At 42.4% G+C, this 72,089-nt stretch overlaps 1 protein-coding gene across 2 annotated transcripts; it reads right to left on the reverse strand.

The window, feature by feature from the left end:
- Positions 1-3,204: 3,204 nt before the first annotated feature.
- Positions 3,205-51,927, reverse strand: P4ha1 (prolyl 4-hydroxylase subunit alpha 1). 2 transcript variants are annotated; one of them, XM_052163218.1, is made up of 15 exons: positions 51,731-51,927; positions 40,333-40,435; positions 38,394-38,490; positions 35,122-35,273; positions 32,672-32,809; positions 29,450-29,689; positions 27,555-27,751; positions 25,764-25,940; positions 22,654-22,724; positions 11,719-11,818; positions 8,137-8,190; positions 6,134-6,199; positions 5,874-5,942; positions 5,485-5,581; positions 3,205-4,144 (listed from the first exon to the last, which is right to left on the reverse strand). In XM_052163218.1, exons 2-15 carry the CDS (start codon positions 40,406-40,408, stop codon positions 4,074-4,076), a joined length of 1,605 nt encoding a protein of 534 aa, XP_052019178.1. In that variant the 5' UTR covers positions 40,409-40,435; positions 51,731-51,927; the 3' UTR covers positions 3,205-4,073. The 2 variants fall into 2 exon arrangements, with proteins under 2 accessions (XP_052019178.1, XP_052019179.1); XM_052163219.1 differs by lacking the exon at positions 22,654-22,724 and adding an exon at positions 23,640-23,710.
- Positions 51,928-72,089: the final 20,162 nt, after the last annotated feature.

Consider the following 72,089-nt stretch of genomic DNA (forward strand, 5'->3'; position numbering starts at 1 on the left):
ACACACACACACACACACACACACACACACACGTCATCACGCTTGGCTCACTTATAAGACAATCATCAGCAATACTGATATTTGTCATATGTGTTCTCTGCAGCTACTGAGACGAGCGTTATATTTCCCCTCCATTAACTTGCTAAGATGATAATTACTCACTCAGGTGGAATTTGGATCTTCAAACCAATCTCAGGTTTTTGAGATGAACAAGACTTTGTGACTTTTTTTTAAACCACATCTATTTCTGTGAGAGGCTACCTGTGTGTTTGCCACAGCGTGTGTGTGAGGTCAGAGTACCATGTGTGGGAGTCAGTTCTCTCCTACTCTGTGAACTCCTGGGACTGAACTCTGGTGGTCAGGCTTAGCCACAAGTGCCTTTACCCACAGAGCCATCTCACTGGCCCCAACTTTGGTACACTTGTTGAACTAGGTATACTGTTAGAGTTGGTTGGATTTAAGAGTATTTGGTATTTATGTTCACGAGAGATATTGATTTCTTCCCTAGACTTCCTTAGCCTGCTTAGAGATCAGTGATGTTCCTTAAAGTATGTTGGGAATTTCGGGGCTTCTGAAGTCATCGGTACAGGGCTGGTGTTATTCTTTATGTGTGGTAGAGTTTAATGAAGCCATCTAGAATGTAAAGCCGGTATTGCTTTTTGGTAACATTTTTAAGTATTTAATTTTTTTTATTCAATAATGGGGATATTTGGAGTTTTTGAGATTTTAACAATTTCTCTTCTAAGAAATTTGTTACTTTTCATAATTTTCCCAATTTGTCATAAAGATATTGGCAATTTGCTTAGCTGGAGGTTTATCATTTGTAAAAATACAGGTTCTGGCTTCTTTAAATTTCTCTGTGGTTGGCTCAGTTTGTTTCATTTATTTCTATTATTTTTCTAGCTTAAAAAAATGGCTCTGAGGCATATATTTCATACTATCCAACTCACTTGAGATGTATATTTTATAGAGTTGTTATACATTTTAGGTTTAATCCAATGGCTGGGTCATAGGATTGTAGTGGCCACTTAAAACAATTTCACTGTACATTTGTTTATGTGACACAGGGTCTCTTGTATTGCCAGCTAGCTTGGAACTAACAATGTATCAGGACAACCTTGAATTTCTGATCCTCCCACCCCCATTTCTCCAGTGTGTGCAAATCGTCCCTAGTTGAACAACTAGCTGAAGAAAAGTTAATCCCATAGATATCAGGTCTCTAATCCTCCTCTCTCCCTATTTTTTCTTTTATATGCTTGTTCTAGAACTTTGAACATATGGACTCATACACAGATTCTTGGTGACTCCTACTGTTTCACTTCTCTAGACTGTAAAATGAATTCCACCATGTTCTAGTTTTGTAAGGTAGGTTTGACCTCTACAACTTTCTCCTAAAGCATTCGTTCCCACTCCACTAACTGTGGGTGTCCACTATACTTTAACAGGTTACTAAGACACAGCAGTAAAGGTAGATTTAAAGTCATACACATTAGCAGAGTATGACACAGCTCTGGGGGAGAGGAGCTTAAGAGTGTGAGACTGGCCTGAACTGCCTGATGAAAAACACTCTTAAAAAAGAAAATCACACAACACTAATCCCTCTGTGTCATGGGTCACCCTGGTGCTGCTTGTATTCTGATGTTAATTCTGCTTCCTCATAAGGGGCTGCCCTCCTGAGTGCAACATAAACTCAGGTGATCTCATGTGAACCTTCTCCCCATTTTAACTGGTCAAACAAAGGCTAGAGCCTGTGATTGGGCAGTGGAGGGGAAAGGTGGGAATGGAGGCTTTAGAGAGTGGGGAAAGAGAGGGAAGGAGGAAGGAAGGAAGACAAAGAGGATTGGAAGGAAGATGGAGCAGAATCACATGTCCCAGAGAAGCTGCAATTACAAGGGATCTCATAGCTGGGGAATAGAGTGGTGTAGTGGTAACTCTGCCCTAAGGCGTGAAGCTTTTATATACACACACACACACACACACACACACACACACACATATATTGTAACTGAGTTGTATGTTTTTGCACAGGCTTATTGGGGTTGGAGATTCACTCACTACAACACCTATGAATACTGACATATCCCACAGATATGGTATCTATTCCATAATTTGTAGTCTGGAGGTCAGAGCTTGAATCCTAGTAGATTCCTTGGGAAAAGGATTTATGATGCTCAAATTTCCTGTATATTGATAGATTTGTCTATGTGATGTCCAAGTGGCTATAGATCCTCTTATTTGTGTGTTGTATTTATGCAGTTACATGTGTGTGACATGTAGGTCTCAGGTATATGCGTGTGGAGGATAGAAACTGGTATTAGGAGTTTGCCCAGACTGCTCTGTTGTGACAGGGGCTGGGAACTCAGCAATTTTCCCACTGCTAGATTGTTTTGGGGATTCATTCCATCTCCATCTCCATCTTCCAGGAGGGCTGCCATGCCTACCCAGGAATTATGTGTGTTCTGAGGCTCCAAACTCTAGTCCTGACTCCTTCTCTTTTTCTTTCCTTTTTAAAAAAAGATTTATTTTGTGTACGAGTAACTGTTGTTATCTTCATGCACACTAGAAGAGGGTGTCAGATCTCATTACAGATGGTTGTGAGTCACCATGTGGTTGCTGGGATTTGAACTCAGGACCTCTGGAAGAGCAGTCAGTGCTCTTAACCTCTGAGCCATCTCTCCAGCCCATATACTCTTTTGTTGATTAAGCATATTCCTGTTCTACAGGTGTTGTTGCCAACACCTTCCTTTTCTTGTTTTTTTTTTCAAGACAGGGTTTCTCTGTGTAGCCCTGGCTGTCCTGGATCTCAGAAATCCGCTTGCTTCTGCCCCCCAAATGCTGGGATTAAAGGCGTGTGCCACCACTGCCCAGCTGCCAACGCCTTCTAATAATCTAATTTTCTCTTTTCTAAGTCATGAAGTTTACTTACATGGCCAGTTTTCCTTCTCTTTAAGATCTTGTAAACTTACAAGTTGTACTCATGTTGGCGATTCTTTTTTTCAGATACGCCGCAGCATCTGTTTCTAAACAGTATGTAGTGTTGTCTTGAGTCTTAAGTCCCAAGGAAACATGTTTTGGTAGACTAACTGTGTAGCCATGACTATTATATTTAAGCACTATGTAGTAAAGAACTACATTAGAACTAGCCTGTGAGCAGCACTCAAGTGTTTACATTTGGATTTAAAAAGGAAAATACCACACAGAGACTGTTTTTTTAAAAAAAAATTTAAGATCATAAATAGGTCATTTTTATCATAACACATTTCAGAATGGAAAAAACAAACATTTTGGCTTCTTATAAAACATTTCTTTTTAAAAATCAACTCCCTCATTACAAAGACCTGTCCATGTTCTAACTCCCAGTCTCCTAAGGCACAGAATTTAATCAGAATGCCAACATCACCGCCTGCTGCAGTTTGCAGTTGGAAGACACGGCAGGGGATTGGCACTTGGAACAGTCTCTGGACACCATCACTGAAGAAAAGGTCTAAGTCTGAGCATTTGGTTGTGAGGCCAGTTCTGCAGGACTTTTTGAACAAAGTAATTTTCTCAAACTGGCTGAATTCACCAGTGGAGGTGAGGAGGATTTGATAAAAAGTTTTTTAAATAATAGGAACTATGCACGTGGAATAGTAGGTGGCGGGGAACCCCTGACCCTGACTGGGCCTAGTTAGGCACCAGTCCAGACAGCGGAAGAGCAGCGTGCAGGCAGCTGCCTGCCTCACAGCCTCGCCTGTCCACCAGCTCCTGAGTTGTGGTGAAATTTACTACTGGATGCTTTTTTTTTTTTTTAAAAATTAACCAAAAAACTCTTTTAAACAACAGAATTAGGTTCTTCATTTTAAATGTCCTGTACCCTGTGATAACTGAACCATAAGTTTTACATAATGTGGTGATTGAGTGTTAATTAAAAAAATAAAACACAAAATAAGTGATTGTCCACAGATGAAATGCGGGATGCGGGCCATGATGGAATTGATAATGGAGTGTTAGTCAGCTGTAAACGTCTGACAGTTAGAATCAGCCATTGTGCCTGGCGCGTTAGAGGATGGCAGGAGCCCAGGGAAGCCTGCTTGTCATTCCAGTTCTGACAGGGTGCACGGCCTTCGAAATTCCTGTCCACGTTCATGGAGCCATTTGTTGGATACTGTGAGAGGGGGAAAAAAAGAAGAATTTTCTTCTGATCCAAAAGCTTGTCTATGGCAGTTTCAACACAGAAGAAAGTTTAAGATGAAGAACCAGACACAGGCAGATGCTGCACAAACTGGACAGGTGGGAAGCGTCAGAGTCATGCAGGTCCACCTAATGAGGCTTAACAGGAGCTACAGAGGGCGCAGAGCCAGCCAGATGGAGCAGCGTGGTCACCTCTCCTAAGTCCCCACCCCAAACCCAAAGGCAGTAAGGGATGACAACTCCTCTTTGGAAAAGAGTCCTGAGCAACCTTTGCTATCACAAGTTCACACTGTTGTCTTGGATCCATGATGTTTTGGTTTTCCAGACAGTTTCTCTGTGCAGCCATGGCTATCCTGATATTCACTGTGTAGACCAGGCTATCCTCACATTCCTTGACTTGACCAAACTATCTGAACGACGTTCCTACACTCACCTCCCTAGTACCCAGTCTTCATTCATCTATTGGCCAATTTTTCTTCTGTTTCTGAGCCAAAACCTTTGCTGATGCTTACGACTAGACCTCTTGTTGTCCACACATACAATGAAGTAGAGTCTTTAAATCTGCTTTTCCTGGCTGCTGTTCTCAATGTGGTCCAACATTTTCCAAGCACCATCATCAGCAAAGGAATTGTCAGACCCTGCTGAACAGGCCTCCTTACAGTGGTTATGTGAAAACCACTAGAGACACACAGATTGTGAGCTCCTGAAATGTGGCACTGATACCCTGACATGCACAGCTGGGTTAATGTACAGTAAACCTGTTTCCTTCTCAATTTTAGTTGTTAATGGGGACAAGCCTGAACCTGCATGGTCTGAAAAGGAGCGTCTCTTAAACTTTTCAGTAAAGCCAGGTGCCTTAATCAAATCTATCCTGGAACTTAACATTCCTTAAAATAGTAACTGTGGTGTGCTGAGGAAACAAAAGTTAACCTCAGGCTCAGGAAGGCCCATCTCCCTCTCCCCTTCCGTCATTCTGCCTCAGTCATGGTCTGCACTGAGCCATAGTCTGACTTTCCCACTAGGACACAGTCTCAGATTGTGACCTTTCAAGGGAAAATACTAACTTTCAACTACTGCTTCTGGAACATCTCCTGGAGGAGGAGCATGTACCTGCAAAGGCAATCTCACCAAGATGCTCGTCTATGAGACCCAAATTATATTCAGATCAGAGACAGGCCCGGCCGCACGTCACTCAATGTGAATCCATACTGACAAATGTGCAGGAGAAAGCATTGTGTCTTAAGGTACAGGTTATAATAGTTTCAAAGTGAAATGGCTCATTTTTTCTGAGAACACAGAACTATTTATATTTACCCCATTTGTTTCCAACTAGCACAGGACAGGCTGCATGCCGTGTACTGTAATCTCCCTCTCCGCTGGCAAACAGATTGTACCAGAAGACAGCGGTGCCCTGTGGAGAAGAGTCCAACATCATCATCAGTGAAATGCTAAGTTCCCACTTTTCACATACCTTCCTGTTCTGTCTACGGTAAGTAGCATGTGCTGTTCTCAAAGTCTGTGAGTCTATCCTTTCCACTGTTGCTTTGATCAGATGGAGGTTAACACCATAAAGTTGACCCAACCTTTACTTTGGGATGGATGCAGTCTGAAATGCAGCTCACTGCCTGAGCCACTGACTGCAGGTACAGCTCTAACTCAGGAGAAGACCCAACAAAACCAAGCCTCACAACAAACATACTCACTTTTTTGGGCCAAACACTAGCTCCCACTTCAGGAAAAACAGTAGCACCTCCAGCAGACACATCGCTCATCTACAAGAGAAATGAAGGTAGAAACACTGAGAGGAGCCCTGGACGGAGGCGGGGCTGAGTGGACGGCGGAGGCCTGCTTATGTATGGCTTTAGAAGACTAAACAGGAACAACACTAAACCAACTTCATAAAAGATGCCAGAAGTTGAGTCCTGCAACCAAATCTCAAAGCAAACAATTAGCTGTTACTTACATAGAACAGCCACGTGGCAATTCTATTTCCTGTCCCAAGTTCTCTAAAAGCATCTGGCTCATCTTTCTGTGGATAAAACAGCAAATATATCATCAGTTAAAAGGGAGACAATGTTTTACTAATAAAAAAAAAAAACCCAGTGAATATAACTGTGTAAAATTCAGTAATGTCAATATTCCAGGGGCACAGCAGCAGTAAGTGGAAGAACACACCCCAAATGCTGCCTGTGCCCGCCAATGCACTGCTCCCTCCCACCAGCCTCTCAAGTGCTTCATTCAACCATATACCTGCAAAATCAGAGAACACAAACTCTAGATCTGTGTTCTGACTTCATAATAGTTAGTGGAATCAAGGATGTGAGAAAGAAGGGTGTGTGTAGTAACAACCACAAAGGAGCCTTGTGACACAGTGCTATGCCTTGAGCGCCACAGGATTATACAAGGTCACCTGCATCAGAAGTGCAGAGCCATATGACAAGTAAGCAGAACTGGTGGCATCACCGTGCGTGCGTGCTGTGTATGCACCAATGACTGGGGCTGTGCTAGTTACAGGGACATCGACCGGTGTGTGGGCGTGGTGGGAGATGTTCCCAGAAGTGCCCCACACTCTTATTCACTCGGAATCAATGCTTATCTCAAAGCTAAGATAATGTTTTAATTCTGCAATGGGGCTTTAACCAGATATCACCAAAAACCCTGACTTCAGTATCAGAAATTAAGTGAAGAGACAAAAATGTAGCTTTTGCAGGACTCTATAGGAAAAGAACATCGGATCTAAGATACAGCCGGCAGAGTTGCTCTGGGACATCTGCTTGTACCCTGAGGAGTGCTCGCACGCACGCACGCACGCACGCACGCACGTCATCAGAAGCGTCAGGGATCGTGCTGAGACCTGGTTAATGAGACTTCATGAGGACGCACTTTGAGTCTGTGCTCCCTCAGCTCCTGGACTCCAGTTAGTCTCGCACTCTCAACTGAGTTCTTGCAAGTGTTTCACATCTATTGCTTAATTCCCTTCACTTGTCTTTCATCTTAAAAAAAACAATACCAAACAAAACCCCCATCTCCTTTAAATTCTAAATGTTGACATTTTCTCCTATTTAGAACTCCCCTTTGCTTATTTTTCAAATATGTCAAAATTGCCATTTTTCATCCCATTTATTTTTTTAGGGCTACACACAGCACACAAGCATCCGAGGGCGCGCCTGTCTGTGGCTGCTGCAGTCTTCTCGGGGAGAATGAAGCTCGCTTCTGTCATACTGAGGCACATTACCACACTGAGCAACTCTGACCTCTGTCATGAGGCCAGGTCTGTGCTTCAAAACTCCCAGAGAGCAGCAGCTGTCAAGCCACCCTGTCCCCACTGAGGCTGTAATCTGACTAGAGGCCGCTCCTCTCACAGCTGGTGCCCGAGCTCTCCGTGGTCAGCAGCCTGGTTTCCTGCCTCATCCCAGCTGACAACTGTCCAGGCTTCGGTGTGCCTGCGGGGAACAACCTCTGCTCTTCAGGCTCAACGAGGTATTGAACTGAATGTCTTAAAAGCCTTTTTTGAGGGGTTTGTTGTTCTCTGCTGAGAGACCTCCTGTCACAACTGTCAATCAGTCAATCCGTTTTATACTCAGCTGGAATCAACAAGGAGCCTCCTCCTGACCACACCTACTCAGGTTCCTCTGCTGCACCCTGACTGGCGGGCTTTCCATGCTCACTCCCCTCAGCATCTGTTCTCTCACTGGGCTCCTGGTCTTCCAGCCTCCCCCCCTCCCTGCTGCGGCCAGTTAGCCCTTGACTGCTCAACGAGCTTCTATGTTCCTACTGCCCACAGCCCCCGAGCTTCCCATGATCCTTCTGTGCCTGAGGTTAAGCTTGACCTCCCGGGAAAAGCCTCATTTCAGCTGCCCCGCCCACCCAAGCCCAATCAAGCCTGTCTGTCTTAAGTGTCATGGCGTTTTCTTTAAACGCCGCCATGGCGTTCCCTAACCTAAGAGAGCTTACTCTTTCACTTACCCTTGCAAAGTCAAAATGGGGTTCATACTGTCCTCCAACTCCGTAATTTGCTACCTGAAGGAAAGAGGAAACAAAAGCATGACTAAAACCTACTAATATTACCACTCGAGGATGCAGAGTTTCCACAGCATGGCTGAGGTTCCGAGATCAAGCCCTAGTACCACAAATAGGGAAACAAGAGTAATACTCAAAAATTTCTTAAGATCCCTGATTTTGACCTCGTATACAGTTAAGTAATCTATAAAAATCTTAAAAAACATTTGTATGTTGTAACCCTTCCTGATTGCATATTTGTATGTGCATCAGCGCGTGCTGGAACCTGTGGAGGCATGAAGGGGTCACTAGATCCTCTGGGAATGGAACTACAGAAGGTGTGAGCTACAAGTGGGTGTTGAAAACTGAACCTGGGCCCCCTGGAAGAGAAGCTGTGCTGTTAGCTACGCAGCCATCTCTCTAGCCCAATGCACTGAACAAAAACATTTTCCTTTACATAATTTTTATCACTTAAGGTTAAAAGGAAAAGTCCACATCAAGGTAATCAATCATTCCTGCTGTGGGTCCTAATAGCGCCAGACCGTTACCACGGTGCCCAGTGAAGGCACAGAAGAGGCAATGGAGACATCAGTCTAAGTCCACGTCACAGCTGTACCTTACAACACAATATAAAGTGGGAATGATACTGTCGTTAACTCCTACCCTCCATCACAAAATTAAATGCTGAGGAAAATGACAATTCAGAGCACTGCTGTGGTAGAGCCTGTAAAGTGTTACACTGTGTACTTTGTTATGTTGTACAAACACTTGGATCCTCTAGGAAGTAGAAATGTAAAAATTCTAGAAGGTTGTAAAAGTAGGGTAAACTAGACTAGGGAAGAAAAGGCATCAAAACAATGTTTAAGCCGGGTGGTGGGGTTGCACACCTTTAATGCCAGCACTCAGGAAACAGAGGCTGGTAGATTTCTAAGTTTAAGGCCAGCCTGGTCTACAGATTTGAGTCCAGGACAGCCAGAGCTACACAGAGAAACCCCATGTCGAAAAACCAAAACCAAACCAACCAACCAACCTACCAACCAAAAGACAGATAAATACATGGAAGAAGATTACCACAGAATAAATAGACAATTTAAGCAACTCACTCATCCAGGCCGCCTGCTTTGTAAGGCCCACAACCCTCAGTGCCATGGCTGAGTGTCAGCTCAGCTGCTGTGGTATAGTGACAGCAACAGCACACAGTTTGCTGCTACGTTTTTCATTTAACAACTTAGGTTTAAAGCTATACATCAGGATCATGCAGACAGCAAGGCCTGCAGGTGTGTCACCTCCTTGTCTCCTGTGATAAACCTGTGTGACAGTCTACAGGAGATGACAGAACAGTAGAGACAAGAGTGTACAAATGAAACTCAAAGTGAATGTGAATGCATCGACAGACAATAAGGAAATGTGTTCACTGTCATATGACAACCTCTAGGCAAGCAAGCAGCCTGGGGGGTGGGGGTGGGGCTGATGATGGCGGATTAATGAAAAGAATGGGGGTTGGGGATCACCGCAGGAGTATTGAAAGAAAAAGGGAGAAAACCCAAACTCAGAAGTATGACATGTCACAAAAAGCATGCCCACTCTAAAACTGCGACAAGAAAAAAAAGTACATTCCAACTACTAATTTTTTAAACTAAAAGTACAATACTTAGTTCTCCACATTTCTAACGTTTTAAATTGTCAAGACAATGAGAGAGAAAGAGAGGGGGGAAAAGGAGGGGGAGAGGGGGAGGGAGAGGGGGAGAGACAAAGATTTCAATAAATGGTACTGGGACAATTTACATACAGTTGGAAGTAATGAAACTGGATCCTACCCACCTCACAATACCACATGTAAGACATCATCCAAAATGGGCCTAAGACTTGAAATTCTTTAGGGCCAAGGGTAGCGTGTACGGTCACATGCTTGAGACCTGAGGTTTAGTTCCTAGCACATGGAGAAAGAGAACTGAAGCTATTACTACTACAGGAAACCCACAGTTGACTGTGGCTTAGGCAATGGCTTCTTAAGATACCCAAAGGCACAGGCAACAGAAAGTGACCCAGCACACTGCATCATAAGTAAAAGGTCATGGGGTAGAGCGAAGGCTCGGGAAGAGTGTTTGCCGCGCAGGGGTGAGGACTGAGTTCCTGGCACCCATGCTTTTCAGAGCAGGGCACAGCTGTGCCCACTTGTAATGCCAGCACTAGGGAGGGAGGAGGGTTTGCAGGAGGGACGGAGGATCACTGGGGTTCACTGAGACCCTGTCTCAAGGAGAGAAGGCAGAGTGGTAGAGCACGACACCCAAAACCTTCGGCTCATTCCCATGGGTGCAAATACAGGAACCACACACAGAGATTCAAACTGTGTTCAAGACACCCCTGAGAAAATGAGGGTAGGCCACAGAGCAGGACTTAACACCTCAGACATTCATCTGAGAAGGGACGAGTACCCAGAATACAGAAAGAACACAAATTAACAGAACAACAGGGGTGAGTAATCAGCCTGTGGAAAGATGTTCACCATTCCATCACTCCATCAGGGTCACGCACGTGAGCCCAGGCGGCAGCAGCCCAGCTCCTGTCAGGCTCACTAACGCTGGAGAAGAAAAGTGTCAAGGAGGGACAGCCTGGAACTGCGTGCGCTGCTGCCACACCCACTTAGGAAACCAGTTCGAAAGCTCTTCAAATGTTAAGTGCAGAGCTGTCAGACGATTTCACTCTCATTTGGACACACGGGAACTTCCATGTTTGCACCTACAAAAACTTGCACGCAGAATTATCCACAGCAGCAAAGAAGCAGAAGTAACCCCAGTACCCACGAAGTAGTTAGCACCAGAAGGTGACTCCACTAAAGGATCGTGCCACGAGAAGGAATGAAGTGGGGACACACACCTCAACCTGGACAAACCTTGGCAGTATAACCCTTAGTGGAAGGGACCCGGCAGAAAAGCCACTTCTTACATAAGCCCCGTGAAACTATCCAGAATAAGTACATTCATAGAAGCACAAAGTAGCTGGTGGTTGCCAGAGGCTTAGGAGGGGACTAGGCGGTCACCGCTCAGGGTGGGAATAGTTTCTTGCTAGTGTGATGTAAACGTCTGAAATTAAATCATGGTGATGAGGTCACAACCAGGTAGCCACAAGGCAAACCGGATGGTATGTGCTTTAAAGAATACCTTTAAAAAGCCAAAATTCACTCCAGCCACTCAAGTAAACTGAGTCTAGAAATTAACAAGAAAAATTAGGGAACAGTGTGATGGCTTGGTATAAAGGCGTGTGCCACCAAACCTGAGAACCCACAGCATATACATGTGTATGCATGCACACAGAATATAATAAAAATATAAATAATTTGAAATTTTAAGAGTACACCTAATAGCAAGTTTAGTAATATGTATCTCCTATTTCCAATTCCTGCAGTTGATTATTATGTTCTTTGCATGCCGTGGCTTGCGGGGTCACTGTGTCCTCAGAGAGTGTACAAGCCAGCACTGCCTGTTCAGTGCCAGGAAATCTAAAGGGCGTCACGGAGACATGGGACTAACTCCAGATACTGGCTCTTACCTGTAATTCCTCAGCAGTGGAAACATCTAGTCCTGTGAGATCTTGTATTCTCATATTAATTCGGGATACCACAGGGTCTTCATAGCCAGACAGCCAAGCACTAGGACAAGAAAATGTTGGTTTTAGGGTCACTGCTTTATGATATAACCCAATACCTGTCACTTACAAAGCAACGCAGAAGACATTAAATGTTTTAAATAGCACACAGGACAGTGTGCATGCCAAATCAATGCCCCCATTAACCTTTCTTCTCAGAGTTTCACTGTGTGGCCCAGGCTGACCTGTATCCCCAGCCTCCCTTGCTTCAGTCTCCCAAGTGCTAAGACCACACCCAGCCAGGATAATAAAATTTTGCCTGGTCTGCTTGGCTGATACGAGTTTTACTAATACAGTTTCTTAATGATAACACATTCTACAGTTAGAGGAAAGAAACCAACCTCCTATGTTTCTGTGAAACACTGCATTAACATTGTCTATGCAAAAACATGTATGATTTGCTTATGTAAGTTTCACACATGCATTGCCGGCAGGACAGTGAAATGGGGCGAGCATTAAACATGGTTGGCTACTCTAGCACCAGCAATTCTACTCTTTAGATACTCAAGGAAAATTAAATCATGAAAAGCAGAAATGTTCATAGCAACATTATTAACAGCCAAAAAGTAGCAACCACCTTAATGTCCATCAATTTATGAAGAGACTCATTACAAATGTGGTATATCTAAAAACATGGATTAGTTAATGGGATGTGTGCAAAGTATGTGTAAGGAGTCTGTGGATGATGTGCCCTAGCACACACGGGACAGGAGGCTCCTAGGACGAGCTGGTTAAGCAGGGAATGAGAAAGCTTCCTGACATCAACCTCTGGCTCACACATGAACACATACATACATGTGCGCCCACATAAACATACACACATAAATGCTACTATATTCAAGTGTCTGGAATTAAATGATAATCAGCCAACTCAAAGGACTTAGAACACCTGAAAGACACCCTTTAGAATGGTGGATTTGACAGCTGTGGGTACATGCTTTCAATCCTAGGATCTGGGAAGTTGAGACAATATTGGGAATTTAAAGTCACCGTGAACCACAGAAGAAAACCCTGTCTGAAAAAACAAAACTTAGTAAAAGGTAAAAATGTTAAAACAAGGCAGGAGAGACGGCTCATCAGTTAGGAGCAGGTGCCGCTTCTCCAAAGGATCTGGGTTTGGTTCCCGGCACCCATACTGTGGCTCACAACTGTCTGTAACCCCAGTTCTAGGGGATCTGATGCCTTCTGACTGATGCTGGCACCAGACACATCATACATTTATGCACAGACATACATGTAAGCAAAACATTCATATATATGAAGTAAAAATAAAATTTAAAAATCTTTTAAAAGAGTGAATTTTACGACCTGGCAGCTGAATTTCACATTAATAAAGGTTCAGGCGAGGATGGTCTTATCTGTTATCAGTGGGAGGGGAGGCCCTTGGTCCCACAGAGGCTCAATGCCCCAGCGTAGGGGGATGCTAGAGCGGTGAAGGGGGAATGGGTGAGCAGTGGGGGGTGGGGAGGTAGGGGGGATGGGTGGGGGTGGGGAAATGTGTGGGGGTGGGGGGACACCCTCATAGAGGCAAAGGGGAGGGGAGGGGATCGGGTTGTGGAGGGGAAACTGGGAAGGGGGATAACATTTGAAATGTAAATAAATAAAATAACCAATAAAAAAGAAATAAATAAGTAAATTAAAAAAATACAAAAAACCAAAAAGGTTCCTCCAGTGTAAGGCCTCAGAACTTACAGGAACCATTTCAAGTGTGCCCTTCATTTTGTTTCTGTCCATTGACATTTCCTCCCCTCAGATCTCACTAAGCCAGGACTCTGCAGTCCACTGTTTTAACAGTGTTCTTACTAGAAACCTAACCTGTCCAGAAAAGAACACAATCCTACATCATTTTTCTATCCTTTTCCATTATATTTCATTTTGCGGTGCTGAGGATGAAACCTTGGGCCTCTCAGATGCTAGGTAAATACTCAACACTGAGGGCACATACCAAGGCCCTAGATTTTACTTACACTAGTCACAAAGTAAGTCACGTGTGTTCCAGTGAAATGCCGTGACGCCAGTTCTGGGTGGGGAGCCTGTGCTTACCTAACATGAAATGTATCACCCAAAGACAGAAACTGACTCCTTCCTCACGGCCACAGACATTCAAAATGCCTACTCATTGTTGCTTTGAGGCAGGATCTTATGTGGCCCCGGCTGGCCTTGAACTCGCTGTGACCTGAACTCCCAATCCTCTTGCATCTACCTACCTGTTTTGGTAATTCTATATATAGCATATCTTTCATTACAAGGTAAATAGCCAAGTATCTTCCTTTTGGATTCATGAAAGGACTCATCCTTGCAATTAGTGTTTGTACATTTTTTAAAAGCAAGATTGCTATATTCTAAATAATCCTGACTTTTCTTTGAACGTATATCTTAAGAGCATCACAGGGAAGTTGGCTGAGGAAAAAGCGACACACATCCTCAGGTAGCTTGCAGAAAGCAAGCAGGCGAAGCTGGAGCCATTTTGGGGACAGTTACAGACGTCCATGGAAGATGTAAGTGCTACAATCCATATCCTACCACAACAATGATGTGGAAACAAACACGTCACAATTCGCTATTATAAAACCAATAGACCGTTCCTCTGTAAAGGGAAATGACAATTCTGGGCTTAAAGTACTAGTTCCCAAGAGCAACATTCCAAATTTTTAATAATTCGTTTAAGTGCTGAATGATAAGCAAAGACTAATTAGTAAGACTGAGACTTATGCAGTCTTGGTAGGATAATTAAGCAATAATACTGTGTATCTGTCTACTTTGATTCTCGTCCTTTGGAAAATTGTGTTCAGCCCATTAGAGGGCAGTGTTGTTACACACTGGGGCAGTTTTAAACAATTTGAAATCATTCACAATTAGGCCATTCTGGCTGGGAGTGGTGGCGCACACCTTTAGTCCCAGCGCTCCTTAGGCAGGACCAGGAGGATCTCTGTGAGCTGGGGATCAGTATGGTCTACACAGCAAGGTCGTGACTACAGACTTCACGTACCACCGCCACAGTCAGCCTAAACCTTTGTTTTAGACAGTAGCAAACTTCCATGTATGCTTTGCCAAAGAAGATTCCATTTACTGGATGCTGAAATCTTTTTTCCTTCTACAGAAAATGATACAATCACTTAGAAATGTCTTAAAATGCAGATTAAATTCCTTTTTGGAATCTTACAAAACACAGATGTTGCTAGAAGAAAAGGGATTATTATATTAACACAAAACACATATTTTTTCCTATGAAGCATTTTTATCATAACCTATAAGGAAGACAAAACACTGGTTTATTTAATTTATCACTTCAAAATTTAATATAAAGTTCAAAATTTAGGTTTTCACAACTATGCCCAGTGTCTCAGACCTGTGCTAGGGTAGTCCCATGTATTAGGGAGGCAGAAGCAGGAGGATCACAAATTCAAAGCAAACTATGCATGAGAAATTTAGTAAGAGCCTGTCCCTAAATGAGGGCCAGGGTCACGGCACAGGGTGGACACCTGTTTAGCACACAAGGCCATCAGGTCACCACAAAGAACATTTGATTCCTACTGGTGACAACAACATCTGTATCTGTCCATTTATTCATCAATGAATTCCTTCTCTAATATTTTGTTAAAATATATTCAATATTTCCAGTAGGAAGCTTCTTTAATAGTTAAGGCCTCCCCTTCTTCCGTTCTCATTCTGAACATATTTTTAATTTGATGCAAGTTTCTTTAAAAACAAATATTAAAGTCATTGAAATATAAAATTCATTTCTCTTTAGTTTGTTTAAAACACACCACTCTTTGCCAAGAATTTATTCTTGGCCAGTAAATGCTCCTGGCTGCAAGCCTTCTGGGCCGCTTAGGATGTAGAACGTCAAGTATGACTATGTCTTTCTCAATAAATCCAAGAAAGTTACTTTTCAGGGTTATAAAACTAGAATACTTAAAAGTTAGTCTGAAAGTGCTTAGCTATAAGAAAATAAACAGCTGGGGATCAATTTCAACACAATTTATTTGCAACCGGTGAGTCCAGTGATGTACTTGGCTGGGTATTCCTTCTTCACATTTATTTTATAAACAAAAAAGCTTTCAAAAATGCAATCTGAAACACTTCACTCATGAAAGTTTTGTTTTTATTCTTTAACATTAAAACAAAACTACACCACTTCTTCTCCCTTTTCCTCCTTTTGGGTGGCGGAGGGCAGGAGGGAGGGCGGACCTCACTTATCCATTTAAGCATTCCTAAAAGCACCCAAAACAGGAGAACTTAAAATATCTACTAGCTTTACAATAGTAAAAATGTAAAATCTTTGCACAAGTCTGTGAAATACAGAAGCGGTTTTAGGGGTGCTTTGTTTTGAGACAGAGCCCCACTATGTACACCAGGCTGACTTTAAACAGATTCCCTGGTCGCGGCCTCTGAGTGTTGGAGTTACAAGCATGCACAGCCATACCTGGCTGGAGGAAATCATGTTTATAGATACGATTATATTTCAATAACAGAATAGAAAATAAGATCTTCGATCTCCTTCTTCAGAGATCTGAAGTTCTTGTCATATAGGTCTTTCACTTGTTTGGTTAGAGTCACCCCAAGATACTTTATGCTGTTTGTGGCTATTGTGAAGGGAGTCATTTTCCTAATTTCTTTCTCAGTCTGCTTATCCTTTGAGTATATAAAGGCTACTGATTTGCTTGCGTTGATTTTGTAGCCAGCCACTTTGCTGAAGTTGTTTATCAGCTGTAGGAGTTCTCTGGTAGAGTTTTTGGGGTCACTTAAGTATACTATCATATCATCTGCAAATAGTGATACTTTGACTTCTTCCTTTCCAATGTGTATCCCTTTGACCTCCTTATGTTGTCTAATTGCTCTAGCTAGGACTTCAAGAACTATATTGAAAAGATATGGAGAGAGGGGGCAGCCTTGTCTAGTCCCTGATTTTAATGGGATTGCTTCAAGTTTCTCTCCATTTAGTTTGATGTTGGCTACCGGTTTGCTGTATATTGCTTTTACTATGTTTAGATATGGGCCTTGAATTCCTGTCCTTTCCAAGACTTTTAGCATGAAAGGATGCTGAATTTTGTCAAATGCTTTTTCAGCATCTAATGAAATGATCATGTTTTTTTTTTTCTTTGAGTTTGTTTATGTAGTGGATAGCATTTATGGATTTCCTTATATTGAACCATCCCTGCATCCCTGGGATGAAGCCTACTTGATCATGGTGGATGATCGTTTTGATGTGTTCTTGGATTCGGTGGGCAAGAATTTTATTGAGTACTTTTGCATCGATATTCATAAGGGAAATTGGCCTGAAATTCTCTTTCTTAGTTGGATCTTTTTGTGGTTTTGGTATCAGCATAATAGTGGCTTCATAGAAGGATTGAGTAGTGTTCCTTCTGTTTCTATTTGGTGGAATAGTTTGAAGAGTATTGTTGTTAAGTCTTCTTTGAAGGTCTGATAGAATTCTGCACTGAAACCATCTGGTCCTGTGCTTTTTTTGGTCGGAAGGCTATCTATGACCCCTTCTATTTCTTTAGGGGTTATGGGTCTGTTTAGATGGTCTATTTGATCCTGGTTTTGGTAATTTGGTAATTTGATTTTGGTAATTGGTATCTGTCTAAGAAAATGTCCATTTCCTCCAGATTCTCCAGTTGTGTTGAGTACAGGTTTTTGTAGTAGGATCTGATGTGGATTGGCAGGATTAATATAGTTAAAATGGCCATCTTGCATAAGGCAATCTACAGATTCAATGCTATCCCCATAAAAATCCCAACCCAGTTCTTCATAGAGCTAGAAAGAGTAATTCTCACATTCATCTGGAATAACAAAAACCCAGGATAGCTAAAACTATTCTCAACAGTAAAAGAACTTCAGGGGGATTCAGTATCCTAGACCTCAAACTTTACTACAGAGCAATAGTGATAAAAACTGCATGGTGTTGGTACAATGTCAGGCCAAGCGGATCAATGGAATAGGATTGAAGACCCAGAAATGAACCAACACACCTATGGTCACTTGATCTTCGACAAAGGAGCTGAAAGCATCCAGTGGAAAAAAGATAGTTTTTTCAACAAATGGTGCTGGTTTAATTGGAGGTCAGCATGCAGAAGAATGCGAATTGATCCATTCTTATCTCCTTGTACCAAGCTCAACTCCAAATGGATCAAGGACCTCCACATAAAACCTGACACACTGAAACTAATAGAAAAGAAACTGGGGAAGACCCTTGAGGACAAGGACACAGGGGAAAAGTTCCTGAATAGAACACCAATAGCTTACGCTCTAAGATCAAGAATTGACAGATGGGACCTCATAAAACTACAAAGTTTCTGTAAGGCAAAGGACACTGTCAAAAGGACAAAACATCAATCAACAGACTGGGAAAGGATCTTCACCAACCCTAAATCCGACAGAGGATTAATATCTAATATATACAAAGAACTCAAGAAGGTAGAACCCAGAGAACCAAATAACCCCATTAAAAAGTGGGGTATGGAGCTAAACAAAGAATTTGCACATGAAGAACTTCAGAGGGCTGAGAAACACCTTAAGAAATGTTCAACATCATTAATCATTTGGGAAATGCAAATCAAAACAACCCTGAGATTTCACCTCACACCAGTCAGAATGGCTAAGGTCAAAAACTCAAGAGACAGCAGGTGTTGGCGAGGATGTGGAGAAAGAGGAACACTCCTCCACTGCTGGTGGGATTGCAAGATGGTACAACCACTTTGGAAACCAGTCTGACAGTCCTCAGAAAACTGGGCATGACACTTCCTGAGGATCCTGCTATACCACTCCTGGGCATATACCCAGAGGATTCTTCAGCATGCAATAAGGACACATGCTCCACTATATTCATAGCAGCCCTATTTGTAGTAGCCAGAAGCTGGAAAGAACCCGGGTGTCCTTCAACGGAGGAATGGATACAAAATATGTGGTATATTTACACAATGGAGTCCTATTCAGCCATTAGAAACAATGAATTCATGAAATTCTTAGACAAATGGATGGAGCTGGAGAACATCATACTAAGTGAGGTAACCCAGTCTCAAAAGATCAATCATGGTATGCACTCACTGGTAAGTGGATATTAGCCTAGAAACTTTGAATACCCAAGACATAATCCACATATTAAATGATGCCCAAAAAGAATGGAGGAGTGGCCCCTGGTTCTGGAAAGACTCAGTGCAAGAGTATAGGGAATTCCAGAAGAGGGAAGTGGGAAGGGGAAGATGGAGGAACAGGGGAAGGGAAGAGGGCTTATGGGACTTGCGGGGAGTGGGGACCCAGAAAAGGCGAAATCATCTGAAATGTAAATAAAAAAATATATATCAATAAAGAAAAAAAATGTTAAAAAAAAAAAGAATAGAAAATAAGTTTAGGCAAAGCCTGAAATTAAGACTGATTCCATTTGCAGAAGCACCGTAAGTCATATCTTACAATATATTCACCTGAATTAGTTTCTGCAACTCCTCACTGTCTGTTGGCGTTCCTTAAGGATAACTGTCCTGAGGACTAGACCTAAAGCAGACTAGAGCAAACTTACCCATGTCTCATGTACGGCCAGGACCTCTCACTCTCAAACCACCAAGCAGGCCACAGAATTCTTACCATTCTGCGACACAGACACGCCAACACTGTCTGAAGAAGTAGACAGCTTCCATCCCTCCGGCTTAGTACTGTTAGATGCCGGCACATTACCCAACCGTCTACTCTATCAAAACGCACACTTTTCTACTTCTTTGGGCCCTCTTTCTCCAACGTCTTGAGTCATGAAAACGTATACTAAGTAAAATTCTGCACTTTTCTCTAGGTAATCTATCTTTTCTTAGAAAGGTCTCAATCATGAACATATTGGGAATAAAAAAGAAAAGGAAAAGAAAAAAACAAAAACAGAAACAAAACCCCAAACCCCAAACCCTTCTTTTCTCCCCTACACTTGTTGACACAAGAGTGAAGGAGGGGACCAGGGCAAGACAGCATGTGCTCTGATTTCTTTCTTTCTTTTTTTTTTTTGTTTTGTTTTTGGATTTGGCTTTTTTTGGTTTTTTTTTTTTTTTTTTTTTTTTTTTTTTTTTTTTTTGCGCCCTCCCCACCCCCAGACAGGGTTTCTCTGTGTAGCTCTGGTTGTCCTGGAACTCACTCTGCAGACCAGGCTGGCCTCAAACTCAGAAATCTGCCTGCCTCTGCCTCCCAGAGTGCTGGGATTACAGGCTTGGGCCACCACTGCCCTGCCGTGTGCGCTGATTTCTAAAAACGTATTTATTATTCCTTTGTCAAAAAAGTCTGGCAGTATTGAATCTGTTCACCTACCTAGCTTCTTTACTTTTGCTATACTAGTAATCTTTGAGTTTTTTCAGTGCCTTCTAAAGTCCTTGTTAAAATGTATGTACTATTTCTTTATACTGTTTCTTAATTGGTATTTCAACTCTCAAAACAGCTTTGTTTCAAATGATTTCATCCCCTTTAGTTTGAAATGTTGATAATGTCTAGAAAATGATCGCTTTTTAATGTATTTAAGATACTCAATGGGCTGGAGAGATGGCTCAGTGGTTAAGAGCACTGACTGCTCTACAGGAGATCCTGAGTTCAGTTCCCAGCAACCACATGGTGGCTCACGACTATCTGTAATGGGATCTGATGCCCTCTTCTGGTGTGTTTGAAGAGATTAACAGTGTATTCACATACATAAAATAAAAAAATCTTAAAAAAAAAAAAAGAGACACTTAACCCCACACTGGTGTGATGTGTGGCTATTATCTCAGTATTATCTGGCTTTAAGAACGGGACAGGAACAGGGCCACCAAGGTGCACAAGTGCTGGCACACCTGATGACTTCTGGCCTTTAACTCATGAGGTTAATGCTTCCTGAGTGCATGCACCATCACACTAGCTTACCAAATGTCCTTTGATCATATATGCACGGCATGCTGCATGTGTGTAACCACATATGGATACATACATGCACATAAACATGTGCATATGCACACATATATATAGATAAAGTGCAATCTAAAACATTTTTTTAAATGAGCACGATGCTTGGAAATCTCACACCATTGCCCCTCCCTGAATCCTGACCTTGCATTTTCACTGACCTTTAGTCAGTGGTTCTCAACACGGGAGGGGGGGGGGGGGCGCGCGCCCGGAAGGTGGTAGTGGGGACTTGTCCTACCAGGGCACAGCAAGCAACCTAACCTTCCCTACTCCTTCCTCCAGCTGTGACATGTAGTGAGGGCCAGAGGTGCTACTAACCTTGCTCAAAGAGCTACCACCAACACAGAATGACCTGATTCAAAGGATCAACTGCCAACCACGGTGGCACTGGCCAATAGGCAAATGCTAAAGAGGATAAGGCAGGATGGTCAATCAAGTCAAGTGCTAGCCTGGGCTACACCTTAGACCTCAGATAGGGAACATATTTCAGTGGTGGAGTGCTTGCCCAGCTAGAAGCCCTAGGTTCAACTCCCAGTACTATAAAGTAACAGTTAAAAAAAAAAAAAGAAAAAAAATTCTATACAAAAAAAGTTTTAGTATCAAAAATGTTGATATTGAGAAATCTTACTCTAGAGTTCTAATTTTATACCAAAAAGTACATTCATCACACTGTAGTTCTCTAGTACAAAAATATTTATATTTCCTGTTACATGAATACTCATGTTAAAAATAATATCTTCAGGGCTAGGAAAGTAGCTCAGGTACAAGATCATACCGTGAAAACCTGAGTCCCATCTCCATAAAAACAAACAAACAAACAAGCAAACAAGCAAACAAAATCCACACCTGGCCAGGCAGAGGTGGTTCATGCTTTTAATCCCAGCACTCAGAGACAGAAGGAGGCAGATCTCTGTGAGTTCAAAGTCAGCCTGGTCTACTTAGAGAATTCCTGTCTCAAAAAATGAAACAAAACATTTGTAATCTAGCCCTCCTATGCAAAAATGAGAGGTAAAGTCAGAAAATTCAGTCACCTGGAACCTCGGGGCCAGGCAGTCCCAAGTACACAGCATGGCACACAGAAAGCAAGACCACACTTCAACAAGTCGGAAGGCGAGACCAGACTCAGACGCAGAGACCCTCTGGCCTCTACATGCCCACTGTGCCAGGCACACACCCAGACTCACACGGACTCATCAAAAAACTTTAGAACAGTCTCAAAAATTACTGGCTTCTAATTGAGTTATTTCAACTGTTATTATACACATCAATCTAAGCAACTGATTGATTACTATCAATATAAATAACAAGATGGGCATGTATAAATTTAAATGCTTATTATTTCTGTAATTGCTGCATCTGTGGAAAAATATTACTTAGGGTTAGACTAAAACAATTGAGTGCAATGACATTTCTGTTTTCACTCTGGTCTGAGAAGCCTTTATCCCGTGAGTCAACGGAGAGGTCAATGCTATACTAACCCACTCAGCCCTAACTCTGAGTTATGCAGCTGAGCTGCACTATGGTTAACTCTAAAAGTTACTTCTCAATGTTGCTAAAAGCAAGGGATCTTTAGACTGGCTTGTAGAAGCTTCCTTCTAGGCATTTCTTCAACAGTTACTAGTGACCCGTAGATTAGCCCCCGCTTCATGGCAGAGTTTGCCTTGGACCTTGCTCTGTGCACAGCCTTTTAGAAGTTCTTCCCTGTCAGTTACCTCTGCCAGAGCCTCTCGGGGCATTTTATACTAATCAATGACTAGAAAACACATATAACTGCCTGTATCTGTTTATTGGTCCATCATGAAAGTCAAGCACAGATACCAAAAGCTTCACCTGAAATCTAAATCTTAAAAACTATATTATATATCTTGTCAAAATTAGATTAGAAAGAACACTCCAAATAAGCCTCCAGTTCTGTCCGTTCTCCCTTACCTCTTAGATACTCTGTACTGTGCTGTGGTCAATTTCCCCGTCTCAGGGTCATGTACTGTAGCTCGGCTCAGCTACAAAAAGAAAAAAGAGAAAGGACAAGGCTTACACTCCAGCAGGCCGTCTGGGCTTTGAGCTCTGTGTTTTGCCAAGCCACAGGTGATTGGAAGGATTCAGATTGGTCTGCCTGGTGGGTAATGGTTCGAATCAGCAAAACACCCAGAAGGATGGCAAGAACAGCCGCTTCTGCGTCAGGAGAAGACGGTTGACAGAATTTGACTGCAAATGTATTTATTGTCCTTTCACTTTTTTAAAACTAAAACCCTTGAGGCTGTATGTGAGTGTTCTGAGCAGTGGGCTTCACAGGGGCTCTCCCAAGGCCAGAAGTTTAATGCTTCAAATCTAGATCAACAAGTACTCTAAATGAGCTGATTATTTTAAAACTTTCATCAAGACAAATAGGTTTTTTCTCTAAATTATCCAAGTCAGTGGAGGTAAGAAGTGGTTTGGAAGGCTGAGCTCAGAAGCACAGCTGCTTTTCCCACAGCCAATGTGTGGGCTGGTGATTTTTTTGTTTTTAAATAAAAAAACTTTAGACCAGTTTTACTCCATATGACAAGGACAGAATGGAGGCAAAAGACAATGGTGGACAATCACCACAAGGGATGGTGTGTGTGTAGCACTGCTTCTTTTTCTTTCTTTCTTTCATACTCTCACAGCAAAGGGAAAAGGAAAGGACCAGGCAATGTCCTGAGTATTTAATACCTGATCATTACAATGCACTTAGTTCCTGAAACGTGAGACCAATCAGAGATTCAAAGCAGAACTTCTAGTCAAGGGAAGGCCCCATGAAACTCCAGCGCTCATCCCTGTGCTGGGCTGGAGTGCAAGGCGGCCACTGGAGCTGGAGATGATCCACTTCTGTTACAATTCTGGTAGGATGTTCAAAACACTCATTAGGAGGAAAAATATGCGGCATCCAATCTTACCTTTTGCTAATTCTGTAATGTACCGTCTCCAAGGCTCCTGTTACTGGGTTTGAAATGGTGGCTCGCCTCAGCTGTGAAGCCAACCGTCAGAACAGTTGCATTACAAGACAAAAAATGATCACATTTACCTAGCCAGCCAGAAGACTGGGTTTTCTTTGCTTTCTTCTTCAAACAAAAGAGGGTGAATAGAAAATAATTCAGTACCCTTCCAATCACCTTGTGTTGAGCCTTGAAAGCCAGTGAGTTTTGTGTTTCTTAAAAATTATTTTACTTGCATTTCACTGCATGAACAGAGGCCATGCAAACAAACAGGTTGGAATTAATCCTCTCGGTAGAACAGAACGCTGATAGTGTGAAGAAAAGTTTCTAAAATGCAAAGTACTATTTATAGTTATAAGAATGGCCATTTGTGGGGACCCAGAAAAGGGGAAATCATTTGCAATGTAAATAAAAAAAAAGAATGGCCATTTGTAATTAATTAATTGACTCTAAAACCTCAGATTGTAACTCCAGAGACAACATGATCACAAGGTCAATATTGTCTAAAATTTGTTTTAAAGTCATTCTTTTCAAAAGAAAGTATGTACTCAATAATATGTACAGTAAAATAGCCTTTCTGCAGCCACACACGTAAAAGGAATGTAATGTTAACAGAAATGCTGACAGTCAAGATTACACAAAAATGTTTTTAAATGGGTGATGCTGAAGTAACAGAAAAATTAACTTTCATTGCCACTAAATTTACTGATCAAAAATAATCTCAACTAAGATATTTCCTATGAAGAAGCCTTCCATCTCAAAAGTGAATTCTTAACAAATATTCTACCAAGAAATACTGGTACACTGAGTTTGACTGTAAATAAAGGACTGAGTTAGGAATTCAAAAGAGAATGAGAAAATATGGAATAATTTTAGGAGGTGTTCTGCTTGGCAGCTGATTTGCTAGATTCCTGGTCAGCACCCACATGCATCACAAAAACTACATGATCTAAGAAAAAAAAAGTGTTAAGTTGGGTACGTAATCAAATAAATTTCAAATTTATCTAAGTATGTACACACCCAGCCAGCAAAACCACCAGCCAAATAAGCTGTCATCAGCTTTTAGAAATAAAGTCTTGATTCTACCATAAGCACCTCATTTATTTTCCTGTTTTCTTCGGCTGCCTTACACCAGATGGCAGAGCTGAGCAGTTGTGACAAGAGACCTCAAGGTGACATGGCCCTCAAGAACATTTGCTACCTCGGCCTTTATAGAAAGGGATCAACCTCTACAGATTGTAGAAGAAAAACTAATAATCAGAATGTATTTAATAATATCTACAAACGTTTGCATTTTTCCTTTAATAAGACGTACTTTTAAAAGAACAAGATGATGGGAAAAGGCAAGGGCAGAGAGGTAAGTCTCCACACGCTCACACAAAAGACAAGCGTCTGTGCCAAACACTGGAAGGGCAGAATTCACATCCAACTATTTCCCTTACTAATGAAGATCAAGGGGGCTGGACATGCTCAGCAGCTCGGAGCACTTGTTTGCAGAGCACTGAGGTTCGATTCCTTGCACCACACGGCAGAACACAGCGATCTATAATTCCAGTACCAGAGGGTCTGACCCTCTCTGGCCTCCATGGGCACTGCATGCACATGGTACAGACACGCATGCAAAACAAACGCCCATACACATAAAAGAAAAACTTAACAAAATAATAATAAACTAAAATTAGGAAATTATAATGCTATTTTACAACTAGCAAGATATCTGTTCCTAAATATATTTTCTACTATTATTATGCCTAATACTAGGTATGAAAAATTGAGCTTTGAGTGGGACTGAGAGCTATAAGATGTGCAAAAGGCCTTTCAGTGAGACAGCGAACCGCAGAGTCTTTGTGTCTGCGCACAAATCTATGGTTTTCATTACCCACTGTTTCAAGCCCAGCTACAGGATGTGTTACCTGTGTTGACAACAAACTGAGACAACTCCTGTAAACTCTAAGTTAATACCTTTGTGTTCAGGCAGTAACGGTTAAAACCATCTGAAGTTATGGCCACCCCAGTTATCCTTCCTGTCGCCTTGGAAAGAAAAGATTAACACATACATTCAGTAAACTAAGAAGAAAAAATTACCCTTGGTTTTGCTAAATCTTTGACAATCTCGATTTCTGCATCAGAGATAATGTCATGGAAACGGATAATCCGAGGCTTGTCCCACTCGTCCTCCTGCTTGGCTGGAGCCAGGATGAACTTAGGATTCCGGTTTCCATCATGGTAGCGGCAGAAGAGCCTTTTCTGTCTCCGGGGAGTCTACATATAAGGAAAGTAATAAATGTGTTAGAATTGCTCAGTGTCCTTTCCTATGTGAGTTACAAACAATAACGGTGTTTGGACACGCGCGCACACACACACACGCAGATAACCTCTGCAACAATAACGATGATGTGTGTACACACACACAGATCATCTCTGCAACAATAATGATGTGTGTGTACACACACAGATCATCTCTGCAACAATGATGTGTGTGTGTACACACACAGATCATCTCTGCAACAATGATGATGATGTGTGTACATACACACAGATCATCTCTGCAACAATGATGATGTGTGTACACACACAGATCATCTCTGCAACAATGATGATGTGTGTACACACACACACACAGATGACCTCTGGAGCTGCACACAAAGCAGCAGTGCCCTGTACATGTTTTGCATCAAACCAACACCCATTTAGGATCTTTAAAATGTCATCAATGATTCTTAGGGTTTGGGGGCACAGGCAGACTGGTCACCTGACATATCAAAGACACCGGGTTCAATCCCCAGCAGTGAAGATAATGAAAAAGAACTTTCTGGGGAAGAAGGCGGTCTCAGTAACAAGCATGAGGTCAAACCTCCATAATGAATAAGATACTGAATGTCAAGCCAATAATTGTTGATTTAGGAGATCCTGGGTTTCCAAAACAGATAGACAGACACAGTTCACCACTGGATATCTGAGGACTAACTAGACATTTGATATTATTATACAACTTCTATACATGTGTATCAGGGCTTCTAGTCAGTTTGAGGTCTTATCTCTAAAAGCTATATATCATTAGAGTTTGAATCTAGATCAATCCTAAATTCTCGGCTTGGTCTCTAGCCTGTGGTGTGGTTGGTAGAAGGCAGAGCTTTTAAGAAATGAGGCTTAACGCAAAGTCACTGGGTGTGCCCAGGTGACACTGTGAGTCCCCTCCCTGCTGCTCTCTGTGGCTGAGTCGCTGTGAATCAGTAGTTCTGCTCCAACACACGCCCTCTCCACGATGTCCTGCTTTGCCATAGGCCCATTCTAGTGTATGGACTGGCAATCTCTGGCCCCGTGAGCCAGTCTTTCTGAGCACTTTCTCAGTGACAGAGGGGTGTATGGATTTCATCACACGCTCCACCTCAGAGATGCCACGAGTGGGGAAGCTGAGGGCGTCTACTCATTCGCACTCGGCTCACTGGCTCCAGGTAAGTCAGTCCGTGGCCATGTCCACACTGGTGCAGTGTACATCTGCAGTCGGCCACTAGGCTCTCCGCACTCTTCAACATCAAAACAGAAAGCCTCACTTTAGTTGCTTGGTAGAGAAAAAAAATTAAACATTTTTTTAAGAGTTTACAATTTGGAAATATTCTAAAAATTCACTAACTATTATCAGTTAATTTGGGGGATTAATTTGATGCAATGCCATGATGTGCCATGGTAGGCACACCGCATTCTATTTTGGGCAGTCATGCTGAGTTTTACCACAGAGCCTACAGTATAAAAAGCTTTGAATCCCTCTAGTACTATGTACAAACACATACAGATTCACACACACCAGCACACATACACAGATACACACACACACACACACACACACACACACACGATTGACTTTTTCCACTTTACCATTTTGATACCCTCCCCACGGCACAGCATTTCGTACTTCCGTCTCTCTGGCAGGTAATCCACAGCAATCCCTTTTTTCTTTGGTGTAGGTTTCTGATCAGATTGGTCACCCGAAGTAGACTGATTGGCATCTTTTTCTTTACTCATTATATACTCAAAATATACTAAGTTACCATTAGCTCTCTGATGCTCAGGATCTAATAGAGAGAAATAAAGTGTGGATGTAGGCAAGTTTACAGTTGTTTAATCATCAGAAAATAGCAATATAAATAGTTTATATTACATAAAGTTTATCTTCCCAATTCAGACACTTTTGAGAAAGGAGGCACTCATAGTGCCAAAGTTATTGCCAAAACAAGATGAAACCAGTACAATGATGATGTCCAGTTAATCAGGACACACAGTTGCCTTGTCTAGAAACAGCTCTGGGGACAGAACAGGTCTCTACCTTCAGACATCAATTACTGTTTCTGCTTTGAGAACTTTACTAATCAGCCCCAAAACAATGGTCAGTTAGAGTCTTACTCAGCTGGGCGTGGCTACACGTGCCTTTACTTCCAGCATTCAGGAGGCAGAGACAGGAGGGTCTCTGAGTTAAAGGCCAGCCTAAGCTACACAGTGAGTTCCAAGACAGTCAGGGACACACAGGAAAACACTGTCTAGAGAAAAAAAAAAAAAAAAACCTTAGTCTTACTCATTTGTGTATTTTAAGTAATGGTGGAAAAGATAATTTTGTGGCTCCAAAGTAATCACTATTATAAAGACAGAATAGACCCACTTCATAACTAATTCTCACCACAGCAAAATGCAGACCAATATACATCTGAGGGCTGAGTAGACTTCAGCTCCAAATTTCCAAGTAAGAAGAAAAGGGGAAACTGAATATATAATTTTCAAACATGCCAAAATCCACTAACTGTCTCAGAAATTGCTACTGATAATTTTTAGCTACCTTTCAGTAAACCAGTGCAACCAACCATACACAGACAGAAACAAAAAGAACAGGAAGTTAGAGACATCATTTGTGGCATTAAAGTGCTAGTTTATAAAGTATTTCTAGCTCTTCTGAAACTGCTCACAATATATGCTATGATATATAATAAAAGCCTAATTTTGAAAGAGAGAAAAGTTAATGTATAGAAAAGGGAGTATATATTACAATGAAACAAAAATAGTTGATTCCTCTTTTTCTGTATTAATAACATTTCCTTTGGCCACATGGTTAGTAAACATTTTCTACCAAGTTCTTCATCTAGGCTTGATATTTCTTTTTTTTATTTTATTTTTTAAACATTTTTTTAATTTATTAATATATTTATTTACATTTCAAATGATTTCCCCTTTTCTGGACCCCCCACTTCCCGAAAGTCCCATCAGTCCCCTTCCCTCCCCCTGTTTTCCCACCCAACCCTTCCCACTTCCCTGTTCTGATTTTGCTCTATACTGCTTCACTGAGTCTTTCCAGAACAAGGGGCCACTCCTCCGTTTCTTATTTACTCATTTTTTGTTTTGTTTTGTTTTTTGAGACATGGCCTCACTGTGTAGTCTTGGCTGTCCTGGAACTCACTCTGTAGACCAGGCTGGCCTTGAACTCACAGAGATCCACCTGCCCCTGCCTCCCAAGTGCTAGAGATTCAAGGAGTGCACCACAATTGCCCGGCTAGTTCCAATTTTTAAATTCCCGGAGAAAACCCACCAGAGAACACAGCAAGCGCTGTGGTATATTAGGTGAAGCCTCGGTTACTATTTAATCTGAGAACAGGTAGTGAGAGGACAAAGTATGTCTTCTGGAGACTTGCAGACTTCTTACAGAAGCACCTGGCTGACAAGTAGATATGCAGATAAGATATATATATCCCCAGTAGAACCAATGTAAACATGACCCGACAACATACCTAGTTCAAGAAGCTTCTTTGTAAGCAAAAGTGCCTTATCCAGGTCTCCCTGCTGGTACACTGCATAGCTCAAATAATCTAGAACAGAGACTTTATCTACAGTAGAGACCTCTCCCTCCTCCAGCTGCATCAGAGCCTGTTCCATCCACAGTTCTGTGTGGTAATAATCTGCTTCCGTATAGGCCACTTTGCCCAACTCAAAGCAGTCCTCGGCTGTTAGAAAAGACTTGTGTTGCACTCCTATAAAAATAAAACAAATCAAACAAATAAACCAAAAGGCCCCGAGCATTAGCAACCTTCATACTGTACTATATAGGGTTACATAACTTCCCAAGTACTTCTTCACTTTCTTTTGAACATTGGATTATTTGTTCAGTTGTAAGAAAAGCAAAAATTAGCTGGGTGTGTCAGCACACGCCTTTAATCCCAGCACTAGGAAGTAAAGGCAGGCAGTGAATTCTCAGTGAATTCAAGGCCAGCCTGGTCTAGTTCCTGGACTGTCAGAGCTATATAGAGTGACCCTATCTCAAATAAGTAAGTAAACAAACAGAGCAAAAATTAGCCTAATTTCACAAACATACAAAATAACATAGCATAATAAGAATTACACAGCTGGTACAGTAGTTATGCCGAAAGGGCCTACGGCCGCCAGTGACGCGCTCAGCAGGAAACGGCATGAGGCGCCAAGTCTGATGACCTGAGTTCATCACCAAAACTCACAGTGGAAGCAGAGTCCACTCCACAGATTGTCCTCTGCCTCCCACATGCATGCCAGAGCACCCATACGAGACACACACACACACACACACACGCACACGCACACGCACACACACACACACACACGGATAATTAAATGTAAGAAATTTAAGAACACAAGACTTAGATCAAAATTATGCAGCATATGTTACATTATTATTATTACATGATTATTAACCTCTGAGCAGGTTACTGAGCGGATGTGTTTTCATTTATCAAGTATATATGAAGTAGATGAAGTTACCAAAATGACACATGTGTTAACTTACACTATACCATAGCACAGCAGAAATCATCTGTATCTGTCTCAAAAGCAGCAACAAAAACGAGGCATCTCTCTAATGCTTACGAGACACTTGAGCAAGAGCTGAGGGGACAGTGGAAGAGAGGGGACAAACTGCTGACGTGGCTCCTCTTAAAGACGCCTCGGTGTCCGTCCTCATCACCCTTGTCTCTAATTTGAGTAATTTGGATCTCTCTCTCTCTCAGTTAATTTGGTTAAAGGTTTACCACTCAGAACCAACTCCTTCTTTCACAGATTCTTTGTACAGCTCTCTTTGTTGCTGTTGTTTCTATTTTATTATTCTATCCCTGAGTCTGATTCTTTCTTGCCATCTATTCCTTCTGGGTGTGATTTTCCCTCTTGGGCATATGTCCTAAGGGCTCTACATCCTACAGCAGGGCCACTTGCTCCACCATGTTCATTGCTGCTCTATTCACGGCAGCCAGATTGGAAACAGATGTCCATCAACAGATGACTGACTAAAGAAAATGTAGCCCACTGCTCAGCTGTTAAAAAACATCCACAGGTAGACAGAAAGAGCTAGGGAAAAAAAAATCCTGAGTAAGGAAATCCCAACCCCAAAAGACAAATGTGATATGTATCTGACTATATGTGGATATAACAGGTCCCCAGCACACAAGACCATGGGGAAGGAGAGAAAGCACAGATAAGTTACGGGTGAACAGGAGGGGGGTGGGGCGGGGCGGGGCAGGGCGGGACAAAGATAACTGCAATGAGAGAATCAAACAGGGAAGGGGTGGGGAAGGAGGTTAAGTCATACAAAGGACCTGTTAATTAACTGAATGGCAGCTTTCTCTATAGACAGGCATTCACTGCATTGTTATCTTGAGATCATAAGTGTCTTAGCTGGCAAAGGTATTGTCTTACTTATTATATCTTTGTAATGATATTAATAACTGCACACATGACATAATTAATGTCTATTAAATGCAGGGTTGTAAACCAGAAACTAATTTTTATATGTTATAATCTTATCAAATGTTAAGAGGTAGTGCTAATAGAAATAGAAAATAAAATAATAAATCTGAATACTTATGCAAGTATTCCAGTTTATTTTAAAAACTTACTTAACATAATATATTAAATTTACCATCCCAGGACTATCCCAGATGAAGAGAGATACACAAGAAAGCATCTTTATCAATAACCATCTGTCTTATTTTGTTACTGAGAAAACCAATTTCAGTCTGACCAGAGGCAACACATTTTATTTCTCCAGTAATAATGAAAAACAGTGACAGAAGCAAATTAAATCAAATGCAACTTAAATTTTTTGGCCCACAAGTCATATACTATATTTAATAGTCTCATACTATAGAAGTTTTTTTTTTTTAAATTAAAAAGAAACCTGTGTATGTGCATTCTGCCTGAATGTATGTTTTGTACCACATATGTGCATAGTGTACATGGAAATCAGAAAAAGGTATCTGGTCCTCTGGAACTTGAATTACAGATGGTTATATGCTGTATTGTGTATGCTAGGAATTTAATCCAAGTCCTCTGGAAGAGCAGCCACTGCTCTTAACTACTGAACTACCTCTTCAGCCTCATACTACAGAACCTTTTAATATCTGCCAATATTCAGAACATCTTAGCTTTTAGTTAATAAACATAAAAATTTTGATGATTAATCATCTTATGGTTTTACACACAAATCATTTAAGAAATATCAGATGTTCTAAAAGAAACACCAGAAAAATGAGTTTTTCTTATATACTAAAATTCCTTTCTTAGGTGGTTCTCAGAAGGCAGAGGCAGATGGATCTTTGTGAGTTATAAGCCATCCAGGACTAAATAGAGAGACACTGTCTCCAAAAAACAAAAAAAAAAGCCAGGTATAGTAATATATGCCTGAAATTCCAGACTCAGGAGGCTAAAACAGGAGGATTGCCATGAACTTGAGTTTGAGGCCAGCCTGGATTGCAGGGGATCCTGCTATAAAATCATAGTCCTTCTCCTCCTCCTCCTCAGAGAAGGGGAGGGGGAATGGGGAAGGAGCTGTGTGAGGGGAAGCCTGAGAGAAGGAGGAAGAGGAGGGGCTGATATTGGGATGTAAAGTGAATTGATTAATTAATTAATTAATGAAAAAAAAGCACACTGTCCTAGTGGGCTGAAGAGCAGCTAAGCCACAAACATGACCATGGACGGAGGCGTCCTCTCACCTGGAAGATTACCCTTCGAGATGGTGTTTGTGTCCAGATTGTAGGTGTCTTGCAGACGAAACAGAGCTTTAGCTGCCCCGACCTGATCTTCATCATTAGGGAAGTACTGCCTCTGAATGGTTAGGTTAGAGATGAAGCCTTGAAAGAGAAAACAATGAGTATTAAAAAATATCTTACCAGTTTTCTACCTTACCATGAAATGTCTACATTTACAAGAAAAAACACACTGAGATGGAACAGACCATTAACTTCAACCCCTAGTCCCATTAAAATGTAAGCAATGTGAGGTCACTATAAAACTCACATGACATTAGTAAAGATCCAATTACCAATAGTAACTAATAATATTAATTACTAATAGTAATTGTCTTTATACAAAATAAAAAAAAATGATCAAAAAAACAAGTCAAGCCCTCCCGGAGGCCAGGATGGTAGTATACGCCTCTGAATCAAGAACTCCACAGACAAGAGGATGACAAGCGTGCCAGCAACCTGGAATACAAAGACTGTCTCAAAATGCCCAAGGAAGCCAGGCATGCTCGCACGTGCCCTTAGTCTCAGCAGCATGTGGGCGCAGAGGCAGGTAAAGTCTGTGAGTTCCAGGCCAACTAATGCTATACAGTGAAACCTTGTCTAAAAAAATACACAGACACACAGAGACAGAAATAGAAAGTTGGCCGATACAGATCAATGCTATGTAGAGTACTGGTCTAAACTGCACCAAGCCATGGGTTCCGTCCTCAGGACCCTTTCCCTAACAGACACAAACACTACAGGATTTATATAAAATATGGTAAAATCAAACTAACAAATAAATTACTTAAGAACTATACAGTCCCGAAGGAGAATGGATTAAGAATACTCCTAAAAAAGAGACAATATCAAAATGTGGTTTAAAATTTAACAACACAAATTGTCACCACTGTAAATAGTTTCATTAACTTATTGTCAACTGCATGTACTTTGATCAGTAAGTACCAGGTATTAGTTGATTAGTGGAAATGTACAAGTGACCCGCTGGCTGAAAGAAGACTGGCACTCTATCAACTCTTCTACTTTGAGTCAACTCTAACAATTTCCACAAGAAATCCTACAAGCAAGTTTTACAGAAAACTATAATGGTTCTCTTTTCCAAGACAAGGTCTCACTAGACCAGGTTGGCCATGACCTCACAGAGATCTGCCTGCCTCTGCCACTTGAGTGCTGGGATTAAAGGTATACACACTACTCTACCTGGCACCTATGTTTCTTACGAATCAAAACAAAACCAAGTATGTTTCTTAAGTCTCCTAAAGAAAGAAAGAAAAATATGTGTGTGTGTGTGTGTGTGTGTGTATGCCAAAGTCTCAAGGTGCACATTATAGAAGAACTATAGGACATTACTTGGGGGGGAGGGGGAGAAGAAGAAACAAGAGTGTATTTCCTTGTAACTGCTGTTCTTAGGGTGTTGATACATGGGAAAGTCTGCCTATGGTAAATTAGTCCCCACAGGCATCGCCATTACTTTTCGTGGCCCTAGAGGTAGTAGTGTTTCTTCCTTACCCACAGGAGGCACATGCAAAACTTTTAGTAGCTGGAAGAGGGCATAGATGGTACCAAAACTTTATAGATTGTTTCTTCTTCTACACACATGCAAACTCTCAGTAACTTTTCTAGCTAACCAAGATGCTCATCATGCAGTGTGGCCACAGCTTTTGTAATCTGAGGTGCAAAAGGAAAACTATAAACAATTTCTTTTTCCTTCACAATTTAATAAACATGAGATTTATTCTTACCAAGAATCTTAGCAACTTCTATACACTTTACCTTTAGTTCAAAGTCAAGAACTTTCACTTATAAGAACACACTGTTGCTTCTCTCTGACACATCCAACTGCAGCATCTTAAAGCTGCACTTGTGGACCGCGTGTGTGTGCCAAAGACCAAAGGTTACTCAGAAAGCGGGCTAAGGACCAAGGACGGGGATACGCTGCAACACAAGGGCCTCAAACCCCAGTAGGGCAACCGGAGCGGTCATTCTACCAGTCAGAGAGCCACAAAACTTAAATCTTACGATTTTCAAGTTTTACACTTCGCATTTTGGAGCTGTGGCTGTAAGCACCTGGGACATGCTTTAATTGATTGCCTACATTAAGAAAAATAACCCTAACCACAAAATCCTGGGTAGAACACAGCTAACACTCCTCTTTGTAACACAACTGCCACTGTTTTTGCCCTTAGAAATGAAGTTAGATGTCAAATAATCTGATCATTTCTGAAGATCAAAAGGTAAAATTACCCACGTTGTTACAAATGTTAGAAGTTACTATTTTTGTTAGAATAAATGCTCCAGATTTCAATTATCTCTAGTCAAAGCGAACACACGTACAATCCTTCAATTGCATCACAGGCACTTGATGCACTTAGGAGCTGAGTTAGTTTAGCTTTCGTTCTGACGCCCTTTACACTTACCATCTGACATATCCTTGAGGATCAGACTCTCCAGCTCACTCCATTCTGTGTTCAGACGTTTCATTAACTTGAATGCATTTACGGGATGCCCAACAAACCCTTCTGGATCTTTTGTTGCTGTACTCGTTAGCCGGTCTAACTTCTCTGCCCATCTGCAGATATCAAACACAGAAGTAGTGCACTAAAAAACCAGGCATGGCTGCACATGGGTTTTTTGTTTGTTTGTTTGTTTCTGAAAATAGACTTTTTTTTTCAAACAATATATTCTGATTATGGTTTTCCTTCCCAACCTCTCCCTACTTCCCACCCACCCAAATGTGGCACAGGCTTTAAATCCCAGCACTTAGGGGCAAAGGCAAGTAGGTCTCTGTAAATTCAAGGCTAGCCTGGTCTACATAGGGAGTCCCTCCCCACCCCACAAAAAAGAGTGTACCAAGGAAAAAAACATCAAGTAAAGTGCTTGGGAAATGAGACTAATTATAAGCTTTTCACTTAAAACTATTGTCTACATTTTCTTTTTAAAGTAAAAATATAAAGACTCTCTAAAACACAACATCATACAGAAGGAAAAAAAAACTAACTTAAAGAATCAAAACACAATGTTTTTGTTTTAAACTGTTTCTCCCAAATGGAACCTTATCTTAGACAATGCTAAAATTTAATCACTTAAAATTTTAATTTTCCCATAAGTCCAAAAAAGCTAAAAATCACTATTATAATAAAATAAAAATAAACTGGCCCTGCCTAAATTCTGCTAAGTATGTACTTAAAACAATTTATATTCTAAAAACTTTTTTGTATTTTTTTCTTATTTTTATATTCTGTATGGTATATGGTGTTTTGTATGCATCAATGAATGTTTACCACACGCATGCCTAGTGCACATAGAGGCCAGAAGAGATGTCAGATCCCCTGGAACTCGAGTTTCAAACAGTTGTGAGCCACCATGTGGGTGCTTGGAATTGAGCCTGGGTCCTTTGAAAGCTCATCTCTTAACTGTGGAGCCATCTCTCTAACCCCTTACACATTTCTTTCTTTCTAAGGACTGGATCTCGCTATGTTACTATTCAGGCTAACCTTGAATTTCTGGGCTCAGGAATCCCCCTGCTTCACCCCCTTGAGCAGCAGCAAGTACTGACACATGCCACTGAGCCCAGCCTAATTCATAGTAATTATTTTTGTCATTGCTGCTTTGCTTTTTGAGACAGGTCTTATTGTATTGTGCAGTCCAGATTGGCCTTTAACTTGTGATCTCCCTGCCTCTACTCCCAGTGCTGGAATCATGTGTGTGCAACTATGCGAACTTACAGCAAATCTTTACACCCTGTGTAGAATATGAATTTTAAAACAGAAACATGAGCCATGTGGGCTGGTGCCAAGGACCAGCCTCGGCTTGGAGAGGGGTTTCTGAGGAAGGGGTGCTTGGGAACGCCAACGAACAACTCTAAGTCAGTAATGGGTACTAGCTGACAGCTCTGCATTCTGCTCACAATGGCTCTGCAGACAGCTCTGCAGGTAGCTCTTAGCTATGCACTCTGCTCGGGATAGCTCTCCGCTTCAGACAGCTCTCATGCTAGAAAAAATTCTAAAGCTCTCTGGATAGCTCACGTGTTTTCCAGTCAAAGTCAGAAAAGCTTCTAGAAAAAAGTCTAAAAGAGCTGTGTTAGGTCAAGTAATTCTTGAGTTTTCTGACCAAAGTTCCCTGAATCTCTTTATCTCCTTCCTTAGTATCTTTCTGAAAAGCTGGCTCACAGTGCAGCTGCCTCTGTTCTTTTAGGTCTGTGAAGCCCCTCATATAGTTCATATTGCATCCTTATATTTTGCATAGTTGAGAAATCCTATATTTTTGGACTCATGTTTTCAGAGTTCTTTCCCACAGCCTTAAGGGCTGCCAGAAGGTCTCAGTATTTACCATTTTTTGCTCAGAACACTGGACACACCTTTGCCTCCTAGACTGTTTCTAATTTTCATGGAGTCACTAACCTTGGCAGGGAGAGCATTCCCCAAAAAAGGAACATAAAAATATGCACATTATTATACAAACAAGCCTCATGCCTAGGAACTATCAACACTAGTGGAGACCCATGCCCTGCTAGCTCTGCTCCAGGGATGGGAATGTGTAATCAGTTCCTTCTGCATGGCCATACAGGACTCAGCAGGGTAGTGCATGCCTTTAATCCCAGCACGTAACAGGTAGAGCAGGCCAATCTCAGTGTGTTTCAGGCCAGCCAGGGCTACACAGTAAGACTGTCTCAAAATCTAATACATTAACACTGAGGTATTCATTTAACAGAATACAAATTCTCAGGTCAGGATTAACTACAAACCTGAGTCACTAAAATTGACATTCAAGAAAAACCACACGGTTTTTATAGTAGATCACTAATCATCCTTGTCACTATAAGTCTACAACGGAATCCCATGAGTAGAACTGGAAAACTGCTATAGCAGGTGGCTTATTGGAGAGATTATGAAAGATATTAGCAGGATCTCTACATCCTCATCCATCCATAGTCTTCCACACTGTGATGGTTAATCGTGACTGTCAGCATCATTAGATTACAAAGTAGCTCTTAAAGGATGGCTTTGGGTGTGTCTGTGAGGTGTTTTCAGAGAAGACAGACCTGAATGTGGTGGGCAGCACCTACACAGGCTCGGGTAGGAGGAAGATTTCTAACTCCTCCTTCCTATGCCTCTGTTCCCTAATTGCTGTTTGAGCTGCTCAGGTAGAATGAAATGGAACCAGAACATCTGAACTGTGAGACGAGATGGAGTAATTATTTTCCCCAAGAAGTTTTTGTTAACTTACTTTGTCACAGTAATGAAAAAGCTAACTAGGGACTAAGGAGATGGTTCAGGTGGTAAAGTGTTTACCACACAAGGATGGAAACTGAGTTCAGATCCCTACCACCACCACCAATAGTAGCGTTTGTCTGTAATTCTAGAGCTGGAAGGTAGAAATAGGAAGATTCCTGAAACTTGGTGGCCAATTAGCCGTGTGGGATTCAATACAGAGAGCTTTCTCAAAAAATAAGAGTAATAGAGAAAGGCATCTGACGTGAACCTTTGGTGTCTATGGGCATGCACATGTGCATCTGCAAACATAAACATGTACATATACCTGGTACCCAAGCTGACACACCCAGGAGGAAGCCTTGTTTGCCCATGTCACTGCTTTAGACCCTTTCCTGGCTTTCATTCCCCGTCTATGCTTTAGTGCGAGAGAGGACACATCTGGATGGAGGCAGAATAAGTAAGGAAGATATACTTACCTTTTGATTTGCTCTAGCTTGTCCTCTTCTGCTTTAATATAATCTTTTAGTGATGTCACCAGGTCTTTCTCATTATGGATCAAGTCAGTCATCTGACCTGCATGGGAATAGGAAGGTTATTAAATATTCATCAATATCAATCTTTTAGAATTCATTAGGAAGGTTTTATTCTGTAGGAGGATTTAATTGGAATGGAACAGGTATGTTGTAAAGGATCATTTTTCTTCCTTCCTTCCTTTCTTCTTTCCTTCCTTCCTTCCTTTTTCCCCCCACCAGACAAACCAAAAATAAACCCAAATAAAATTCTAATGAGTTTGGTTCTAGTTTTTAGAACTAATACATTTTACAAACTTGGACAATGTTGGAAAATGGTATTTTCATTTGCAAACTAAATTAATAGACAACAGTACTTTATTAGAATTAATGTTTCTTCTTTTCTGCCTCTGCTCTTATAGCTCATCTTTAGTTTTCAAGACAAACTGGGCTCAAATTTTTAATCAATTTAAAAAAATCCACACTTGAAAAATTGCAAAAGTTTTAAAATTTTATTTTTAACAAATAAGATAGCTCCCGCACCTCACTTGAGCAGCATGCTAGAGGGGGCCCTGCAAGCCTAGGTGTAGGTGAGCTGGCCTGAGGGCACGAGCCAGAGCGCGGGCTCTGCCCTTCAACAGTCACAGCATTGCGCAAACTAGCCAGAGCAATGCTGGGCAGACTAGCTCAACTACCATGCAAGTCAAGATCCAGGGCTTTGAGTTGGTCCACCCTAACATCTACCCCATCTATGCTCAGCAAGGGGCTAGTCCAACAGATCCAAAGCTGCAGGATCTTCACGATCCCTCAACAACAGTCTACCTAAGAGGAGTCCTGGTGAGGACCCAGTATCGATAGCGTAGCAGAGGCAAGAAGACTCAAATCAGACCAATGATATAGCGTTGGCTGTCCTGGAACTCACTCTGTAGACCAAGCTGTCTTTGAACTCACAAAGATATACCTCCTCTGCCCTAAATTCTGGGACAAAAAGAGTGCACCAGCACTGCCTAGCTTCAACACACTATTTTTATAATACTTTTTAAAATGATGGTATGTAAAAATAACATGTTTACAATAAAGGAAAATCATACTAGAAAGTAATGTACAGAGCAATTATATATCTATGCATTAAAATTATATATACATATATATATGCATTGATTATGTATAAAGATTAGTCACTAATATTCTTTTTTGCTTTTTGTTTCTGACAAAAACAATGACTATGTAGACTTGGCTGGCCTGGACCTCAGTATGTAGACCAGGCTTGACCTCAAACTCAGAGAGCTCTGTATACCTCTCCTCCAGTCCTGGGATTAAAGTCATACATAGCTGGGTGCTGCCATACTCAACTATCACTAACTTTTTAGTATGTTTTTCTATATTTTTCTAAGTTTCTAAGCATAATACATATCACTTTTATAATCAGGAAAAATTAATTTAAAGAAAACCAAGGCAGATAATACTATAACTACTACCACACTGCACTCGTGTAGAGTACTCAGTAAACTATTACTTTTTAAAAAAAGATTTATTTATTTCATTTATATGAGTACAATGTCACTGTCTTCAGACACCAGAAGAGGGCACTAGACCCCATTACAGATGGTTGTGAGCCACCATGTGGTTGCTGGGAATTGAACTCAGGACCTCTGGAAGAGCAGCCAGTGCTCTTAACTGCTGAGCCACCTCTCTAGCCCAAACTATTACTTTTTTTTAAAGAACAAAGAAAGGCAGACAGACATCAAGGATTTTTTTATTTTTTAAATGGCCCTTTAGATAGGCAGGGAGTAAACCAAGTTTAGCCTTCAAGAACATTGTGCATTTGTTTTTACCGATTTGAAATACAAAAGCATGCAATTTTTAAAATGTAAAACCTAGTAAGTTACAAGTGGCTAAGACTTACCAATTGAAGTAAAAAAGCCCGGATGGGCTAAAGACTGAGGAAGTAGAATCCCCAACATTACAACACCCCAGATCATCTTGGAGCACTCTACAGGTTCACACACCTACAAGAACAGCAACAGTTAGTTCCCAGGCTGCCCCGGAAGTGATGTTAATTTCTATAAATCAATGTAATAACTAATTTATAATTTTCTGTAGTGTGGAGCATCTAAACTTACTCAACCCATTTGTTCTCTGTTATCTCAAATAAAGTGACTAAACAGTTGTGGCTTTAAAAAAAAAGTATTTCTTTTTATTATTCCTAATTGTGTGTATGTGTGTGCAGTGATGAACACATGAGTATGGGGATCCTCAGAGGGCAGACGCATCAGATGCCCTACAGCTGGAATTATCAGCAGCTGAGAGCCACGAGATACGGCGCTGAGACTAGAGCTCAGGTCCTCTGGAAGAGCAGAAAGTATTGACAGTGGAGCCATCTCTCAAATCCTGATGTGGCTTTTTATACAGTCTGAAAACGTCTTCCCTTTGTCTAGCTCTAAAACATGGATGCCTCACAAAGATATACTTTAGAGATCACCAATATGCTTTAAAGATGTTAGAAATGGATTAAAAGACAAAATTCAGAGCTTTTTAATCCTTAAAATTTCTAACTTAACCCATCTTTCCCAAAAATTTGAGGTTGTGGAGGTGATAAAAATTGGAGGTAACTGATTATTTCATAACTCTGTGAAAGCGCTGAATGATGGATGATGAAAGAGATGGCTGTATTGGCATATTAATTAACAATGGATGAAGCTGTGCTATCTTTTGTCTGAGACAGGAAACATATATCCAGGCAGGCCTTGAGCTTACTACACAGCCAAGGCTAACCTTGGACTTCTGCTCCTACTGACAGCTGGGATTACAGGTATGTGCCACCATGCCCTGTTTAGGGAGCGGTGAAGACGAAACCCAGAGCATGATAAGCCAGTACTGTGTCGCTTCAGCAATACCCACAACTATAATGCTATTTAAATTGTGGAGAATACCAAGAGAATTAAGAGCCCTGGACATTTAAACTAGTAATTTCTCTTGAAGATATAGTTTTGAGGGCTAGCTTTGAAGGAGGAAGGTTTTGCTACTATTTTATTTTGTTTCGTTTTTCTTGTTAGGAAGGGGGGTAAGCGAGTACTTTTTCTCTTCTGTGTTCTATGTTGGAAAAATAAAATATAAAAAGGCCAGGCAGTGATGGTGCACGCCTTTAATCTCAGCACTCTGGAGACAGAGGCAGGCGGATTTCTGAGTTCAAGGCCAGCTTGGTCTACAAAGTGAGTTCCAGGACAGCCAGAGCTATTCAGAGAAGCTCTGTCTCAAAAAACAAAAACAAAAAACAAAACAAAACAAAAAACAAAAGAAAAAAATTAAGCTGCCCAAGCCCTGTGTACACAGCTATGACTACCTCCCCCCAGGTTCAACCTGGTAGCAAAGCTCTTCTTGATAATTTTGGTTTTCTTTTTCTATTCTGGTGTGTGAGATGCATATTGAGGTTGGTGTCTGAATCTCCCTAATCACTCATCTACATTACTGAGAGGCAGGGTCTCTCATCCACACCCAGAGCTCACTTGTATGGCTAGTGGGCCCTGTAGCCAGCTTGCTCTGGGGATCAGGTCTTTGCCATCTAAGGCGGGGATTACAGGCAGCTGCCTGTCTACCCACTTGACTTAATACCTGCATTCTGGGGGGACTGAACTCTGGTCTTCACAGTCTGTTAACCACAGAGCCTCACTACCCCTGCCTCCTTTTTCCACTGCCCCATACAGTCTTTTCCAGGGAGGACTATTCATGATAATGAGGGTACTGAGTAACTACTGAAAGGCTCCACCTTGCTTTACATACTAACTGCCCTTACATTCTTCCTTCTACCCTAACAAAAACATGGGCTTTCTCATTGCGGTACAAGAGTATGTTACTACTGCTGGCCTCAGAAGCAGGTCTGTCCTGCTGTACTTCTCTGATCTTTCCCATGTGGATCTATCTAAACCAACAGGCTTCAACAAAGGCCAAACTGAAATCCCCTAAAGCCGAAAAGGACCTTCATCTTCTACCTTAAGTTGAATCTCAATGAAAAAGATCACCACAATAAAATGGCATTTTAGAAGAACTCCTGTATCTGCCCCCTCAAGTTTGCTTCAAATTTCCAGATACTTCTAGAACCACACAGTAGTGAAACATAGTTTTCTTGGCTGCCTTACAGTGATCTGGGGAAAGCTTCTAGAATGTAGCAGATGCAAGCACTTCCTCTCTTGGGAGCCTGCCAAAGCACAAAGCTTTTCAAAACACCAGGCTGTTTGAAGAGTCTAGAATTCTCTCAGGGTTTAATCAGATTTCTGCCATAATTTTCTTAGTGAGTAAATGCTATTTCCAGAAAAAAAATTACACATGCTTTCAATATGTTAATAGAAGGCTAGTTACAAGTATTATGTAAATTTTAACTTTTATGATAAAGCTTCGATCTGTCAGATAAGAACATTTTTATTACTAAAATATATTGTTATTAAAGATTCTCTTACCTGTGATTGTCTTTAAATCTCACAATAAACCAAGAATCATTAGCTTACAGAAATAACTAAAAAGCAGCTTCAAAGTGGTATTTTTCTTCCAGTAACTGTTTCTTTTTAAAACTTTTTTCCTTTTTGTTTTAGATTTATGTATATGTACAAATGTTTTGCCTGCATGTATGTATGTATGTATGTATGCACCACATGCACACTTGGTACCCTCAGAAGCCAGAAGAGGGTACTGGAATCCTTAAAAATGGATTTACAGGTGATTCTGATCTACCATGTGGGTGCTGGAAATTGAACCCAAGTCCCCTACAGGAGCAGTGAGTTTGTTAAGCTGGTGAGTCATCTCTCCAACCTCATTCCCATTTATGTATATGGGCCCCAGGCCTGCTTGCCTGTGCACCACCTGTGCTCAGTGCGTGCAGAGGCCAGAAGAGGCATCGGATCACCTGAAACTAGAATGTACAGCTGGGACTCAAACCCCCGTGCCTCTGGAAGCCTAACAGTGCTCTTAACTTCTGAGCTAGGTCTCCAGCCCTGAAAACTATACTTTAATAACTATAAAGCCTCAAAGCTCTATTAATATGAATGTCTGCTTCTTCAAAAATAAATTTTACAAAGTTCTAATAGCCATAGCCAAAAGAGTATAACAAAATAAACTATAAGGTCTCTCCATAACCAAAACAGTACAACAAAACAAAACAAAGCTGTGAATTTATAAGCTTAAAAATAAGAATACAGGCAGCTGTGTAACGCGGCACTGGCCAACTAACCTAATAAGCTGAAGGCACCTGCACGAATGCATGCACACATGTGGGGCTCTCTCTCTCTCTCTCTCTCTCTTACACACACACACACACACACACACACACACTTCAGTGCATGCAGTGCATGAAAAAAGTTCAAACTTGCACATTTGCAATCTAAGCATGTAGGAGGTTGAGGCAGAAGAATCAGCAGTTCAAAGCCAGCCTGTGTTATAAATAGTGAGAAAGTGTCTCTAGCAAAACAAAAGGAAAAAAATAACATAATGTAGTTGTAACAATGTGAGAAAATGTGCAGAAAATTCATGAATATATAGAAATAAGCTTTCTCTCCCACTTCTGCACTTTGTGTTATTTTATGTCCGAATGACATGCTGGACATGTGTGGAGGTCAGAGGGCAACTGTACAATCAGTTCTCTCTGTCAGCCTTCGCGTGTATCCTGGGGTGCGAACTCAGGTCCTCAGGGCTGGGTGGCAAGGCCATCTTGTCATCTATCATCTATGTGTTTTCTGGATGTCTTATGTCTCCCATATCAGAACCATCGAAAGGTCTGGAATAAACAGGTATTTTGCACACATTCCCAGGTGCTGCTGATGGTGCTGGTCTGATGACAAGACTTTAAGAGCCACTGGATACAGAAAAACATTGAAATCACAAAAACAGAACTCTCTCTTTAAAAGGAATGGGCTTTACTGCCCGGTAGTGGTGGCGCATGACTTTAATCCCAGCACTTGGCAGGCAGAGGCAGGCGGATTTCTGAGTTCGAGGCCAGCCTGGTCTACAGAGTAGTTCCCGGACAGCCAGGGCTATACAGAGAAAGACTGTCTTGAAAACCAAAAAAATAAAAAATAAAAAAAATAAATAAAAAAAATTTTTAAAAAAGAGTAACTTCAATTTTTCTTTTGGAAAAAGACTCACTCTACTGAATGGTTCCTCTAATCTGTTTTAATACTATGACCACACTCACTGAACAACCTAAGTAGCAATGTTAAGAGGGAGACATAGCTTTATTAATCACTTGTTTTTTTTTTTTTTTAAGATTTACTTATTTATTATCTGTAAGTACACTGTAGCTGTCTTCAGACACTCCAGAAGAGGGAGTCAGATCTTGCTGCAGATGGCTGTAAGCCACCATGTGGTTGCTGGGATTTGAACTCAGGACCTTTGGAAGAGTCACTTGTTTTAACATAATGATTTTCTTAATTATAATGTCCTACTTCCATTTATCTCTTCCCTCTTCAAAATCTACAAAGCAAATACTATAGTGTAGTTAGGAATCAAGCTTCCTAAGAGATAAGACAGCATCAAAGAAAAGCGAGACATACATGTCTGCTGCTCCCAAGTCTCCAAGCATGCAACAGTATTTCAACTGAATGTAATCACTAAAAATTAATAAATTAATCTTTTATTTACATGGGGTTTGAGTAGAGTCCAGGCTGGCCTTGAATTCCCAGAGATACGGAATATAATCACTTTTTTAAAAAACCAAAAAAAAAAACAAAAAAAACCAAGTCTCAGGATTCCTGAGAGGCTTGCAGAGCTGGGAGAAGAGATGAGGGAAGGAGGAGAAACAGAAAAAGTAGACCAAGAAAATTCACAGATGCCAAGATAAACGTGGTGCTGCAGCAATAGGAATAAGTTATTGAAAAGAATTTGAGCCTGGGGTGGCAGTGCAGACCCGCAATCCCAGTACTTAGGAGGCTGAAGCAGGAACATGGTAAACGATTTTGAAATAGTTCTACTACCACACTATAAGCATTTACTATATTATCAGCACTCACTGAATTCCAAGTACAAGTTATTTAATGGATTACTACAACGGGGTATCTGGCAGAAACTTTATTACCCTTTTAGCCTCATATTTTTCTTCTAAAAAAGTTGCAACATTTTAAGACAACGCCTCCTACCCAGACACATCATCCAGATCTTAACAGAGATGAAAGAATGCTCGATAGTCTAATTTAAACTTTGTCTGACATTAAAAATTTTCCACAAGTTTCTTCTCTCCGTGCCTCCCATTCCCGCTTTAACCCTTTTAGAAAGTTCTAGCAGATCTCATCCTAACTGCCAGTTTGTGTTCACCTTTAATCTTGTGATGGTTTTCACAATCAACACAAACTCCGGTTCCTAGTGAAGGCTACTACAAAGTGCTGCGTAACTGGACTTGGCTTTTCAATCAAAATAGGACATGTTTTCCAAAACAACCAAGCAATTCCTGAAGGAACTAGTTTACATTCCTCATCTTTCCTGTAGGCCTTCAAACCACTGTTTGTCTTCACTTTATTCCATAGTTTCATCACGTTTCTGATGGACAATTCTTTAATACTATGATCAAATTTTTAATAAAAAACTAAGAATCACTATTAAATGGCATTGCTCTTTATTTTTGGACTGTATATTTTATTTTAGAGACAGAGTAAACAAAGATTAGCAACAACAAATTAGTGATTAAAACTTTACTGATTTCCATTTATTAAAAGTTATTCCCTCTCCAGAGACCTTATAAAAGCACCTTCTTCCAACAAGCTGTTTATAGAGTCCATTTCTGTAATTATGGTGGACATACATTAAAAAATTCACTATTGCTGGGCAGTGTTGGCACACACCTTTAATCCCAGTACAGGGGAGGCTGAGCCAGGCAGATCTCTTAAGTTTGAGGTCAACCAAAACCCAAAAATTGTCCTATGGGGTTTGGGAACATATTGGCAAAACACATACAAAATAAAGTTAAAAATTTTTAAAACTTCAAAAATACCCTCTTTATGTGACCTTCCACATACATGCTATGGTACATGCACACATTATGACACATTACAGCACTGCCCCCCCCCAATAAAGTTAATAATATTTTTCTCAAGTTTTTAACGTTACTATAGTGTCATGAGGAATCATGATGTTCTAAGCACAAGTGTAGTGATGCTGGGAATTCAGACATACAAAGAAAAGCCATAAAGTACTTCCCTGTAAGAAAAAAGCCGAAATGTTCAGTAAGATATTTTAAGAGATAATAAACACTACTTTTATCATGATATACTACAATTTTTCTGCTTAGTTATTGGTATTAATCTTTTATTGTGCCTAAATTACAAACTAAGCTTTATCTCAGTATGTACATTTATTGAAAAACACAGTCCATTGCCTGAGGTTTCTGATACCCACTGGGAATCTTTGAAGGCACCTGTGGACAGCAGGGGACAACTACATAATTGCTCTTCTAGTTGATACACCACACAGTACTTAATGCTTTCTTCTCCTGATGTGTTTTTATTCTATGTGCATGAGTGTTTTGTTGGTGTATAATAGGCATGGAGTGCATTCGGCGAGGGCCCTGGATCCAGATGGTTTTGAGAGTTTATGTGGTGCTGTCAGCCAAACCTGGGTCCTCTGACAGAGCAGCCGGGGCACCCAACAGTTAAGCATCTCTTCAGCCCCAGGCTCAATGCTTTTTTTAAAAAAAATGACTTATAGTTATCAACTGTATATTTTAGGTTCTTTGTGATAGTCCAAAGGAAAAATATTGACTACATGTTGGAAATACCTAAAGAGAGGTTTAATACACTGTATACCTGAGAGACAAATTGCTGTTATGTATCTCATAAGGCTCAAATATCATTCTCATTACAAAAGGTTATGTATTCTCTTATCTCTGGCCATAACCGATTCCATTAGAAGATGGGCAAATTAGTAGAGAGCAGAAACACTTTCTATCTTAATAAACAGGTTACATCTTCAAAGTCACCTCCAATGTACACTTCACCAAACTTTCATCTCTCCCAAGGCCATCCTACAGAAAGTGCCTCTGGGTGTTTTGTCTCACTTGAAGTATGCTCTCACTATGCAGTCCAGACTGGCCTTAAACTTGACACTCCCCCAAGCCCCCTCCCCGTCTGTCTCTGGAGTGCTGGGATTAATTGTCTTCAATTCCCCTTTTCCTGACACTGGCCTAACTCATCTCTTTCTAGCTTTCAGTTTCCTCTTTTCCAATGCCGGTTCTCAAGAGGAGAAAAAGGCACAGCAATGTAAGACCACATGTATTAGGGCTGGAGAGATGGTGCTGCACTTCAGAGCGTGTGTGGCTCTTACAGAAGACCAGAGTTTGCTTCCCAGCATTCACATGGTGGCTGACAACCCTCTGCATGTCCATTATCAAGGCTTCGGACCGCGCTTTATTGGCCACTGAAGGGACAACACACAAAGATGCAGGGAAAACACCCATACACACATAATTATAAAAATAATAAATCTTTTAAGATTATATATTGTAGAATAAAAGGAAATGAACTCAGTTTCAAAAGAGATGTGGATGATTCCAAATATGTAGTTTCATTCAGAACTTACTCACACTTAATATGGAATAAATTAACCGCATCATGCTGGCAGATAACGTAAGTTTCATGTCCCTTCCAGATTCATGAACTAAACAAAACTCTTATCTTGACCTATTACCTAGTCTTGTGTATTTTGTTATAACAATAGAAAAATAATCAATACAAGGCTGGGCATGGTGGCATCCACCTTTAACCCCAGCATTTGGGAGGCAGACACAGACAGATCTTTCTTGTTTGAGGGACGTTCCAGGACAACCAGGTTAAAACAGTGAGAAACCCCCCTCCCCGAAACTAAATTAATTTTAGATATGAAAAGAAAGCCAGTTAAAATTAACTGCAACCATCCAAGTAAATGAAACAACCACTGAATTGTAGTCTTCCCTTTATACTATAACAGCTCAAATATACAATAACAGATTTACTATTACTGATTATTAATACTGATTTAATATTACAGAGAAAACTGCAAACCACCAAAACATGAACACATTTATAAAAACAGGAAGCAGAAGAAATCTGAGGCAGGATCCATTCTGCTGTTATGTAAGAAGCATGAATCTTTGTACTGTATTTTTAGCCAACACCCAGCCAAATATACCAACAGTCATCCTGAGCATCCAAAGGATAAGGAACTTATTGAATCTGCTTCGAAATTCCTACGGTACCTTAAGTGAGAACTGTTTCTAATTTCTTGGGTTTTTACTCAGGCATAATATCTCTTTGGCTAAGGAAAAACTAATGACAGAATTGCTTCAAATTAGATAAAAATTTATGTAAAAATTATATGAGAACATTGCACTGAATAAAACACTGATTTCAAATATATAAATACCTATTTTATTTGGCTTCTCATATATTCATATATTTAAACATACATGATTTAATTGTACAAAATGATTTAATTGTAAGATTTAAGATCTCACCACAAGACAGACAATAAACATTAACATCAAGGACCATTCCATTTGTTTTGCTTCTTTTCATGCTTTTTTACCTTCAGTGTTACAATGTTGAGGGGAGAGGAGAGACAAGATATGATATACTATAACTGACTCACAACACAGTAGTTCAACAAGTCCTAAGAACCTATTTTGTTAGCAACACTTTCAGCAATAGCTTACAAGGGCTATTACTCTACTTCATACTTGAATGAAATTGATATATATGATCTCTTCAGCTTTCTGAAATAGCCAAGAAAGTCTGCCTCAAGAAGCCTACATATCCTTAAATTTTTTTAGGGATTCTTATAACAGAGCTCATGAGTGGGGACATAAGTGTTATATAAATTATATAGAAATACATGTATTTGTATTGTTTGATTTGGGCCCTCACTTTGCTGTAGACTTTCAAGAGATTTCATAGCCTCAAAAATTAGACTGAAAACATTCTGGATATCACAAATTAATCTAAAAACAATTAATTACATCCAGGCTAGTCATTTATTAAAAACAAAGCATTCCTCCCACAGAAATTAAGGTTCACCAAGTTTATTGCTGTCTCCATTCTTACTACATCCCTGGCATCAAAGCAAATGCTTGAAATTAAGTGCTCCACGAAAAACACTGCTTGTCAGTCTATAACTCACTCTACAGTAACAGAAAGGCAGTGTCTCCTCCTCCTCATCCTCCTCTTCTTCTTCCTCCTCTTCCTCTTCCTCCTTCTTCTTCTTGATTTTTTTGTTTCGCTATTGTTGGTTTTTTTTTGTTTTTTGTTTTTTTTTTTTTGAGATTGAGTTTCTCTATGTAGCCCTAACTGAACTCACTCTATAAACCAGGCTGGCCTCAAACTCAGAGATCGACTCTGTAGACCAGGCTGGCCTCGGAATCACAGAGATCCGATTGCCTCTGCCTCCCAAGTCCCAGGATTAAAAGCATACACCACCAGCAGCAGCTATAAGGTTACAATTACAAATTGTACCTAGTTTTCACCTATTTTACTAGCTGAGTTACAAAGTAAAAAATACCCAATCCTACTAAAGTCTCAGCTTTATTTCAAAATAGAACTCATTTCAGTATAACAATAGAAGCAGCTTTATTCACCTAAAAGAGAAATAGTAGACCTTTTCTTAGTCTGTAAATCCAAAAAGCATCTGCCCTCAGGAAAACATTAGGCACAATATTCCAAAATCAAACAGTCATGACCTTTTAAAGCAAGGAACAAAAATCTACACTTCCTACAAAAGGCAAAGGTAAAACTTCCAATTTATATTTAAGGTTCTCAAAAGACACTCGGGATCTAAAGTTAAAGAAAATCAGTAGCTGAGATGGAAAAAAGAAATCACTGCTACTCCGATTTCAAATCAAGGTAAAAATATTCAGAGCTTGTTCAGTTGCAGCTTCTACTTCCTGCTTAAGATCTCTTTTCTCCCTAGAAATAATCAAAAATAACCCTTTTGTGTATTTTTAAGTTTCATTTTCAATGTTCCTGCTATGCAGGAGTAATTTTTTTTAATGCGATTATTTTAGGAAAAGACTAGTCCATTCATAAGCTCCGTCTAAACCTGAGAAGGGAAATGCGTTTTCCCCCCCTCAACCTTAAAAAAAAAGTTGATGAAAGAACAGTGTTGCCACGTCTCCCCCCTCCCCCACTCACGTAGTGGCTATTCCATCCCTCCAGAGTGCATTCCAAGGAAAACTCCAAGAGCCAGAGCTCTCGAGTTAAGTCGAAACTGGCAGGTTCCTTTTAATTTAAAAAAAAAAAAATCATTTCCTAACAGAGGATCCAGAAGCTTCTCCATCCCTTTCTGTGGAGACTCTTCCCTATAAGTCACGGTGCAAAGTCCCCCCCCCCCCAAGAGTCCTCATTTTGGATGGTCAGCTTATGATGCTACCATCGAAAACCTGCCTTCATAACAAATTCCCACTCTTTAGGAGAAACAACCTCGTATTTAATCGTCCCATCCTTCCCCACACCAAGCATCCATCTGGGGCCAATCCCAAAATTCAGTTTACAATTCTCACACAACCATAGAAGGTTTGGCTTAAATGGACTGACTTTTCGAACCTGCAAGGGAGGGGGGAGGCGTAAGGGACGAAAAGGGACAAGGGGTCTGGGGGAGCCGAACCATAAGGAGGTGGGGAAGATTGGAAACCGGGAGAAGGATAGTGACAGACGCGTCCTTAAGTGATTCACAGGGATGAAGAGGAAGGAAGCCAGCTTCCCCAACTGCGTGAATGACAGCAACTTCTCTACTAAACTAGGCGCCTGGGGCTACGTCTACTTGCTGAGACAGCACCGCGAAGCTCATCAGACAAGTTCAGTCCAAACTTCTGAGTAGGTCCCACTTCCCAGCTTTACTTTCCAAAAGTGAAGAGGAAAAGAGAAGAAGAGAGATAAATGGAGCACCTCGGGCCCCGGCTGCAAGCTCCGCCAGCTTTCTCCACTGCCACATGCTAACCATCTGCGTCCGGGGCGGCCCAGACCCCCGCCCGTCCGCCCTCGCCTTGCCTCCGCTCAGTGGGGAGGACGAGGTACCGCTGCACAAGTCATCAGGGAGGCTGGCTGCCCGGGATGGAACATTCAAGAAGGTCCTAGTGCTGGGGCGGGGCACAAGCCGCCGCTGCCGCTCCAGCCAGAGGCAGGACAGGGGGTGGGACGGCGAGGGAAGCCGTGCGAGCGGCAGGGCGGCCTGGCTTCGGGGGTGTGGGGCCCGGTCCTCTCGGGGACGGCTGTTGGATAGTCTGAACCCCATTCCAGAGCGAGGGGACCCCAGCTGCCCGCGGGGACCCGGCATCCGTCCCCAAGATCGGAGGAGCGCCTCACCTGGATAGCGGGCCGGGAGGAGGGCGACAGCTCGGCTCTGATCGGTCCTGTCGCCAGCAGTCCCCACTAGCTAGATCCCTGTCGCCCTCAGCCTGCTCACGGCGCGACTGGGCAGCAGAGGGAGCCAGTCGACCCTTTTATAGTCCCCAGCCGCGCCGGCGCGCAGGGGACAGGGCGGCCTCAGCCCTCGCTACGTGCGCTCAGTCACACCAGCGCCCGCGCCACTGCGCAGGCGCGCGCCGCAGGCCTCCCACCCACCCGGGAGTCGCCCAGGCCCGGGGTGTTCCAAGCCCCGGCTGGCCCACGCGGGGACGCAGTGCGCTTGCGCAGAGCTCCTGCCACGCCACCGTTACCGTGGTTACCACGGGGCCTTTTTTTTTTTTTTTCTTCTTCCCGGGTTCCTGTAGAATTTAGCGCCTTCATTTCAGGGTCAGCGGCAGGTCTCAGAGCCCTCGAAGCCACCAGGAAGGACAGTTCTGCAAAATTAGGAGAGGCTTATGAGAGTATAGGAAATAAAGTGGAGTTGTGGAGTGGGAAATAGGACCGTGCGTCCGGGAGGCTGTCGTGGCTGGCTTGGCCCTTAGGGGGTTTTGCTTTAATAAGCGTCTTTTTACACTTTTGAACGGGATGATTTCCCACCCTCAGTTTATCGGTGGATAGATGGCATTTGAGTGTCATCTGAGGTTAAATCCTAACCCACTCTTTAAAGCTAGATTTTAACTTCCCTGTATCTTGGGTGCTACATAGGCAAAGAAGGAATACAATATTATCTGACTCCTAGGATTGCTGTGAGAAATGAGCTAATGAATGGAAAAGCACTTACTTAGCATATGCCAAGAATTCAGGAAGAATCTTTGAAACATATAATGGGGGTAGAAAGGGGTGTGCCAGGATGTTGGTTTTTGAGCATTTACCTGGCTTTGAAAAAGACCTTAGATTTTATTACCTAGACTCAGACAAACCAGCACAGAAACAAGCATCATCAACAGTTAAGTTTGGAGATGTTGGCACAACAGTTGAGATTTCAGTTCCCAGCACCATGCTGGGTCAGATGGCTCACAACATCCTGTAATCCCAGCTCTAGCCTATCCAATCTGATCCAGCAGCTCTGGGCTTCCAAGAGCATCAGTATTTAACCACACAAGACACATATGTATAGTTGAAATGAATAAAATTAAATCTTTTTTTTTAATGCTATTGAATAGCGCACTCTGTAAGGCACAAACTGTGTTGGAACTGAGTTGTGGTCTTAAAGAGAGCCTTTAGTTACTGGAAATCAGGACAATGGGAGAGATAATTTACTCCTTGTCAGTGAAAGAAAGACTTCTCTAACATTTGCTAATCATTTAAAACTGTAACGTTTTCCTTGTTTGCTCAAGTATGGAACTGATTGGCACTTATCTGGGACAGATAGACAAAGAGCTTCAGGCATCCGAAAGTAATTGTTTCTGTGGGTCTAGTCAGGGGCAGTAAAGCCAAAAATGTTTTTGTAGGAAGATTTTGATTCTTTTCTATAATGACAACGCAGTTGGATTTTCCAGAGACTACGGCTTCTTGCTCATGGTTTAAGTGCGGAACATATCCCGACCAGGCCGTTAGTAAGAGAATTTACAGAAAAAAAGAAGAAAATTCCAAAAACCATACATACATCCCACTAATACTCTTAAGATGTTTTTATTAAAAATGTTGTTCTGCTAACTTGTAATATAGTTGTTCTTAAATGCACTAATAAAACTATTTTACATGTTTTTAAACTCCCACTACAGTAAATGCTGCCAGATATGATCCATATAAAAATTCCTTTAATCTTTAATGTTTTAGGAGTCTCGGACAAAGGTTGTCTCCAGACACTGTAGTCAGTGACTGAAGCTTCAGTGTCAGGAATCAGAATTGCCACTTCCCCCTCCCAACATCCTAAGAAGGGGTCCTCGAAATATGTCTGCATGAACCATATGCTTTTATAAACGTTATAAAAGCAAGACAGTTTTACAGTTCTTGTCACCCCCTCCCCCAGGACTCTCTCTCTCCACAGCACTTCCTCTTGACTGAAGGTGTTGGAGTAGCTGGCAGGCATTTAAAATCTTCTGCTAAAATTGAACTGGGGTTACATTTGGTTTGAATTTAGTCAGATTTATTTTCGTAGCCTAGAGTCTCTTCTATCTGTGGTTAGTGCCAGCTGTCCCAAGCTTCCAAGAATACTCTTCCCACCCATTGGGCTGGCTCTCCCAAGATTATGAGAAAGGTATCAGAGCAGACCTCTTAGTTAGGTGAATGTGTGCTCATTCTAGAGTCAAAAAAGAACCCACAACAGTCAGTGTGGTGTGGAATGTGTGGCTCCAGAGAAGCGTTCTTGATAGCACACGTGTGCCACCACTGCCTGGCTGTTTAGTTGTTGTAGTTGTTGTTGTTGTAGTTGTTGTTGTTGTTTTGTTTCACTTTGGTTTTAGAAGCAGGGTCTCACATTATATACAGGCTAAGATAGTAGGAAGTTACCATACAGCTGGCCTCATAATTGTGGTAATCCTCCTGCCTTAAACCAAAATCGACAAGTTCCTTTTCATTTTTCTTTTTTGGATCAACTCCTAAAAGGGGATCCAGCAGCTTCTCAGTTTCTTTCTGTGGGAGGGTCTGCCCTGTAAAAGTGTAAAAATCCAAGAGTCCTCATTCTGTAAAGTCAGCTTAAGACGTTAGGTATGACTGGGATTATAGGTATTGCCACCAATCCAGGTTGATTTTTAAAGATTTAATAAAAGGAAGTTCTCTTCTGTTAGAATTTAAAGGACTTTCCGGCAAACAAGGGTCCCATCCATTTGAAGAAATGTGACATGCTCCAATTTTTTTTTTTATGAGTCATGAGAATAAACAACCTGTTGGAGGTGTCTCCAGATTTGATGGCAATCCCTAAAACATTTATGATGTCGTAAAGAAGTTATAAGCAGGGGCTAGAGAGATGGCTCAGCAGATAAGAGCACTGGCTGCTCTTTCAGAGGACTCTGATTTGACTCCCAGCACCCACATAGAGGCTCACAGCCATCTGTAACTCCAGTCCCAGGGGATCCAACACCTTCTGGCCTCTAGAGACACCAGGCCTGAACATCAAGGAGGCATTTATACTTTCTAAACTTATCTCTATGAAAAATCGTCAAATTATTATCATATTAAGAGACAAAGAACATCAAGGATAAAATCTATGGAGAAAGAAAATCAATATAAATGTGTGCCAGGCGGTTAATTTAAAAATCATATTTGCCAGGTGTAATGGGCTCACGATTTTGAGACGCATAAGTTCAAGATCAACTGGCTCCAAATGGCAAAGGCCTCGTTCTATATCATAACATGAAAAATGGCATCTCGTGGTGGGATCCAGGGAGAGAGGGTAAAATATGGGGAGAAGGAGAGGCAGAGGGAGAAGCAGGATGGAAGGGTAGAATTCTCTTAACACTCTTTTTTTTTGTTGTTGTTGTTGGGTTTTTTTGTTTGTTTGTTTGTTTGTTGGTTGGTTCTTTGGTTTTTTTGGATTTGGCTTTTTGGAGACAGGGTTTCTCTGTATAGACCTGGCTGTCCTGGAACTCTCTGTAGACCAGGCTGGCCTCGAACTCAGAAATCCGCCTACCTCCGCCTCCCAGAGTGCTGGGATTACAGGCGTGCGCCACCACCGCCCAACCTCTTAACACGCTTATATTGGGTTCTAAAACTCTAGTTCGTGACTTTGGAGGGACAAAATGTATCCCAAATACAGCACTGATGTTAATTTTGGAAATACCTGTCTTTTGTTCGTCCTGAAAAGATACTTCCTATTAAGTCTGTGGCCACTCAGCCTGAGTATCCCTGCTCTGCTAGAAAGAAAAGGAACATCCCAGGGAAGATGACATGAGCCCGTCTAAATGTTCACACACTAAGCTATGCTGGACCAGCCTTACAGAAAACCTGCAAGAACTCCATTCCTCTTGCATTTAAGGAAGTTACCCAAAGTAGTTCATCAGTCAACTATTTTGTGAAGAGAACATTTCATGAATAGTTAACAACTATTCTTAGAAAAAGACTCTTCAGTGGCGATGGTTGCGATAAGCAGAAGAGATTTTAAAGTAAACAGGTCAATGGCAACTCAAGGTAGTCAAGCCTCGAAAGAAAGAATCCACCATTGACAAGCTTCCTAGTTCTTAAAGTCAGTCACATGCAGTCTCATTCTCAGGCCACAGTTGGGCATCTTGCTCTAAGATGGCATCATCCTCCTAAGGTTATCTACCCACTCCTACCATTGAAAATTGGTCAATCCCTGAACTTTTCCTTCCTCAGAGTACTATAAAAGAGTGGTGGTGAACACGGTGGCCTGCACCACTAATGTGCTATGGCAGTGGGCAGACATTTTTCCATTATTTGACGTCTGATACAAGCAAGACTATGTTAAATACCAGCTATGTGATTCATCTGCGACAGGTCTCGGAGTCCTTCTAAGAAACTGACAGCGCGTAAGGGGAGGAAAAATACACACATTTTAAAATATATTATTTTGTATGGTGTGTTAGCACATGCCTTTAAACCTAGTACTTGGGAGGTAGAGCAGCTCTGTGAGTTTGAGGCCAACCTGGTCTATATAGAAAGCTCCAGGCCAGCCAGGGCTACATAGTGAGATCCTGTCCCCCCCACCCCCAAAAAAAGACTTAATTTTACTTTTTTACTTTAAATTGTGTACATGTGCTTGTGTGTATATGTGTATGTAAGAGAGAAATACACACACACACACACAGAGTAGGTATGAGCCACAAGGAAACTGGCTCAAGAAATGACATTTAAAGCCGGGCGGTGGTGGCACACACCTGTAATCCCAGCACTCTGGGAGGCAGAGGCAGGTGGATTTCTGAGTTTGAGGCCAGCCTGGTCTACAGAGTGAGTTCCAGGACAGCCAGGGATATACAAAGAAACCCTGTCTCGAAAAAAACAAATCCAAAAAAAAAAGAAAGAAAAAGAAAAAAGAAGAAAAGAAAAAAAGAAATGACATTTAAACCCAGGCCTGAGTATATGGTGAGAACACTCTCAAAAGGAGAACTAGCATAATGAGAATCATGTGACAAGGAAACCTTGGAACAGCTGAGGAATCGGAGAATGTCCACTATAATAAAAAAGGAAGGAAGTCCTAGGAGAGATTAGAGAGGCATAAAGGGCTTATAAACACTGCTTTTGGGTACTGGAACAAGTATAATGATAAGGCACTGAAGTCTTTGCAGAAGTAGCATACTATTTACTTTTGAGAGGAAAGCAAGCATAGGAGGAGAGGCTTTCTTTCTGTGATGACATGTCACCGAGCCCGTCAGGATTGTTATGAAATAATGCGGCAGTGGGTGCGGGTAAGGGAGTATCTGTTGGGTCCATGCCAAGGTGTGCCCTTGAGAAATCACACCAGGAGACAGACTTGGTATAAGGGAGGTTTATTTGGGGGAAGAGGGGGAGTGAGGAGGACCTGGAGAAGGGTTTGGGGCGGACAGACCTGGGCGGAGCCATGAGGGCAGAGAAGGGAGGATCACAGAAGAACAGAGAGAGGCCGGGCAGGAACACTTGGGAACAGAGAGCAAGCAATCTTTTTTATAAGCCAGGCAACCTGCACCTGGCAGTGGCACAGGTAGTAGCCGTAGTTAGTGATGAAGTAAGCTGTTGCTTGGTCCCTAAGAAGAGCCTTGAGGAATCCTCTGCAAGCCAATAGGGATAGATCCTGGGAGCGAGAGTGATGGAGCCTTTCTGCCTTCTCTTGAAGGTCAAGACATGGGGAACGTCAGAGGTTAGCTGGAATGGGGAGAGGGCAGCAACATCCTGGTCCTGATGCTGATCGAAATGGCCATGCTGAAACAGTGAGCTCACGACATCCAGGGTGCAGCCTGGGGAGGAGCAGACACCACCAGGGTGGCAATAAGGACCCTAAAAAGCAGTCACTTCCTAATACTTAGAACCTGTGTGTCCAAGCATGTGCAAAAGAACTTTGCAACTGTGATTAAACTGAGGGCCTTTGAGCTGGGAATGGTGGCCTAGATTTCCCCTGGAGCTAATCTGAATGTGGGGCCTCTCAAAACCCGAGGCCCTCTCTAGCCACAGTCAGAGATGGAGCAGGGAGGAAGGAAGCGAGGTCAGACGGATGCTCTCTTCCTGACTCTGTTTGCAGGTATTTGTTTTATGATTTTTGAGACAGACTCTAACTCTAGCCCACGTTGGTATGAAACTCATGGCAGGCCATCCTCCTGCCTCAGCTTCCCAAGTGACAGGATTATTGGCAAGATCAATATACCTGACTCTAAATGTGGAAGGGAGCCTTAAGCTCAGTAGCATGGTAGCTTCTAGAAGCTGGAAAGACAAAGAACTGTGTTCTCCCCCAATCTTGGTAAGGTTTTAAAATTTTTTATCTAATGAGACATGGGCTAGAGATCTGGCATGCAGAACCTCAAAGGAGTCAATTTGCATCAAGATACAAGTCTGTGGTAATCTGACACACCACCAGTAAGACACTGATGTTGCCACTTTTGCGACCATGACTGAAACAAAGGTTACAGATGTTTCTAAAAGTTGTGAGCGAATTTCCTGTTATTCTCTCCTGAACATGAATGTCATAACTAGGATTAACCTTATATTCTGGATAAGCATCTGGGGAGTTTGTGGGAACTAATGAGAAAACGGACCCACAGAAGAAAATCCTTCAATAAGTAGGACAGGAGGGTTGAGACCTTTGATCTGAATGTTCAAATGTATATGATTTCGTGTATCTTCAACCTGATACACCAGGGCATGTTACTTAAGATTTGGAAACTGGCAGAGTAGTGGTATCAACAACCAACATAAGGGAGTTAGCGAAGAGTCCAATTGTTGAGACACTGAAGGGCTGGCCTCTAATCAATCATACGCAGTTGGAAATGACAAAGGCTTTTTTAGGGATGGCAGGTACTTACTCCGACAATTAGTCAATATGAAGCGGATTTCTACTCCACAATAGAAACTACTCTAAATGCTAAAATTCTGGCACACTTTTAGTCTTACTTAATATTCATCCCACCAGGCATGGTGGGTGGCACCTTCCCATAATCTTAGCTACTTGGAAGCCATCAAAGATAAGCTTCTAAAGGGGGCTGGAGACGTAGCTTAATAGTCAAGCCCTTGCTTAGCACACTTGAGTCCCTGGGATCAATATCTAGTAATGAAGAGAAAACTGAATTGGTAATTTGTTTGTGTGTGTGTGTGTATCTTAGTGTTTGATTGCTGGGAAGAGGCACCCCCATGACCATAGCAACTCTCATAAAAGAAAGCATTCAGTTGGGAATGGCTTACAGTTTCAGAGTTTCTTCTGTTGTTGTCATCAGGGTGGGAAGCACGGTAGCATGCCCAGACTTGATGCTGGAGAAGTAAGTAGCTGAGAGTTCTACATCTGAATCTGCAGGCAGAAGGAAGAGAGAGACTGTCTGCCTTAGGCTTTTGGAAACCTCAAAGCCCACCACCATTGATAAACTTCCCCAACAAGGCCACGCCTCCTCCATCAAGGCCACACCTCCTCCATCAAGGCCACACCTCCTCTATCAAGGCCACGCCTCCTCCATCAAGGCCACGCCTCCTCCAAAAAGACCACGCCTTCTCCAACAAGGCCACGCCTTCTCCAACAAGGCTACACCTTCTAATCCTTTCAAATAGTTCCATTCCCTAAGTATTCAAATACATGAACCTATGGGAGCCATTCTCATTCCAATCACCACAGGATGTAACTGCATTCCTGTTCTTGGTTGTCATGGCAAGGCCACCTCACGAAGGCCATCGTTAGTGTTAGTCATCAAATGTGTCTAGGGTTTCCTAATCATCTTTGAAATTAGCTGTGGCAAATTAATTTGCTTGTGTGTGACCTCAAAGGAGCATATCACTGAAAAGTCTCACCCAGGTACAGATGACAACTTCCCCAAACCTGTGCTAATGGAATTCTCTCCTTAGCTAACCTTCTACACGTTATATACTCTAGCACAGTGGTTATCAATCTGTGTGGGTCAGGACACAGATATTTACATCATGATTCAAAAGAGTAGCAAAATTACAGTTATGAATGTATGTCTGGAAGTTGCCGCAGCTGCTCTGAAGATGGCATAATGGATGTTGTGCTCGTAGAACAGTGTTCTACAACACCCTGACTTACACAAACACAACCAAGATGAAGCTACCCATTCCGCCACTGAATAGGAAATAAGTAAACAATAAACACATCCTACAAGACAACAGGCTCTCCCTTGACAGTATTAGACATGCAGCTTGAGTGAAAGATAAAATCATATGAAGAATTGTACCAAGGCACTGAAGTTTGGGGTTGTTTGTAACTGCAACATTGCCTTGTCTGATTTATGTTGGTTTAATTTTTAAAATCCATGCTAGCTTTGGATAGGCTCTAGAATCAATAGCCTCCATTCCTCCTTGCCTGATGCCAAAAAAAATGGCTGTCTCACCCTGGTTCCTGAGGCTGGCTTGCTAAGTCCCCCTAGCCTGTCCTTCCAGTGAACGCCTGGAGCTACTGCTCCAGTTCCACAGACAACCGCCCAGGCAGTTGCCAACCACCAATGACTACTCCACAGTTCCACCCTCTCTCTAGCCCACCTAAATCATTGCAAATGGAAAACACCAGACAGCCTTAATATTTAAAACCAGTCAGATTTGTATCAGTAAATCTCCAACCCCAATATGCCTGTGCAAAGAACACACAACTCAGTTATAATATTTATGAACTGCACACCTACACTGGGCAGATATACCACTGCACTACTCTACTCCCCAGCTACGAGATTCCCTCGCTACTTGCGGCTCCTCTAGGCTATGTGATTCTGCACCATCTTCTCTCTCGATCCCTCTGTTGTCTCCCTCCTTCCTCTCTCTGCTTCTCTAAAACTTTTAGCCCCACCTTTCCCTTCCACTGCCCAATCACAGGCTCTAGCCTTTATTTGACAAGTTAAAGTGGAGAGAAGGTTCACATGAAATCATCTAAATACATGATCTGCTCCTTGTAGTGGGAAGCCCCTCTTCAGGAAACAAAATTAGCATCAAAATACAAACCACACCAGGACAATCCACAACAGATTTAAGGGTCCTGTTCTTTATTTTTATTCAAGTATACGAGTGTTTTGCCTGCTGTGTATGTATATCACATGCAGGCCTGGTGCTCACAGAGGCCACAGAGGCTATTGGAGCCCTTGGAACTGCAAACCATATATAGGTGCTGAACCCATGTCCTCTGTAAGAGCAGAGTGGTCTTAACCACTGAGCCATCTCTCCATCCTCACCTTGTTTGTCTTAACCTACATACTGCACAAAGAAAGATAGGCCATTTTACTTTATGAAACCCATTATAGGAATTCTATTTACCAATCTTATTTTGTACCTGGAATATAGACACTGCATTGCCTGCCTAGTGTTTATTCCCTCTCCCATTATTAAGGCTTTTCAAACGGCCCAGTCTTTCAATTTAGGTGGTAATGCCGCTTCTGATTTAATATGTCAAAGAAGCAGAGCAGTTTGGCAAATACCTATTATTCCAGCACTTGGGGAAAAGAGGCATCTTTGTACATATAGTGAGTTCTAGGCCAGGCAGGACTACACAGTGAAGCCCTGTCTCAGAAAACCAAAATAAAGAAAGGAGGGTTGTGGAGAGAAACAATTGCTTCTATCCTTAAAATGGGGCTCTGTAGTTCTGATGCTAAGGTTCTGTCCCCCAGCTGGTTCTTGATCTGTCAGTAAAGAATCCATAGAGCAACTGGGCAGAAGGAAGAAGCAGGACTTCTGGGTCCTGGGAGGCAAGCAGAGCGACACAAAGGAGGAGAGGAGTTTTGCCATGCTTCTGATGGAGAAGGGTTGAAGAGCCATGTGAGATCTCAAAACAAAGAGGCCACACAGGCCACAACTACAGGCGGGTGGTCAGGGGCATTTAGCAGGGGCTAAATGGGACTAGCCACTAATGTAGGTCATGTGAGAGGTGTGGAGCTCAGAGTAATGGTAAGGGCACATTTTCCAGGCTGGAGATGGTAGCACCTAGCAATTATGCTGAGAAGGCAAGTTAAAAAGGAACAACTGTGTGTGTGTGTTTTAACCATGGATTCAAGGGAAGCCTGTGGGGGCTAGTAGCGCGGCCCCTTCCCAGAGCATAGGCAGGATACCTAAAAGTTACACACAAAAAGGGCTGTGGTGCAATAACTAGTAAAACATCAGTTTTTGAGCATGTAAGACAGCTAAGGCCACAAGGTAACTACTTCCTCTGAAATCCAAGAAGAATTAGAACACATGACTTAGACTTCAGAAGAGGAACTGGAAGTCAGCAGAAGTTTGAATGAACCCTTGACAGTTAAATGAAGGTAAGACTTTTATTTTTTGAGCTTTCTGACTGTCTGGTACTATAGGACCATACTACTGTACCTAGCTCCTAGGACTCTATGATCAGCCATTAGATAAAGTCTTAATCAGGGCTACTATTACCATAATAAAACACCATGACCAAAGATACTTAGGGAAGAAAGGGTTTATTTGGCTTACACTTCCATATCACTGTTCATCATCAAAGAAAGTCAGGACAGGAACTTGTATTGTAAAATAATAATAATAATAATAATAATAATAATAATAATCAATCCATGCTGTTTCTGGCAAGGCACCAGAGGGCCTTGTTCTCATCTGGGCAGACTCTCTGTCTGACCCAAAGCTCTGAAATCTCTCTACTGAGTTCAGTAAGTTTCCATTGGCAGGTCACTACCATGCCAGCCCCACACTTCCAAATTCCCATGGCCTTTTGGGGTGTACTTCTTGCAAACCTATACTTTGCTGCCATATCTTTCTCTCTGGAACCCAGTTGGATTGTTGTGTGAAGGAAAACACCACACGAACTTAGTTCAGAATTAATAGGTAATTCAATCGCTGGGCACAGCCACTAGCATCCTGATTCTGTACGCTATACTAAATATACCTCCTCTGGTGGCGGATCTGCCAGGATCCTCAAGCAGGGCAGGGGCCTGGAGGCAGCAGCTGATGCAGAGGCTATGCTGCTTACTGGCTTGCTCCCCATGGTTTGCTCAGCCTGCCTTATAGAACCCAGGACCACCAGCCCAGGGACAGCATGATGAACATTGGGCTGGGCCCTCCCCCATCAATCACTAATTTAAAATATGCTCTACAGCCAGATCTTATGAAGGTATTTTTTTTCAACTGAGGTTCCCTCCTTTCAGCTAACTCATAAAAGTAGCCAGCACCAATGCTATCTTATTGATTAATTTTGGAGATAAGGTTTTGCTTTATAGACTAGGCTAGCCTTGAACTTTGAGCAAGCCTACTGTTGGTTCTGGAGTGCTAGGACACAGGTGTGCACCACAGCTCACCAGCTGCAAATGCAACAGATTCTGAAAGAAGGGTACCTGCTCCCCCAAAAGGGAAATAGTGTTATCAGGAGCATATTGCCTTCTACAAAATAGTCATTAACACGATGAAATCTATTTTAATGACTTTTTGATTCAACAAGTATTTGAGCTCCTACATTGTGCTAGGACTTGTATCAGTGTTATAAACATGGCGGTGGTTGTGTCATAGGCATGTATGGAGTGTGGTACATAACTAGTAGACTAGCCCCACAGGGTTCATTCCTCCTCTTCCATCAGGTTCTGTAGCAGTGCAGCTAGCATCCTTTGAATATAAGAAATCATGGGTATAAAGTATCCGAGTTTTGTAATTAGCAGGCAGAGATATAACAGCTATGCTGGGGAGTGTAGAAAAATGCTTGCCATTTAACATTTTGGCGAAACCCAGTTACATTTGAGAAGAATGATTCTGTCCAGAAAAAAAAGACTCTCACTCGGCTGTCTGAAAGATTTGTAGAGCTTGGCAGCTCCACGCATTCTTCCACCCAAATGAACTTATCAAGAGTTCAAACTCACCCGGCAAGAATGCCAGAAATCTCAGCTCTCTATCCCGTGGAGCGAAACTGACGTTCAGAGAGGAAGGTTTTTAACTTAGTTAGGAGGCCTGAGAATCAGTGAGCTGGATGCCTGGAACAGGTAGAAGAATCCCTTCATGAACCGCTCTCTTATGCTGAAATGCTGCAATAGCATGCCTTGTCCTAATGAGATCACACAATTCACAACTTGACCTTGGAATATATTAATCGCTCTTTGCTGTCTCGGCTTCCAGCTGAGTATTACTTTAATCTTAGTATCTGTTAAGCCTTACTTCCTGTTTGGAGAGATAGTGTTGGGACAGAAACCTTTGCAATCTGCCTTTAAGCAAGACTATGGGGGTGGGGTAAGATGAACAAGGCCTTGATTCATACTCAGGCCGCCCCCAAGCCCTCCCTGTCCTTCCGGCTGCTTCAAGAGAGAAGGGATTACAGGTGTTTACCACTGAGTTTGTCCCTGCAGTTTGCTTTTGAAGAGAAGCATAGGCGCCTCCCAGTTTCACATTGACATTGGCTTTGCAAGTGGACAGGGCTCTTCGCCAACGGCCTAAAGTTGTCTGGTCCTCAAGTAAACCATTTCCTTCTCCCATCTGGTAAAGGCTATTCCTTGTTCTGCCCAACAAAAAACAATATCCAGCAGTCTTCTTAAGGCTTAGAGACTACGTTTCCAATTGTCCAGTGTGTGGGAGTGTTTTTGTTTTGTTTTTGCTTGTAACAGGGTCTCATGTAACTTAGACGGCCTTGCAATTTGCTATAGGTGACCTTGAGCTTCTGATCTTTGAGCTGCTTCCTTCACCGAGATGGGATTAGAGGTGAGGGCCGCCATGTCTAATTTATGCACTTCCAGGGATAGACCCCAAAGCCTCCTCTCCTGCACTCTAAGAAAACATTCTACCAAGTAAGCTACACCCCTATCCATCTATGCCTTTCTTCCTGATGTTCTTCCTAGAATTTATCAAAGGCTGAATAAACAAGCTGTGATCTCCCATACTTGACTGCTCACCCACTTTACCTGTCTGCACACCACACACACACACACACACACACACACACACACACACACACACACACACACATACACGCTGTAGCATTTGATGGCAGAGACAGTTATTCACTAGTGCATCTCCAGTTCTAGCATGATTCTTAGCCTGAGATAGGCTTCAATAAGTATCTATACATTCAATGAATGAATGGTCATATCTTTAAATACAGGATTGACTTTCTTTAGCCACCAAAAGACGAGGCTGGAATTCAATGACTCGAGGCTCAGTTTTTGCCCCTAACAATTCGGAACCCCAGGTGGTGGCACACACCTTCAATCCCGGCACTCAGAAGGCAGAGGCTGGTGGATCTCTGAGTTTGAGGCCAGCCTGGTCTACAGAGTGAGTTCCAGGATGCCCAGGGCTACACAGAGAAACCCTGTCTTGACAACAAACAAGCAAAAACAAACAAAGGAAAAAAATCAGAACCTGGAATCCTGTGAGGTGCATGGTGTTGAAGCCCAATCACAGTGCTGTGCTGTGACAGAGTGGAGACAGACCATTCCATCGTGCCCTCTTGTGGTGCCACGCCATGGTAGCATGGTCAAATGTCTTCACTCACACCTCTGTCTAACAATTCATCATCAAAAGCAGTTACAGCAGGAACTCAAACAGGGCAGCAACTTAGAGAGATAAGATGCAGAGGCCACGGAGGAGTGCTGCTTACTGGCTTGTTCCTCAGGGCTTTCTCAGCCTGGACCACCAGCACAAGGGTGGCACAGAACACAGCAAGCTGGGCTATCCCACGCCACGAATTAAGAAAATGCCCTACAGCCTTGCCTACAGTCTAATCTTATGGAGGCATTTTCTCAATAGACTCAGATGACTGTAACCTGTATCAAGTTGACGTGAAACTAGCTAATACAAGCACAGGAGTTCACACAAGAGCTATGCCACAACATTGTGTTTACTGGGGTGTTTTTGTGTGTCATCTGAGAGGAGAAAACCTCAGTTAAGAAAGTGTCTCCCTAAGAGCAGCCAAGCCTGTAGGCCATTGTCATGGTTTGAATATGCTTGGCCCAGGGAGTGACACTATTTGGAGGTGTGGCCTTGTTGGAGTAGGTGTGTCACTGTGGGCGTGGGCTTTAACACCCTCATCCTAGCTGCCTGGAAGCCAGTTTTCTAGCAACCTTCAGATGGAGATGTAGAACTCTCAGCTCCTCCTGCATCATGCCTGCCTGGATGCTGCCATGCTCTTGTTTTGATGATGATGGACTGAATCTCTGAACCTGTAAGCCAGCTCCAATTAAATGTTGTCCTTGTAAGAGTTGTCTTGGTCATGGCGTCTCTTCACAGCAGTAAAACCCTATCCAAGACAGGTATTTTCTTAATTAGTCAGTTGTGGATGGTGCCATCTTTGGTGGTCCTGGTCCTACAAGGAAGCAGGCTGAGCAATCAGAGACTCCATGGCCTCTGTGTCGTGTCAGCTCCTGCCTCCAGGTTCTAGCCCTGCCTGAGTTCCTGTCCTGGCTTCCTCCAATGATGGACAGTGATCCAGGCATGTAAGCCGAATAAACCTTCTCCTCCCCAACTTGCTTTTTGATCATGGTGTTTCATTGCAGTAATAGAAATCCTTAGAAACCCTAACTAAGACACCATGCACCAGATGCATTTGCACATATGAACACGTGTGAGCCCTGAAGCAATGTCATGCCTCATTCATATGGGCATGCATGTTCACAAGCTAGCCTTGCTGTAGTACACCAGGGCATTATATGGTGGTATGGGCATGCTGCAGGTTTGCATGTAGAGCATTCCAGGAACAATGGTATGGCAGCAGGGACATGTGTATATACGCATGAGCCATGCCACAGCACTGTGTCATAATGACATATGGCACATGTGTTCACACATGTGCTATGCTTTGGTGCTGTGATATGGCACTGTGGACATGCATGTTCACATACAAGCTGTGCTGTGGTGCCATGCTGCAACAGTGTGAGCATATAGGTTTACACTCAGCCTGTTATGCAGCAACACACAGAAGCAGCATGGGATACATGTGGTCATATGCAAGAAGTCCCACAGCATCATACCATGGTGGCATTGTCACAAATGACGGCACACAAACTCTACCATGGCAGCATTCCTCGGTGACAAGGTATCTGCGTTCACACACAAGTCCTACAATGTCATATATGTGTGTTCATGTGTGAGCCATGCCATTGGTGGTGTTGGCATGTATGTTCACAAGTGAGCTCCTCTGTAATACAGTGCTGTGGTCACATGCCATGGCACCATGTCTTGGTGGCATTTGCATGATTGATCAAATGCAAGTTAAGATGTGGAACCATGTAGTAGCAGTGTGGGCATGCATGTTCACATACATGACATTCCAGGGAATGTGGGAACACATGTGTTTCCACTGCCATGACACAGAGTCATGCTATGCTTTGTGTGTTTGTCCAAGCATCTGTGGTAAGATGCCACAGAACATCCTGGGTATGATCACACATGCCCATGTCACTGTGGCATAGTGCCTCAGCATGTCAGAACATTATGGCTAGCATGTGAAAATATGTATGCATGCCACTGCGACATAGCTCACAAAGCTGCTTGTGAGCTCATATGTGAGCATTCATAGCTCACATATGAATATGCTTGTCTCCACTTCCACAGCTTGATGCCATGAAGTGACATGTAAATATGTGTGTTCACACCATTACAACATGGTACTGTGGCATGGCTAATTGTGTGACATTATGGAATAATGTCATGGCTCACATATGAACATGCATGCCCAAGCCTTCATGGCGTAGTACCATGGCAAGGCTCATGTGTGAACATTCATTCCCTATGCTCCCATGGCAGTTGGTGGTGTGATCATGCAAGCACACATTACCATGGCATGTACATTAGCAGGTCTTGCATGTGAATATGAATACTGACACTGCTGTGGCATAATGTTATGGCACAGTTCATGGGTGAATACATGTGCCCACACTGCTACAGCACTCCCATCATGGCACATCCCATGTATAAGGATGTGTGCCTAATTTTCTGTGGCGTCATGACACAGAATGGCTCATATGTGACCATGCATGCTCATACCACTTTATCATGGCACCACAGAATATAACATACATGATACATGTCACCACCACCATGCATGGCACCATGGCATACTTCATGTGTGAACATATTTGTCCCCTGCCATCACAGCATGTTGCCATAGCATGGTTTGTATGAGAACATGGCACATGGTTATGGCATGTCTCATATATGTAAAAGTAAGCCTATTCCTTTAAGGCATAGAACCTTGGCATGACTGTGTGGCATGGGTTAGTGTTTGAACAGGCATGCCTAAGCCACCACAACATGGTGCTATGGCACCCATCATATTTGAGCAAGCTTGTTCCAGCTGCTGAAGCTTGGTGTCACTACATGGTTCATACATAATTACATGTGTCCTTACAGACGCAGTATGGTGCCTCATAATAACTCATGTGTGAGCTTATGTGCAATGAAACCCTGCCAATGAAACCATGGTGCAGTGGCAAACAAATGTGTTAACAACTCACAATGGTGCAGCACAGCACCACAACACAGCCCATATGTTAACACACACATGCCCACAATACTATGGCATGGCACTGTAGCAGGACTCACATGTGAACACATGACATGGTGTCACAGCATGGTTCACATCTTTTTTTTTTTTTTTTTTTTTTTTTTGGTTTTTTGAGACAGGGTTTCTCTGTGTAGCCCTGGCTGTCCTGGAACTCACTTTGTAGACCAGGCTGGCCTCGAACTCAGAAATCCGCCTGCCTCTGCCTCCCAAGTGCTGGGATTACAGGCGTGCGCCACCACTGCCCGGCAGTATGATTCACATTTGAACATGCATGCCCATGCTGCTTTCAGGTGCTGTGGCACAGCTAGTATATGAATATACATGTCACTGCTACTGCAGTGTGTACCACAACATGCCTCACATGTAAACATACATTCCTGCATCTGTGGCATGACGTCATGGCACAGTTATTTATGAACATATATGCCCACACTGCCATGATACAGCACCATGGCATGACTTATGTGAACATGCATGCATACCATCCTTATATAGCATGGCACTGTTGCATGCTCAGGTACCTGAATCATGGTACCTAGGTGCAGCTCACATGTGTGCTCATGACACCTTGCAATGGCACTGCAGTATGGCTCATGTGTGAACACGTGTGTCATTTCTGAAGTAAAATGGCACAGCAGACTTAGCATGTAAACACATGGCTATACCACCACAGCATAGCACCACAGCACAGCTAACATGTGAACTTGCATGCTCATAGCATCATGGTCCGGCACCCTTACATGGCACTGTGTCTTGGGTCATATGTGAACATACATTACCAAACTGCCTTGGCACTGTGTTTGCATGGCTGATATACACACACACCTGTACATAATGCCTTAACACAGCAACACCCAATATGGCTCATGTGTGAACACTCTTGTCCGTACCTCCATAGCACCACACCATGACATTGCTCCCAAGTAAATACATGTGCATGTGTCATAACATCACAGCATGTCTTGTATGTGAACATGTTTGCTAATGCCACTGCAGCTTGGTGTCCTGGCATAATTCATTTGGTCATGTGTGCTCATGAAGTCTTGACGCAACTCTCTTGTGAACATGCTTGCCCCAGCCACTGTGGCACAGTGCTATGGAATGGATCAGGTATGATCACACATACCCTCACTGCCACAGTATAGCCCTTTGGCACTGTGCAATGACATGGCTAGAGTGTGAAAATGTGTGCTCATGATATTGCAACAAGGCACCACAGAACTATTCAGGTGTGAACATGTTTGTTCCCAATGCCATGCCATTGTACAATGGAATAGTTCACATGTGAACATGTATGCCCACATCACCATGACATGACACTACAGCATGGCTTGTATGGATATGATCACATGTGTCCTTGTAACTGGGGCATGATTCCTCAGCATAGCTCAGGTGTGATCATTTATGACAATGCTGCCATGACACACCAACACAGCATGATATTATGTCATGGCTCACTTTTGAACATGTATAACCATGCTTTTATAGCAGAGTGTCATGGTAGAGATTGTATGTGAACACATGTTCTAATACTACTGAGGCATAGCACTACTGCATGGCTCATGTGTAAACACATGTGCTCATCCTGTGGCAGCAGGGTGTAGTAGCACAGCTCATGTGTGATCATGTGTGCCCATGCTACTGTGGTATGGGACTGTGTTACAGGTCACATGTAAACACATATGACACATTTAAGCTGCATGATACCTTGGCATGGCTCATGTGCAATCATGTATGTCCATGCCACTGAGGCACACAGTTACAGCACAGCTTGTTGTGAATACATGTGTCTATATTGCCTGAGCACAGCACCACAACAGAGCTCACTAATAAACATGTGTGCTCATGGCAGTGCAATGCAGCACTCTGGCATGGATTATTTGAAAAGACACATGCTCATGCCTTCATAGCATAGTAAAGTTCATGTATGAATATATATGACCACTCTGTTATGGCATAAATGTGTGTGCCCACAATGACATGGTACGGTACTATAGAGCAGGAATCATGTGAGAACACACTTGTCACTGTTGTTGTGGTCCAGTATCATGGTATGGCTCACATGTAAATAAATATGCCCACATCACCACGATATAGTGCCATGGAATGGATTGTGTGCAATCAAACACGCTATCACTATTGTAACATAATGCTGTGGAACATTATAGGTGTATTCATATATGGTACCATGCCAAGGCATGTGGGCACGTGTTTTCATATGTGTAGGCACACATATTCATATGCAAGCCTGTGCTATAGAGCCATGCCATGATGGGGGCACATACCTGTTCACAAATGAGGAATACAGAAGAGGAATACATGGCCATGAGTATTCACATGGGAACTATGTCATGTTGCCATGCTTCAGTGGTGTGGCCACACATGTTCACACATGAGTCATACTGTAGCACCGTGTAATGGGCACATATAAGACATATCACAGAACCATGCCACAGGGGTATCTACACTCACACATGAGCTGGGCCACATTGCTATGCCTTGGAGGCTTGTATATGCCTGTGCACACATGAGATGTGCCATCTCTCCATGCTATGCAGCATTGGTGTGCATGATCACATATGAACTGTGCTGAATCACCATGCTGGGTGGTATGGGCATACATGGCCATACCTGAGATGTGCCACATGACCATGCTGCACAGCATTGACATGCTTGATCACATGTGATCTCTGCCTTTGCTTCAGCATCAAACTATGATATAGTATTGCCACAAATGTTCCTGTGTAAAACACTCTGTGGCATCATGCTGTGGCAGCAGAGACAACACTGCCATCTGGTGGCCTGGATACTGTGTATGCATGTGAACTATGTCCTAGCTCCGGCATGTAGCAGTTCAGGCTCGCCAAAGCTGGTGACTCAGGAATGGCAGCTTGCATGACTGCTTTGTCCGAGCAGTGCTACAACTTGGCACACCATGTCTGTTTGCATGCCTGTGTGCCCCTGCATTGCTACATGATGGAACATGTAGGCCTGTTTGCAGACCCTCTATGTCCAGTGCCATCAGGTGGTAGACCAGGCATGGCTGTTAATGCCTACTGTGTCCCAGTGTCACCAGGCTGTGGCACAGTCACATCTCTTCAGTGCATGCTGTGCACCATCACCTGGTGATCATCATGCCTGTTCATATACCTGCCCTGTCCCATCACTGCCCTGTGGGGGAATGGGCGTAACTCTTCATGTCTGCTGTGTCTCAATGCTGCCACCTAGCAGCACAACAAACCTGTTCGCTCACTTGTGCCCCAGTGAGTGTGCGGGGCTGTTTACACACTTCCCGTGTCCACTGCCTCCTTGTGGCACGGGCATGCCTACTTGCGTTTGCTGTATTCAGAGTGCCAGGTGGGCACATGGGCACACTTGTTTGCATGCATGCTGCGTCCCAACATCGCCGCAGGGTGGGGCAGGCATGTCTGTTTGCACACTTCCACACCCAGCACCTTTATATGGTCATATGGGCACAGGTGTTTGTGTGCCTGCTGTGTCTCTGCACTGCGCCCTGGTGACATGGGAATGCCTGTTCTCACACCGTCTGCCTCCCGGCACCATCACCTGGTGACATGGGCATTCTCATTTGTGCCCCTGAACATGTCCCAGTGCACACCTGCTGTGTCCAAGTGATGCCACGTGGCTGTGCAGGTGGGCTTGTTTTCATGCCAACCCTGTCCCAAGCACCACCGGATGGCAGTGTGGACACACCTGGTCATGTGCCTACTCTGCCGCCCCCCCCCCCCATGCCACTTGGTGGCGTAGGTATGCCTAATTGCATGCCTTCTGGGTTCAAGCCAACACCACTAGAAG

This window comes from Apodemus sylvaticus, chromosome 19 (assembly GCF_947179515.1).
Source record: "Apodemus sylvaticus chromosome 19, mApoSyl1.1, whole genome shotgun sequence".
Classification (NCBI taxonomy): domain Eukaryota; kingdom Metazoa; phylum Chordata; class Mammalia; order Rodentia; family Muridae; genus Apodemus; species Apodemus sylvaticus.

Coding starts and splice junctions, on each gene's coding strand:
- P4ha1 (XM_052163218.1), bottom strand. CDS start 40,408: ATGATCTGGGGTGTTGTAATGTTGGGGATTCTACTTCCTCAGTCTTTA. Junction 38,491..40,332: donor GGGCTTTTTTACTTCAATTG/GTAAGTCTTAGC, acceptor ATTCCCATGCAG/GTCAGATGACTGACTTGATC. Junction 8,191..11,718: donor CCACTGCTGAGGAATTACAG/GTAAGAGCCAGT, acceptor TCTTTCCTTCAG/GTAGCAAATTACGGAGTTGG.